General features: G+C 43.4%; 1 protein-coding gene across 1 annotated transcript; it reads left to right on the plus strand.

Moving 5' to 3' along the window:
- Positions 1-16,188: 16,188 nt before the first annotated feature.
- On the plus strand, positions 16,189-21,265 carry LOC133418971 (uncharacterized; the record flags this gene model as incomplete). The annotated part of the gene is made up of 2 exons (XM_061707946.1): positions 16,189-16,805; positions 21,217-21,265. Coding segments are annotated over 2 exons (666 nt in total), but the record flags the coding sequence as incomplete, so codon positions are not given.
- Between the last annotated feature and the right edge of the window lie 38,649 nt (positions 21,266-59,914).

Here is a 59,914-nt window from a genome sequence, read left to right on the forward strand (position 1 = left end):
GAACATTCTGAATTAATCGCGTAATTTTGGAGCAATATGAGCCATTCCTTCGAGAATTAATACGGCCCGAACCGTAACATGCACCCAGGTGTGTTATACATCAAAATGTGCGTCTCCATCCTGCGACTACGCGCATTACTTTTCTCTTTCAAAAGTGTTACCGTGGCGACACTAGACGCCAAAAAGCGTGCCCCCCTTCATCTGATTGGTCCATATTTGATAGTTCCCCAAAAGTCACCAAATTTTGCATGCAAGGCAGGCCTGGCGATAAATTTGATATTTCATGGTTTGTATTAATGGGCGTGGCAAAATGGCTCAACAGCGCCCCCTGGAAAACTTTGTGCGTCAAGCCCCACAATACGGTTTGACGTACATGCACGAAAATCGGTACACACCTGTATCATGTCGCAACTCAAAGAAAAGTCTCTTGGCGCCATGGCCAAAACCGAACAGGAAGTCGGCCATTTTGAATTAATTGTGTAATTTTGGTGCAATTTATGCCATTCTTTCGGCAATTAATACGGCCCGAACCGTAACGTCCACCCAGGTGTGTTATACATCAAAATGTGCGTCTTCATCTTGCGACTACGCGCATTACTTTTCTCTTTCAAAAGTGTTACCGTGGCGACGCTAGACGCCAAAAAGCGTGCCCCCCTTCATCTGATTGGTCCATATTTGATAGTTCCCCAAAAGTCACCAAATTTTGCATGCAAGGCAGGCCTGGCGATAAATTTGATATTTCATGGTTTGTATTAATGGGCGTGGCCTAACGGCTCAACAGCGCCCCCTAGAATACTTTTCTCTACCATAACTTTTGAAAGGTTTGACATAAAGAGTCGTGGGTGGTGTCATGGGACTCTGTATTGAGTCCTTGACCATAATTGGTGAAAATTAACCCCGCCCCTTCTTCTGATTGGTTGTCCCGATTTTCTGCTATAACTTTTGAATGGTTTGACATAGAGAGTCGTGGGTGGTGTCATTTCTGATATGCTTATGGGGGCGGTGGCCGTGAGTGCGAGGGCCCGTTCATCGCTGCTTGCAGCTTTAATTCGTTTTATTATTGCTCTTACATACAGCTCCTTTAAGTTCAGTCATAAGAAGAAAAAAGAGAAGAAGTCATATTCTCCAAAAAAGTTCTAAGTATTTTCTCAACTTTCTTCTTAAGGAAAAACTTTCAACTTCTGTGAAAAGACTCTAATATCACCTTTTTCAACACATTTAAGACAAGTTTAGACTAGTTTGAGGATATACTTTGTAATTACACAAAGAGCCTGTTAACTGTTTGTTAGCATGTTAGTTAGCCTGGTAGTTAATAATTATTAATTTCCCCAATAGTATTTTTTTTCGCACATTAATTTCATCCACCATAACCTTGAAAAGTTCCTGCATCTCTTTTTCTCCTTCTCCATGTTTAGTGAGTGACTGACGGTTAAGACCAAACTACCTGTATAAATGTTGTTTGTTGGCGCGTGCAATGCAATGACATATTTTAAGAAGTTCTTAAGTAGGAAAAATAAGAAATTCGTAAGAAATGACAGTTCTTAAGACGGTTTTCAAGAAAATATTGAGGAATTTCACTTAAGAACTTTCTTATGAACTTCTTAATTTTAGATCTTAAGACATTTCTTAAGATCGTTCTTAAGAACATATTGGTGAATCCGGCCCCAGGATCTTGGATTACTGTCCCCCGGGACTGGGGCAGTGGGCGTCTGCTCCAATCATTACTGGCCATTCAACAAGGCTCTGCACTGCTCTCTGCTGTTAGCCATTGTCAATTATGCCATCCCTAGTGTAAACTGGCAGAACACAAAGCTGAACTGCCAGTTGTGGCAGGAGTGTAACAGGATGACAGCCCACCAACCCCAGACTCCTATCCGCACCCACACTCTCCGCCCACCCTAGGGTTCCCCAGCCTTCCTTCCCTCAAGCTACATTTAAGAAAACTCCCATTTGGCATCTGATTTAGCTCTGAAAGTGCAAACTTGACTTTTCTTCTGTTCGTCTTGTAGGGAAAAGTGGACTTGATGGATTGGTAAAGCCCTTTTCAAGTCTCAGCCTGGTTTCACTTCAGCTACAACCAAATGCACTGTTCTTTCACTTCTTTTTCTTTCTTACATACTGGGATGACAATAATCTGCAATCCTTTAATTGCCGAGTCTCTGTGTGCAACGGTGCCCCTGTCCAAATAAGGACTGCATTTGCACCTTAATCCCATCTCTATGTACCCACTGCCTTGTTCAAGTTCAAGTTCAAAGTTTATTTAGACGGGACAATGCATATTATTTAACACTACATTAAGCAGTGTAAATACACCGGGTTTTAGCAGTAATGCTAGTTTCCACCCGCTGTCCCCACAAACAACCAGACACACTCACACTCACACCTACGGGCAATTTAGAATCACCAATTAACCTAGCATGCATGTTTTTGGACTATGGGAGGAAACCGGAGTACCCGGAGGAAACCCACGCAAACACGGGGAGAACATGCAAACTCCACACAGAAAGGTCCTGCTGGGCCTGGGAGTCGAACCGGGAACCTTCTTGCTGTGAGGCAACAGTGCTAACCACTAAGCCACCGTGCTGCCAGTTGTGAATTTTGAGCTACTGTCAAGGCCCTAATCTTTAGTCAATTGTGCAGACTGTGTATTTCTGCCTATTCACCAACTCATAAAGGCTGTTTTTTTTTTCTTTAACTTGTAAGTTATTTTTCCAGGTGTTTGTTTTGGAGGGATGGACCCTGTGCTGGACTCCTCTTCAGGAGCCTCTTTAAAGTAAGTGCTGCCAGCTCTGATAGACCCTGTGCTGTGCTGTGATGGGTGACGGTGTGGTGCGCTTGAATACACCAGGGGCCTCATTTATAAAGCTTGCTTGTGCACAAAACAGGGCTTGAAAGATGCGCAAGCCACCTTCTACGCAAAGGTTGGGATTTAAAAAGAAAAAACTAACCGAAAAATGTGTGTATCTTTAAGCCAACCCTGACCCGAGCGCACAAACATTTTGAAGATATGGGGAACTGGCAGTGGCGACGCGGGTGAGGTGGTGAAATGAAGCCAGATTCATGTCATACTGTTAATGTCATCACATATCAGACTTATAATATAATAGTGCTGATCGTGTCCCTCTGTGTTTGAAGCACAGCGTCAGTCACGACTCTGCTGCTGCTGCAGCCGCAGTGCCAGGACACGCCGGGAACCTCCTCGTCACCCACCGCAACAACTGGAGAGTGACTGAGGACAGAACAAATGAGTGCCGGGCCACTCTACGGAGCCCCTAAAGGGACTCAGATTTTTTTTAATATACTGTACACCATATTCACGTGATTGGCAGTGGAAAAAACTGATATGTGACACATTTGTGTTTAAAAAGCTGTTTTAGACCGTACATGGCACCAATCGCAGTATAAAATAAATAAACTGTGCTTGCACTGATACTGATGACGGATACGGATACGGATACGGAAGTGGAAGCGGAAGTGATCGCGGAACGCGGAACACCATTCAGATGGCAGCGGTGTGTGAGACCTGTTTACCCGCCCTGTCAAAACTGAGGGACAGCATTGTGAGCCTGAAAGCTGACCTAAAGGAGAAGGACAAAATCCTTATGGATTTCTCCACAGTTGCCACAACTCAGTCGAAATTTATTGCTCACCTGAGAGCATCCGGTACTGGCGATCGGAGCATGACGGCCATCGCCATGGACAATACCACCCTGCCATGGACCGGATCTCCCACCCCCGGATCTCCAGCACCAGCACTCGCTGGGCTCCGCTGGCTCCAGCAGGGAGCCAAGCCGAAATCCTCGGCACCCTCCACCTCCTGTCTCCGTCCTGCGGAGTGGCAGTGCTCCATCAGGGAGGAGGGAGCGGCGGCTCCGGCGCCGGTGAGCTCGACGCCGCTCAGGCCGGAGAAATCCTGGGCCGTGGTGACCAGAGGCACCAGGCGTCCATCTCCCCCTGCCCCGCCACCGGATCTCCCACTGGACAACAGGTTCAACGTCCTGAGCCTGCAGGATTTCCCGCCGATGGGAGCGCGTCCCGGCTCTCCGCCGGGACCGGCCCGATCAGCGGGTCGTGGCTCTTGCCAGCCCAGGAACCGGGATCTGCTCGCCCAGCCTGGCTCGGCCTCTCCGTCTCGGCCAGGAGCAACCGCGTGCCGGCGTCACCAACCCCGGGTCCCCTCCCGCCAGAGGCGCAGCTCCAGGCGGACCGCGGAGCAGCGAACCCCACCTGTACTGGTCCCCGGGACCGCGGAGCAGCAAACCCCACCTGTTCTGGTCGTTGGGACCTCGATGGTCCGGCATGTGAGGGTGAAGGGCGGCCGGACCTTCTGCCACCCCAGAGCCCGCGTCAAGGATGTGGAGTCCGCCGCCCTCCAGCTGTGTGATCAGCATAGCTCGGCCTCCACGCTGGTCCTGGAGGCCGGAATCAATTATCTAAAATACCGGCAGTCGGAGGTCCTGAAGCAGGAGTTCAGGGCCATGGTGGATCGCCTGCTGGACACGGGGAAGCGGCTGGTCATTTCCGGGCCGCTTCCCCCGCCGCGCTACGGGGACGTCACCACCAGTCGTCTCCGCCAGCTGCACCGGTGGCTGAAGGGATACTGCTTGGACCAAGGTATCCCATATGTGGACAATTTTATGGCTTTTTTAAACAGACCCCACCTTTTTAAACATGACGGCCTCCATCCAAACCAGGTGGGGTCACGGCTTTTATCAGTGAACATTGACCTGACAGTCCAGTCCTACACCACCTCATGACTCACCGCTAACACACAGACACATAGGAGCACCTCTCACTCACCCCCACCCACCACATACACCAACACCACACACACCTGTACAGCACCACCACCACCCCTGTCACCAGAATCTCTGGACATTCACACTATAAAAACCATCATTTCACACAGAAAAACCAAGCACAGGAATGTTTTTAGATCCAGCTATGTTTTTAATGTTCCATTAAATCGTCATGATGAGCGTGCGTTCGGCACAGACATCAAGATGGCTGTGCTGAACGTGCGCTCTCTTTTAAACAAATCTCACTCATCTCATCACTCATCTTCTCCCGCTTTATCCGTTACCGGGTCGCGGGGGCAGCAGCCTCAGCAGGGATGCCCAGACTTCCCTCACCCCAGACACCTCCTCCAGCTCTTCCGGGGGGAGTCCGAGGCGTTCCCAGGCCAGCCGAGAGACATAGTCTCTCCAGCGTGTCCTGGGTCTTCCCCGGGGTCTCCTCCCGGTGGGACATGCCTGGAACACCTCCCTAGGGAGGCGTCCAGGAGGCATCCGGTACAGATGCCCAAGCCACCTCAGCTGACTCCTCTCAATGTGGAGGAGTAGCGGCTCGACTCCGAGCTCCTCCCGGGTGACCGAACTCCTCACCCTATCTCTAAGGGAGCGTCCAGCCACCCTGCGGAGGAAACTCATCTCGGCCGCTTGTATCCGCGATCTTGTCCTTTCGGTCACTACCCAAAGTTCATGACCATAGGTGAGGGTAGGGGCGTAGATTGACCGGTAAATCGAGAGCTTCGCCTTTCGACTCAGCTCCCTCTTCACCACGACGGTCCAGTACATCGACCGCATTACTGCGGACGCTGCACCGATCCGCCTGTCAATCTCACGCTCCATTGTTCCCTCACTCGTGAACAAGATCCCGAGATACTTGAACTCCTCCACCTGAGGCAGGACTTCTCCACCCACCCGGAGAAGGCATGCCACCCTTTTCCGGTCGAGAACCATGGCCTCGGTCTTGGAGGTGCTGATTCTCATCCCTGCCGCGTCGCACTCGGCCGCAAACCGCCCCAGCACATGCTGGAGGTCCCGGTCTGATGAAGCCAACAGGACAACATCATCTGCAAAAAGCAGAGATGAAATCCTGAGGTTCCCAAACCGGATCCCCTCCGGCCCCTGGCTGCGCCTAGAAATCCTGTCCATAAAAATTATGAACAGGACCGGTGACAAAGGGCAGCCCTGCCGGAGTCCAACATGCACCGGGAACAAGTCTGACTTACTGCCGGCAATGCGAACCAGACTCCTGCTTCGATCATACAGAGACCGGACAGCCCTTAGTAGAGGGCCCCGGACTCCATACTCACTCAGCACCCCCCACAGAATGGCACGAGGGACACGGTCAAATGCCTTCTCCAGATCCACAAAACACATGTAGACTGGTTGGGCAAATTCCCATGAACCCTCGAGCACCCTGCGGAGGGTATAGAGCTGGTCCAGTGTTCCACGACCGGGACGAAAACCGCATTGTTCCTCCTGAATCCGAGGTTCGACTATCGGCCGTAATCTCCTCTCCAGTACCCTGGCGTAGACTTTCCCCGGGAGGCTGAGAAGTGTGATCCCCCTGTAGTTGGAACACACTCTCCGGTCCCCCTTTTTAAACAGAGGGACCACCACCCCGGTTTGCCACCCCAGCGGTACTGTCCCCTTCCTCCATGCAATGTCGCAGAAGCGTGTCAACCAAGACAGCCCTACGACATCCAGAGACTTGAGGTACTCAGGGCGAATCTCATCCACCCCCGGTGCCCGGCCACCGAGGAGCTTACGAACCACCTCGGTGACCTCGGCTTGGGTGATGGATGAGCACGCCTCCGAGCCCCAACCCTCTGCTTCCTCAGTGGAAGGCATGTCAGTCGGGGTAAGGAGATCCTCAAAGTATTCCTTCCACCGTCCGACAATGTCCCCAGTCGAGGTCAACAGCTCCCCACCAGCACCATAAATGGTGCCGGCAGAGTACTGCTTCCCCCTTCTGAGGCGCCGAACGGTCCTCCAGAATTTCCTCGAGGCCGACCGAAAGTCCTCCTCCATGGCCTCCCCGAACTCCTCCCAGACCCGAGTTTTTGCCTCCAAGACTGCCCGAGCCGCGGCCCGCTTGGCCTGCCGGTACCTATCTACTGCATCAGGAGTCCCACCGGCCAACATAGCCCGGTAGGACTCCTTCTTCAGTCTGACGGCATCCTGTACTTCCGGTGTCCACCACCGGGTTCTAGGATTGCCGCCACGACAGGCACCGGAGACCTTGCGTCCGCAGCTTCGAGCCACCGCGTTGACAATGGAGGCAGAGAACATGGTCCACTCGGACTCGATGTCCCCCGCCTCCCCCGGGATCCGAGAGAAGCTCTCCCGGAGGTGGGAGTTGAAGATGTCCCTGACAGAGGGCTCAGCCAGACGTTCCCAACAGACCCTCACAATCCGTTTGGGTCTACCCGGTCTGTCCAACCTCCTCCTCCGCCAGCGCATCCAACTCACCACCAGGTGGTGATCAGTTGACAGCTCAGCCCCTCTCTTCACCCGAGTGTCCAAGTCATGCGGCCGAAGGTCAGATGAAACGGCAACAAAGTCGATCATTGACCTCCGGCCTAGGGTGTCCTGGTGCCACGTGCACTGATGGACACCCTTATGCCTGAACATGGTGTTCGTGATGGACAAACTGTGGCTAGCACAGAAGTCCAACAACAAAACACCGCTCGGGTTCAGATCGGGGAGGCCGTTCCTCCCAATCACACCTCTCCAGGTATCACTGTCATTGCCCACGTGAGCGTTGAAGTCCCCCAGTAGAACAATGGAGTCCCCAGTTGGAGCACTATCAAGTACCCCTCCCAGGGACTCCAAGAAGGCCGGGTACTCCCCACTGCTGTTCGGCCCGTAGGCACAAACAACAGTGAGAGACCTATCCCCGACCCGAAGGCGCAGGGAAGCGACCCTCTCGTTCACCGGGGTGAACTCCAACACATGGCGGCTGAGCTGGGGGGCTATAACCAAGCCCACACCAGCCCGCCGCCTCTCACCCTGGGCAACTCCAGAGTAGTGGAGGGTCCAGCCCCCTTCAAGGAGCTGGGTTCCAGAGCCCAAGCTATGTGTGGAGGTGAGCCCGACTATCTCTAGCCGGTATCTCTCAACCTCACGCACAAGCTCCGGCTCCTTCCCCCCCAGCGAGGTGACATTCCATGTCCCCACTGTGAGGGTTGATGTCCAGGGATTGGGTCGTCGAGGCACCCCGCCACGACTGCTACCCAGCCCACAATGCACCGGCCTGCCATGGTCCTTCCTGCGGGTGGTGGGCCTACTGGAAGGCGGACCCGCGTCGCCGTTTCGGGCTGAGCCCGGCCGGGTCCCACGGGCAAAGACCCGGCCACCAGGCGCTCGCCTACGAGCCCCAACCCCAGGCCTGGCTCCAGGGCGGGGCCCCGGTGACGCCGATCCGGCGGATTTTAAACAAATCTTTTATTATAAATGACTTGATTTTAGACAGGAAACTGGACTGTATTCTCCTTACAGAGACATGGCTTGGCACAGATGCACCTGTTGTTCTCACTGAGGCCTCCCCACCAGATTTTAACTTTCTATTTTCCACCAGGGGGGACAAGAGAGGGGGCGGAACTGCATCAATAACAAAAATCACTATGTCATCCAATGCAGTTCCTTTTAACAGCTACACATCATTTGAATATCATGCTTTTGTTTTTAGCAACCCCCCAATTCTCTGCATAACGGTCTACAGACCCCCCCAGTATTCCACCTGTTTTATCAGCCAATTCTCTGAACTTTTATCAATTATTCACACCTCCTACAACAGGATCTTAATAACTGGTGATTTTAATCTGCACTTAGACAACATCTCAGACCCAGTATCTGGGTCAAAGACGAATAAGGATTTTAAAAATGGAAAAAAATGAAATTGGCTAAAAATACCCATTAAGTCACTTTCTATCTTTATCAGAGTGTTTTGTATATCACTCAACAACAGGAATTTGTTTTAAGAATGCAATAAACATTTTTCAGTGAATTATATGATTTCTCCCGTGGGAAATGTCCCCCCTGGGTAACGTAAATGTTTTTCAAAATTAATTAAAATTTCTATCATTGTTGGCATTTAAATGTTTTTAGATAATTATAGTTAGAGCTCAACAAATAATTACTTCTCAGAAAACAACATTTTTATCAGAATTAATGTAATATATTTGGACATTTATAGTGAAATGGCTTCATTCGTTCCTGTTTGTCACACAATATTTAGTGCCAAAAAGAGAAAAAAGATGGAAAATGTCTTAAAGATTTTTCACAGTGTAAGTAAAAGGGTTGTTATTGTATCCTCATCTAAAAAAACACAATACTGTAATATAATATGAAATTTGGGTTGAATTATTTGACTGTGTCATTGTTACCCAGAATGACATGCTGTTAGCCAGGAATGACCACTGCACGATTTCAGTGTCAAGTATTTCATTAAAGGCTGTTTCAGGAACATAATTTGTAACCAACATAATACAAAGAAACTGAGAACTGTTAAAAGATCTGAAAAAGTGATTTCTTCTTTTTTTTTTTAAAAATCTTTAATTTCATGCAACAATGTAACAGCGACGTAACTATAAGAAAACACGTTCAGTTGTTTGTAACAGCATAGCATCAAAACATTCAAACAAGCTTTTTGTTCAACAATGTCAGCGTTAAAGTCACCAAGTGACCAAGTCATTTGCAATGTTAAAATATTAAAATGTTAAAAAACTAGAGTTGATTTTTCTGAATGTAACAATAGATAATCACTTAAAATGCCATGGATTTGATTTCACAATAAACTCACCTAAAAACAACAAATCTTTCAAAGTTTCAGTTAAGTAACTGAGTTATTTCTAACAACTACATTTTTAGTCTAATACAGTAAACCAAACTTTTCTTTTCATAAACCTGTTAATGAATTAAACTTTAAAGCAAACAATTGAAACTGCATTTTTTTTCTTGGATATCTTTTCTTTTATCACAGCCTGAGGGAGCGGAGCAGGTGAGGTGAGCTACCAAAAACTTTGGAAGGTTTTCCAGTCTTGGGGACATAATTTCGATGAGCGATTCGTATCCGGCTCAGGTTCTGACACGATGGCTTGCATGTCAGATGCATAATAGAAAATCACATCAGGGGTTGTTGGCCAGGCAAATGAATTTTTCCCCATTAGCTGTCGCATGCAGCTCACATCAAGTTCATTGCCAGCTAATTTGACAACTTGACCAATGAATGGCATTGCATCGTATTTTACAACTACAAACCTGCCAACCAGGTCAGGTGACAGTTGTTGGGCTGTTTCACTGGTTGTGGGGGTCTTCTTTTTGTTCCCCATACTTGGAGCTGCAGTTTGTGTGTTTGTGGGGGTCTTTGTGATATTTAAGTCCAATACAATTGGACTGTGGCAGTCACACTCGCTGTTTGTGCCACGGCTGCAGAAGCATGACAGCTCTCTATGTTTGATCTTCTCTGGAGTCACAGACACGATCTGATGAATTTTCATTGTGCCTTTTATTACTGGAATCTTTTCTGGAACAGCTTCATCATGTTTAAGAATGTCCTCCTCTGATATCCAGAAGTATTTTATGCTTGAACTTGTGCTTATTAATGTGTTGTAAAGGTCTCTGGGTGTCTGGATGTCAGCACCCATTTTAACCTTTTCATCTGCAGCACGTTTAACAGCACCACCGACTCCGTCTGGTGCACCTTTTCTGTGGGCCTTTTCAGAGAAATTCCAGGTAACCTCTTTAAAGCCCATAATGTAGGGAAGTGTGCTCATGAGATAGAAGTTTTTTTTTGTTTCTATATTGAGTCACAGGCCCGTCACTCATAAAGTGGACAGTTGTGAAATTGTGGTTGCGCATCTTAATGTCCTTTAAAATAGGCTCAATGTGTCCCCACACAGCTCTCTCATCATGCCTGAGGCTGTCTGAAATAGTGGCAAAGCACTGTACCCCCTTGGACGTGTAGGCTACACTTGTGTGGATGGTGGCTTGTTGGCGGCTTCCACCAAAATGGAAAGCCTGGATCTCTGTGTGCATTTTACATCCATAGTTTTCCGAAAAGTCCATGTGGAATACTAATTCGGTGTCGCTGATGGTGTCCTTTAGATGCCTGCACTGCTCAGCCTGGTGTATCCATATATAATGGTGTTTTGCAAGCAAATCAAGCTTCTTGTTTAATAATAATAGGTCCTGCCATGTACCACTTTCATTATTTTTTACGAAGTTGGTGTATTCTTTGTCACCATTTGTGGTTTTGACCCGTTCCCACTGCTGCCATGTAGTGATGCTTTTCTCATTTTGAAAATCTAGCTCTAACTCCTTATAGCAGCAGTCCACACAGACACGATACATGCAGTCATTTTTTTTAACATCACACACTATACTGGCCAGTATCTCTGAAAGGCTTGCTGCCTTCACTAAGCCACTTTGGGCTAGTTTCTCTACAAGAATCTGGACATTTTCGTGGTCTATGTGTAGCGACTTTAAGATGGTTGCTCACAGAAGCAGGAAGACACCAGGCACCAGGAAGTCAGGATCTGCAAATTTATTTCTAAGAACAGCAGCACAGGGGACAGTCAACACAGGCAGACGGAGCAGCAGCTCTCTGTGTCTCCATTGTAACAGCTTCAGGAGTTCTGATTTAAATAACAAATTATTTATGTATGCTCAAATAAACAGAAAAATATTAATATAAACAAAAAGTGTGTATACTAAAATGTATACCTGTACAGTGGCTGCACATCTGAGCAGTTACAATTGAAATAATCAGTAAACCCGATATCCACTGCAATAAAATATGTCTAATTCTCAAATAAATATATAAATAAATAAAATAAAAATCCACTTCCAAATAAAATATTTTCTGTCAAGCTACTAACAAATGCAGTCCTTTAAAATACACAGAACAACATTAAATACATGGGGGAAAAAAACCCATAACGCACCTAAGAACAGCAGCACAGGGGACAGTCAACACAGGCAGACGGAGCAGCAGCTCTCTGTGTCTCCTGAAGTCAGTGAGAGGATATGTAAATGAGGGGGATTTCCCGACGTATTTTCACACATATAACGGCCGTTTTACCATTTAAAAGACTCAAGGTAAGTTAGCAGTTGTATTTTTTACGGTTTTAACCAAAACAAGTCACTTAAAAGCAAGATAGCTTGCATAAAACAAAGAAGACCGACACATACGTCTTACCATTGTAACAGCTTCAGGAGTTCTGGCGGGAGTCTGTGCTTACGTCACTCCTGAATATTTGGGTGCGCCTCTAATTAAGGTCCCCCTATGCTACAGGTGACAGGAAACTATACCGAATTACGGTAAAAAAATATATACACAACAATATTGCGCCCAGATTTTGAGAATGTTCATAAAAAAATTAAAAATAAAATAAACAACATATTGGCTCAGCTACATATGCACGCACAGGTATCACGATCACTTGCTTTTGGCTCTGTGATGTAGAACGGACAGAGACGTAAGAACTGTCTATATGAGAGTCTAATTTCTTTCTTCATTTCTGTGTTGTACTGCTCATGGAGCTCTTTTAAGGTTTTTTGTAGGACCCTTCTCTGTACTTTAATTTTTTTTTTGGTCACTGTGTCTTTTTTTCCCGGTAGCAGTCTGCTATTTTCATCCCTACACAAGAACTGGGCAACCTGTGCCCTCTTCATTTCTGCCAGCTTCTTTGCTCCCCGTGGCTTGTGCTTCTCACTGACAACATTTTTTTTGTTGGCCCTCTTGAGGCGTTTCCTTATTTTCTCCTTTTCCTTGTTTGCCTGTGCAAGTTGCCTTTGAAGTTGAACTATTTCATCTTTCAGTTTTGACTTTTCTTTCTTTAAGCTAGCAAGCCGTTTTGAAGCGTTATTATCCTTTCTTTCTGGGGTAGATGAAGCAAGTGGCTGAGCGTTCTCCTGTGGCTCACTGGATTGGGGTATTTGTGTTGTAGGTGCATTTTGCTCACTGGATTGGGGTGTGTGTGTTGTAGGAGCATTTGGCTCACTGAATGAGTGTGTTTCAGGTTCATTTGGCTCACTGGATTGAGGTTCAAGTTGAGGATCTTCAAGAGCAGATTCGTTGATAGATTCTGGTGTGTCTTCCATTAATTGATTAATCTGCCTCAGTCTTTCCCTCTGTCTCTTCTTTTTAATCCTCCACTGTTCTCTTTTCTTTTTTGCAGCAGAAGGAGTCATCAGCTGTATAGGTGTCTGGGGCTTTGATTTGGATTTATCTTTGTAGTACCTAGAAATAAAACAAATGACATGGTATACAGGTTTGATAAATTACCAAGATGCCGATGCTCCAGAAGAAATGTGCCCTACCATAAACATCACATCACATTGCTTAACTAACATATTTTGCGAACAAGTGTAAACCTATTTTCTAATTCCTTTTTTAACTGATCTGCATAATCACTTTACTAAATCACAATACCTTTCTCTCTTTTTCTCAAGATACTCAGCCCTAGCTTGTGGCTCAGCATTCTTCCTGGCCCTGAAAAGTCTCTGCCTTTCTTTATTAGACAGTGGCATCTGCAAGGACAAAACTGACCCTTAAACATCATAAGCTATACTAAAACTTTATTAAAAAACATAAAGATTAGTTCAGTATATATATATATATATATATGTAAAAGATATTTATTAGATAGCACAGTTGAGAGAGACAGGAAACGGGTAATGTCCTGTGGTGCTATCATTGAAAAAGATAACAAAAAATGTCATAAAAGTTCCAAAATACATAATATTGCCTCATTAATCGTTTAATTAATCATTAATAATAATAAAAATATAACATTACAACATCAGTCAATGCCTAAAAAGCTACAGATACTGATAAAAATCTGAATTGATTTACATGTCCATCCTGGATAACAGAGGACATGTCCTGGGTAACAGAATATCTTTGTTATCCAGGGAGGACATATCGTTATCCAGGGGGGACAAAAAAACAAAATTTCCTTTATAATCAGGCACTAACTGGGTCTACTATATAAAATATTAGCTTAATCTTCAACACATCAATGTCATATTTCACATGAAATAGGTCATTTAAAAAATAAAAAAAATAAAAAATATTTTATTAGCGTTATCCAGAAAGCAGATGATTTGAGGACGTCAGGTACGACCGACCGAAAAGGTAAAATATCAACATTTTAAGAGAGACTTACTGACCTTGTGCTCTGTCTTGGGGGTCCTTCGGGGTCTGTTGGCTGATGCAACACCCTGCAATATGACTATCCACATCCAAATATGGTCATATATTGCCGCTTTAAGTGTGTTAGCCAGGAGGGACATTTGGGAATCCAAAAGTAGGGACAAAAGTATTTCTTGAATAAAAATGTAAATAAGCTTAGTGTTGTTACTATATTTGTAGGTGTCATTACAAACATCAACACAATTATGCCCCAGTGCATAATTAATGTTTTTATTAAGATTTTTGACATTTTTATCATATTTTTGTACATAGATTTTAAGCCCGGACGTTATCCAGGAGGGACAGTTTTGTACTTTTGAGCTAAATAGCTCCTTGAATTTTCATTTCTTATAGTAAATACTCCTGTGAATAAGTAAAGTGGGTAGAGTTGAGTAACAAAATGTAGTGTTTTAAAATTTTTATATATTTTTAACATTATAAATATGCTTCGGACACCAGAATTGACATGCCGCGTCTTTGACCCATCTAGAGAATTTTTAAACCTTTTAAACTGTCTAGATTTTAAGCAACATGTCACACAGCCGACCCACAGCAGAGGGCGCACCCTGGACCTGGTCATAACCTACGGCCTGTCCCTGGGTGCGTGCTCTGTTGTGGACCTGGCTGTGTCTGACCATTTCTGCGTGTTTTTTAACATCACCAGTTTTAACCAGCGGGAGGCCCCGGTGAGAACGGTGAGGAAACGTAACCTAACTCCTGAAGTGGCTGCAAATTTTATCCAGATTTTACAGAACACTCCTGCAGAGATTTTACCAGCACCCTGTGATTTTATCGTTGACAATTTTAACAAAATACTCAAAACAACGCTGGACTCAGTGGCTCCGATTTTAACCAAAAGAATTAGCAGAAAACCTACACCCCCATGTAGAACTGAGGAAATAAAGAAACTAAAAAGAAACTGCAGGAGTGCCGAAAGAAGATGGAGGAAATCAAAATTAACAGTTCATCATGACATTTTTTGCCAACACCTTAAGTATTACAATAACAGTATTAAAAAAGCAAGAACCGCCCATTTCAAAAACCTAATTTTAAACAACAAAAACAATTCCAAATTCCTATTTTCTACAATAGATTTTTTAACAAATGGAAACCTGAACAGATCCCATAAAACAGCAACAGACCATTACTGTGAGGATTTTGCAGACCACTTCAGGGGTAAAATTGATGACATTAGATCCAGTCTTTTATCTCAACAGATTTTAACTCTTAACACACCTGGATCAGTGCTTTTATCTGAGGAAACACTGGAGAGTTTTGCCTTCGTTGATGCGGGGACACTTTGTAGAGTTTTCTCCAAGGTAAAGCCCACAACCTGCCTTTTAGACCCCATTCCCACACCGTTTTTTAAAACACTCTATGGATTCTTTGAGGAACAGCTCTTGTATTTGGTCAACTACTCTCTTCAGACGGGTGTCTTCCCAGCCGCCTTTAAAACGGCGGTGGTGAAGCCCCTTCTGAAGAAGAGTGGGTTGGACCCCAATGTTTTAAATAACTACCGGCCTGTATCCAACTTACCGTTTTTAAGTAAAATTTTAGAAAAACTTGTTTTTAATCAAGTGAATGAATTTTTAAACTCAACACACATTTTAGAGGCTCATCAGTCCGGTTTTAGGATGAACCACAGTACAGAGACAGCACTTTTAAAGATTTTAAATGACATCAGGTGCAATTTAGATAACCAAAAACTCAGTCTTGGTTCTCCTGGATCTAACCGCCGCCTTCGATACGGTAGACCATCACATTTTATTAAACAGACAGAAGCACCTGGTGGGCCTCTCTGGTACTGTTCTTAAATGGTTCACATCCTACCTTACTGGTCGAAGTTTCTTTGTAAGTATGGATACATGTTCCTCAGGAATCTATAATATAATGTGTGGGGTTCCCCAAGGGTCAATTTTAGGTCCAACTCTTTTTAATCTGTACATGCTGCCCCTTGGGGACGTCATCAGGAGACACGGCATCAGCTTCCATAGTTACGCTGACGATACGCAACTGTACATCGCCGTGTCTCCTGATGACACTGGGCCAATTGATGCCCTTTTCAACTGTATTTTAGACATCAAGTCATGGATGGCAGCAAACTTCCTACAGCTCAACCAGGGCAAAACAGAGGTTTTACTCATCGGTCCCGAAGGCCAGAGAGAGAAACTTTTACCAAAGTTACAGGATTTTAAATCCTCAAAATCAGTTAAAAATCTGGGCGTGATTTTTGACTCTGAGCTCACTTTTATTCCTCATATTACAAACATAACAAAGATCTGTTTTTACCATCTTAAGAACATAGCCAGAGTCCGCCCGTTTCTCTCTCAGGCTAGTACGGCGGTGCTGATGCATGCTTTTATCTCATGTCGTTTAGATTATTGTAATGCCCTGCTCTCTGGTCTTCCTAAAAAGAGTATTAAGAACCTACAATTATTACAGAATTCAGCCGCACGCGTGCTGACGAGGACCAGAGGGCGGGAGCACATTACACCTGTTTTAAAATCGCTGCATTGGCTCCCCGTGCGCTTCAGGATCGATTTTAAGGTTCTTTTACTGGTTTTTAAGTGTCTTAATGGTCTTGGGCCTTCTTATTTGTCTGCACTACTTTTACCCTATCGACCCTCACGGACCCTGAGGTCCTCCGGTGCTGGCCTTTTAACCATACCAAAAGTTAGAACTAGGACACACGGGGAGGCGGCATTCAGTTTTTATGGTCCCCGATTGTGGAACAGCCTCCCGGAGAACCTCAGGGCCGCAGAGACTGTTGATGTTTTTAAAAAGAGGCTCAAGTCCCATCTCTTTAATCAGGCTTTTAACTGACTCATTTAACTCTTTTAAATTTCTTATGCTCACCCTTATTTTTATTGGATCTTACTGCTCTGTTTTATACTTAGTTTATCCTTTTTTATCATATTTTATTTTTGTTTAATCTCATGTTTTATCTAAATATTTTAGTTGTTATTTATGGTCTATTTTATACATTCTACTGTCTTATTCTTTTAGTTTTTAATGTCTTGCTTTCTAGACATACTTTTAGGATTTTATCTTATGTTATACTCTTTTAAACCCTTTTAGTGTATTTTATCCTGCTTTCTTGCAGCTTTTATCTCCAGTGTTTCCTCATGGGGAGTCTCCATGCTGGGAGTGACTCCTGGACTCCTGGTCGTCCTGGGGCTGGTTCTGGCCTGGATGGTGGTGGAGCTCTGCACCACGGCTTCACCGCTGTGGTGTGGACTCCTCTATCCGTCCGGGCCGGGATGGTCTCTGTGGGCCCCCCCCCCCTTGTAGCTGCGGGCTATGAGACCTCCTGGCGTGGACGGCTCCCTGTTACCGTTTCCTCACCTGGATCCTCTGTGCCTAGCCATGTCTGCACCGTGTGTCTGTGTGTGTGTGTGTCTGTCTGTGTGTATAACCTAGGTGAATTGTAGTTTGCTTGTGTCTGCGGGGAGGGGGGGGGGGGGGGGGGCATTAATAAGTTTTATGTTTATTTGTTTTATGTTAAGCACTTTGTGTTGCATTATGTGTATGAGAAGTGCTATATAAATAAAGTTTGATTTGATCTATGCCAGACTGTACAGTTCAACAGCCACACTTTAAAGTTTGACATTTCCCACTTCCAAATACTTCCTGTACTGTTCAATGTAATGATCAATGACATCTTTACAAATTTAGAAGGATGCATCAAATCAGGGCTGTACGCAGATGATGGGGCCATATGGATGAGGGGAAAAAATGTGCCACATGTCTTTAAGAATATGAGGAAAGCAATAGAAAAAGTGGTCATATGAATGGGGGTTCAAAATGTAAACAAGCAAGTCACGTTACATGATTTTTACAAATAAGCGCAAGATTGACATTGAGAAGCTAACACTATATGGTCAGCCGATGGAGAGGGTGAATGAGTTTAAATACCTGGGTTATGGCTAGATCACAAATATACATGGAAATCACACATTGAACATTTGGAAACTAAGTGCAAAAAGGTTATAAATCTACTACGGGCTGTGGCAGGCTGTGACTGGGGGGCAGATAAAAAGTAATTCATTGACATATATATGGCAATTATGAGGTCAACAATAGACTATGGTTGTATAGTATACGGAGCAGCAGCAAAGACATCATTACAAAAAGTAGACAGACCGTAGTATAGAGCACTGAGAATATGCATAGGAGCTATTAGGTCAACCCCCACTAACACAATATTAGTAGAAGCAGGAGAGACACCACTGGACTGAAGAAGGGAAAAACTGACACTTACATACTGGGTAAGATTAAAAGGGAGTGGGGAAGAAAACCTTGCAACAATGACAATAAAGGACTGTTGGGAATACTCTAAATTCCAGAGACATGGGTTTGGGTGGTCAAGGGATGAAAGACTGAGAATATATGGAATGGAGACATTAGAGTTCACTAAGTACACACCGATGAGTAATATTCCTCCTTGGCTCTTCCCAGAAGCAAAGATAGACATGAACATACTGGAACAGAAAAAAGAATGGAGAATGAATGAAGTAGGAGGTAAAGCGAGTATTTACTTGAGAAATAGTTATTACAACTACCTGAAAATATACACAGATGGGTCAAAAAATCAAAAGGATTATGTGGGAATAGGTGTGTATATCCCTGAGTTCGATGTAAATATCTCCAAAAGATTATCTAATCAACTATCAGTACTATATACAGCAGAAATGGTGGCAGTCTTTATTGGGTTACAGTGGGTGGAAGAGGTCAGTCCTGATAAGGTGGTGGTGTGCACAGATTCAATAGCTGTATTGGAAAGTATACAATCAACAACAACTTGCAGAGAAGACTTACTCATAGATATTTATCATAGTTTACTAAGAATACACAGATGTGGCATAGACATACAGTTCTGTTGGGTACCAGCACATGAGGGAGTAACAGGGAATGAGGGTGCTGATAAATGAGCAAAAATGGCACTGCAAAAGGAAATAACAATACCAGTTCCACTAGGAAAAGGAGAAGGTAAAGCAGTAATAAAGAAGAAAGGAATGGAAATATGGCAGAAAAGGTGGGAGGAAGATCAGAAAGGACAGGGATATCACAAAATACAAAAGTCTATCATAACAAAGAATTATACAGAAAGGAACAGAAGAGAGGAAATAGTCATAACAAGACTCAGACTAGACCAGTGATTCTTAACCATAGGGCCGCGGCCCACACTTGGGCCGCGAGCGCCATCTAGTGGGCCGCCAAAAAAAATTCAGTTTTGTACTTGTGGGCCGCGGGCATGGATCTATAAGGCCGCGGGGGCCACGGGACTGCATAGCAACTCCCTACCAAATGAGGAGAAGAAGACACTCAGCTAGCTGTACGTGTAATAGTAAGAGAAATGGTGTGTATTTACCTATAGATCCATGGTATTTACAGAGAAAATCCTTCATTTTGCACAGAGTACGTTTAGATCCGCCAGGATTAGGGATCGATTAATTGGGTCTGCGCACAGAGCAAGCGAGCACGGCGTGCTCATTTATCCCGGCGCGTCCCCGCGGCCGGGGACGTCGGCTGAGGCTGCCGCTCGGGCGGTGGGCTGCGTCGTTACTGCTGAAGGATGGTAGATGTAGATGCGTGGGCTGTAGTGTCTGCTGGACTGGACTGTTCGGGCTTTCGAAAAAGCATCGGAAAGTAACTGCTGCAGCGCGACCAGAGAGCTGCGGTGCGGGCTGTGCCCGTCGCAGCTGATCAGGCTCGGATGAACCCGACACACTGAGTCCTGACAACTTATTAATGTAAATAAGTAAAATCAAACTAAGTTTTGTCCTCGCTGTATTTTTAAATATGCAACCCGGAATGGACAAATTCATCCTGTTCAGTCTTCCCACTGGGACAAAACCAGTGTCTCATACGTTCAGAGACCGTGGCGTTCAAAGTGCGAAAGTGAAACGCCACTGAAACAAAACACAAAGTTTTTCATCAAACATATCCACTCAAGTCTGAACTGAAGTCACAGAAAAATAAGCTGAGCATCTTAAAACATCCTGCCCATGTCTGGGTCCAGATACAGCTGTGAAGCAGCTTTCTCCACAGTGAACATAATTAAAACTAAATATCGTTTCAGGCTCATCAATGAGCACATTCACATGCATATGAGAACCTGAACCTGAACCTTAAATTGTTAAGATGTGTTTATATTAATTTAGTATAAAAATGTGTTGAGACAATTAACAAAGAAAAGGGGAAATTCAAACTGCTGGTAGAGAAATAAAATAAGATAGCATTTGAAAAATAAAAATAAAAAATTGGCAAATATGTACTTTTTTTAATATAACAGTCAGATGCGGATGTTGATACAACTATGAGGCTACTTGAATATATACACACACACACACACACACACACACACACACACACACATATATATATATATATATATATATATATATATATATATATATATATATTATGATGTTCTGGACCTTCGCTTGAGTAAATTTTCTCTAAATGGACCTCTTAAAGTTGAATACCCCTGCTATACAGTGTTAATATTTAACGGGCCCCGGGCCACTCTGTACTGAAAAAATTGGGCCCCAAGGTCAGAAAGGTTAAGAACCCCTGGACTAGACCACAGGATTAAATGGCACTTTGTATGTTATGGGAAAAAGGGACAGTGATAAGTGTGAGAACTGTGGAGTAAAAGAAAACAGTGAACATATTCTAATGCATTGCAACAGATATGAAATAGAAAGAGAAAGGCTACAGGAAAAGTCAGAGAGGCAGGACGTGAGGTGGAATTTGAGGGAGATACTGGGAACAGAGGGAGAGAGGGTTGAAATCACCAGAAAGGCACTAATTCATTTCTTAAAAGACACTAGGCTGATAAATAGAATAGAATAGAAATAGAAACAGGCTAAATGAAATGATTTTACACACTCTTGTACAGTAGGTGGCGGTATGCACCTTAAAGTTGTTTGTGATCCGCCAATAAAACTGAGAAGAAGAAGAAGAACTTCCACCAAAGATAATCTATACAGCTATACAGTTTATACAGTATACAGTTTATAAAACGTCTCTGCTTCCACATACTATAGGTATATAAAGGGAAAAGACATCTTTAGGTGGGGAAAGCTGGAGATGAAGCATAGGGCTAGCATTAACTAGCTTTATGCTATTAGCTAGTGGTTCTGAGTTTTACACTCCTTACAGTATACAGCTCAGGTATTTGTCTCTAATGTGTATTGTCTTTGTTATTTTATCTGTGTTTGCCAGAATGTCGACCATAACTCGACAGTGTCTGCAGCTGCACAGAGCCTTATAAATGTGCTCACACAGAACCTCTCTCAGGGACAGCAAGTGCAAGGAAGAAAGCAGGAACAGGAGATGGCCAGGTTATATATTTTATTGAGTTTTATTTTCATGTTCATTTAAACGTAATTTGACTGTTTATGTTTAATATGTATATTTAATATCATTTTTAAGCAAATATATGTTCTTTCTTTAATAATGTATTTTATACATTTAACAGTTATTGAATGTTGATTGTTTTATGTTGTAGTTTTAAGATGCCACGAGGGTCAACTAAAACAACCTGCGTGAGCTGTAAAGCAACTATTGGTGTGGCCACCAAGACCTGCAAATATTGCCAGTCAGTACAGCCAAGAAAGCAAAGACTGGCAAAAAAACTTCAGAAATTTGGGGCCAGAAAGGAGACATGGTTGAAATGCCAAAAAAAAAAAAACACCTCTCATGTCATTGATGAGGCATCTGTCTTGGTATGTGTTTAACTTATGTAGTAATTATTTACATAATCACAGCCCACAATGTTTCAGACATTATTTGTTCATATTTCTGTGTATATTATCTAAAATATATATATATATATATATATATCTTTATTTTCAGGTCAAAAAGTTAAACACACTGGGGTACAAGGTTGTAGTCCTACTCCTCTACTGCTCTCCCTTTTCCTGCCAAGAGCAACATCAGAGGAGAAAGACTTCAAAACAGCTGATGGAGAAGCCATCAAGATTCACTGGGGTTTGGGAAAGCCTAGCTGAACCCTCATCTGGTGTTAGCCAACTAAAAATGTTTACATTGTTAATTAAACTTTGTATTTCTGTTTCATCCTTTGGAATTAAATACAAAAATTAATGACAAACAGGGCAGCTTATAGATTTCCCTGATCAATAACAGCCTGATGGACTGAAGCTAAATCCACATTATGAACTGCCTCATTGGATTTAAGGGGAAGGTTGTGATAATAATTTGATGAAAGTGCAGAAATGCCGGCTGAAAAGTTGAGTCGAAGGTCGAGAGTCCAAGTTTCCGACTGGATGGTGTTTCTGAGTGAAGGTTATTGGAGGCTTTGTGTAACGTTGAGTTGTAGATGGGACCCAAATGCAGGAGAGCCGGGGGGCATGAGTTCCAAGAATGGTGTTTAATAAAGGAAACAAAACCAAAAGCGTTGCAACGTAGGGTTAAACAAACACAAGAGTAGAAGAAAAACCTGACAGGAAACACAGAGGAATGAAACAGTCCGGACCAGCAGGGAGCTGGGAAAGACCAGACCGGATATACAGAAGGGTTAACGAGACACAGGTGCAGACAATCAGGGCAGATGGAAAACAGGAAAGTCAAACCAGAACTGAAACACAAAGAAACGGGTTTCAGAATAAAACAGAAACTGAATAACCAAACGGTGACAGCTTTGTATGTGATGAGAGAACACAGGAAATCCCAACTGGTGTATTATATTAAGGTTCTCTTGCTTGCTTGGGTCTATGATCACAACTTGTTAAACAAGGACAGCCACTGCTGGATATTTGGCAAATACATTTACAATATGAATCATTTTGAAGAAAAAAATTAAAGTAGGTTTAAGTTCAACAATTTGAAGAGTTAATTTGACATCAATAAGGTCATAGACAGAAACATATACTGATTATATCATTGTTTTATTTGAAAATTCCATACTGCTATAAAAACATCAAATGAGGAGCTCAGTGTAAAGAGAAAACACATTCATGTGTGCGTTTATATATGTACATAAACTAAAATCCTGAAAAGTAAAGTTGTTTCCAACAGCTGGCTTCAGAGATTTATCTATATTTGGATGTATTCTTCTCACTAAAATGGAGTTTATCTCAGCTTGTTTAATTGAATCAATAACATCAAAAACACTGTGGTTGATGCTGACGTTTATCCAGCTTTTTCATTGCATAGATCTGATAAAATAGATAAGACAAGTTAGATTTCATTTGGAGAAGCATGAATGGGGGTTGACAGATTTTGATCCATCAAACTCAAATACCTACGGAGTTTCATAAACAATGAAGTCTCTGTGTTAGCAGGTGCGCTAGCGCTACTAACACGCAGTAGAATAATAGTTCAACTTCATAGTAGACAAAAAGAAATGTCTCTTCAGCCTTTTTATTGTGGTAAAAAAAGGTGCTGTTGATGAGCCATCAGGTTGAGAGAGGGCCAAGAGAAACTGAAAGAGGTGACATTCATTTTTATATGGACGTCGACAATCATATTTAACCCTCTACCAGATCAATAACGCCCCCTGGTGGAGTGGAACAGCTACACCGGACAGGATTCATACAGTCATACACACACATCAACACTCTGCTATCGTTTTCCTCATAAAAGCTTTTAAAGATTTTGGTGGGATGATGTTCTAGTTAGATGATGCAATAGACTACATGCACTAGGCTTTGTGACGTTCTTCCGATTCCAAATAAAACCGTTTGTCCGTTTCCGGTCTACTTCCTTGTGCTTCAAGCCGGCTAGAGAGCTAATACTTGTGCTGTTTCACCATGAGTGTACGCAGGTTTTCACTGGCCTAGGTATTGACAGTTTTTGGCAACTTTTGTACACCATCATTGCTTTTCTCCCACAGCCAAAAATTATGAAGTTGGCAGTCCATGAACAACTATTATTAGTTCTAATGAGGCTTCGTCTTGGTTTGATGTTTACAGACTTGGGTAAACGGTTTGGGATAAGCGGGAGCACAGCCTGTGAGATCTTCACAACGTGGAGACCAGTACTTGCAAAGTTCATGAGAGAAAAAGTTATTGCTTGGCTGCCTAGAGATACTCTGAAAAGAATAAGACCTCAGTGTTTTAGTGAAAACTATCCAAAAGCGACATTCATCATAGACTGCAAAGAAATATTTGTACAACGGCCGAAGAACCTCAGGAAACGATCACAAACCTACAGCAACTACAAACATCATAACACCTACAAAATTCTATATTGCATAGCCCCCAATGGTTATGTGATGTTTGTGTCAAAACTGTTTGGTGGCAGAGCCAGTGATACTTTTATCACAAAGAACTGTGGTTTTGTTGACCATTTGATTCCCGGTGATCAGATTTTGGCAGATCGTGGATTTACAATCACGGAAGAACTGCCTCTAGGAGTAACTTTGGCTCTTCCAGCATTTACACGTGGCTGTAAAGAACTCCCAGAGCATCAAGTTACAGAAACGCGCCGCCTGGCCAATGTCAGAATCCATGTTGAACGTGCAATTAGAAGGTTAAAATGTTTCAAAATTTTGAGTAATGTAATCCCTGGTAGGGTAAAACATGTTGATGATATTGTTAGTGTTTGTGCAGGCCTGTGTAACCTGCAACCTGAGTTGATTTGGGGGGACACTCAGGAAGACAAGGACTTGGAAATAGATGAAGGTAAAGATATTGATGAGCAAGAGGGAGACGGATATTTACGGGACATTGCAGAGGATATTGAGGAAAACTAAGACTGATGTACAGTATTCTCCACAGGTCATTGGGAGAAAAGATGAGCACACTACATGTAATGTATGTAATGTTTAATATCAGCTGTATTATCATTGTGTAAAAAGTTAAATGAAGCATCAACATGTAACATTGGTCATTGGACGCCAGGCGATCAATAAAATATTCTTGGATACCTAAAATAAAACAAAACATAAACAGGTGTTGTTGTTTTTTTTAATCACGTAGCCTTTTCATAATGATTAAATGTTGCGCTGCTAGCTTGCTAACGTCAGCACACGTAACGTATGCTATATTACAGTGTTTAACCATACACTCCCTTATCTCCCTATTCCTCTATTCTTTCCTGCTTATCGCTCAAACAAATCATTATTTATAAATTAACATCAGCATTAATTTAAGATACCTTCATTAGTTATGGGAGGCCACTATCTAACATCATCAATCCAGCCATTCATGATGCTGTGTAGAGCGTCAGGTTACAATAACAGCATCATTAATTGATTGACACCTGCCACAGCAGCAATGGCGCCGCCACAAGATGGTGGCACACACAAACTGGTCGCCGGATTCGTGTATAGGTTTGCAACGTTTCAACTCAGGCAAATGTTAAAGTGACAGACAAGATAGACCACCACCACCCCTTGAAAAAAAACCTAGGGGAAATACTGCGGAAGTGTCACAAATCTGTCTGTCCTTTTCTATCTGTTTGCTTAATTTGTCACCACTGTGATACAGTCTGAATTCTATGAAAATGTCCTAGAACTTCATTTATGTGGAAAGATAATTTGGGGTGGCTATTTATAATTTCTTTTTTTCTGTTTAACATACTCATACATGTTTGTGTTAGGTGGCTGGAATAACAATCCTAACGCCAGCCAGTTCAAGTACATCTTTGGAAGGCTGATGGCCCGGTGTGGGGTTGTTAAACCAAGCAGCAAAGGAAATGTCACGGCACAAGATGACACGGAGTCCCTATCAGCCTCTGCTGCCCAGTCCTACCAGATTGACACATCTGTCAATGACCTGTCAGCCGTAGACACGTCCTCTGGTGAAGAAGTCCAAGAGCTTCCATCTCTGTTCACCGAAATTCCTGCCCTTGTTCACGACCAGAGCTCCTTCCCACTCGCTTTGATGGTCTTGTCGACAATGCTCTTGTGTGCATTTCAGGTAGAGTAGTGGATTTTTCTTTTAACATTTAATTGCCAATAGCCAAAATTTAGGGGATATCAATGGTCGATTAATCAGATGATAGTCCAAAAAAAAAGTCATCATGCTCATTAATTATTATACGTTTTTTATATTATTAACCAATCTACCTCAAATTCCAGGATTTGTTGTGCGACGGATTTTAAAGAAGCTGTCCTGTGACGGATGCTGCATCTGCCAGCAAGGACAAGAGCTTCCATCTGCTGACCATGAAAAATGATGGTGGCCTTCTCATTCCATCTGAAGGTCAGTGAAGGTCGTCAGGGCCCATCAGGCTGATATAGGTCCTCTACATTGTCCAGAAGAGGAGTGGTTCAGAGGATGTGTTTTTGCTGGGGGAACACATCGGTGACACACAGCACGGCATTGATAATCATCACCACACTGGTGACATTAGTAGTGTCCCTGTTTTTCAAGTTAAGGCTGCACCACATAGCAAAATCGACAACACTGAGCTTACAGAGTGGCAATGTAAGACAGAAGCTCAACAAACCAGTCCTTTTCAAAGGGCAAAAGAGAGAGAGGTTAAAATATATACACATGTAATAATATGTTGTAATTATATATATATATATATATATATATATATATATATATATATATATATATATATATATATATATAAACGCGTTATAATGTAATATATATACACATGTAATAATGTCATGATATATATATACACATGTTATGTCATAATATAAATACATCATAATGTAATAATAATATATAAACATGTTATAATGTCATATAAATACAGGTTATAATGTAATAAGATATATATATACATGTTATAAGGTAATTATATATATGGGTCATTTCAGAATTGCGGGTACATTTCGCGTCTCCCAGAAAAACCTTTTTTTATCTCCCCCCAAAAAAATCTTTACTGGATCAGTTTTAAATAATATTGCTAATTATATTGAACTTTAATCAATAATAATGCTTGATGTGTATTTTAGGCACAATTTATACATAAAATATTAATTAAATGATTCCCACCCCACCCATTATTGACTGTCTTCAGCTCATGATTCACACATTCAACTTGAATTAACATGTAATAAGTCAGTATAATTTGCAGGTTTTTTGTGTTTACCCTATTAATAGTTGTAAAGTCAGTTGCACAGAGTATTTATTTTCTGTATTACATGGGATTTCAACATTAAAAATATATATTTTTTATCTGTCCCTATGATCTGGTCAACTCTGTTATCTCTGCCACCACATAAAAACCACATAAAAAACCCTATAGCATTAAAATAAAAACATGTGACCTGCACCCAGTGATGTCACTTCCTCTTGCAGAAAACATTTGGAGGGAGTTATGGTATGTTTTATTTCTTCTCTCATTAATTTGTACAAAATGATGAGAATACACCAAGAGTAGATTAATCATATGTCAAATCTGTTATTGTGATATTATAGTGAATCTCTCATTCAATTTTTAAAAACAATAATATGATGAAAAGTCATAAAATTATGTTTTTATACATGACATGTGTTATCTGGTTTTAAGCTAGCACATGGAGTTAAGGGACAAAATGGTGGAAAATGTCAACTCTGTTATTGTCAACTCTGTTAATCGTTCAAAGATTTGAACGATAACAGAGTTGACGATGACTAACAGAGTCAAAGGTTCCCAATCACTTCTAAGCATTTTGCTTTAGTTTATACATTTATTATGGATTCTGGGTATTTGTTTGTAGTGGGAAAGTAAAGATACAATTGGACAGTGGTGTGTCGTCAAATATGATGATGACTTTTATCCTGGGACCATTGTCGAGGTCAATGGGACACATGCAAAAGTCACATGCATGCACAATGTGGGGAAAAATCGGTTCTTCTGGCCAAACCGTCACGATACTTTGTGGTATCCCTTTGATGATGTCCTCAGAATCATCCCACCACCAACCTCAGTGACGGGACGCCATGTAGAAATAAACAAAGAAATATGGGCCGAAATCGCCTATGACTGATTTTTTTTCGAGGGAGTGAGAGAGTTGGTATGGTGAAGGATGGGGGCCAAACCTGAACCTGAAGGGGCAGCAATAACCACCATGGGCTCTTTGGCCTAACTTGAATGGATTGGACTCTTTGGCTGATTGGTTAGTGTGCTTGTCTGTGGTCTGGGGAAGCTAAGTTCAACTCCTGGCTGTCCCTGAATTTGCCACAATATGATGCACATCAGTCTAGAAATGTTTTGAAAGCTATTTTATCCAGCTCAGTGTTGTTATTGTTCAAGTTCATGAAATATATGCAATTCAGATTAATTAAAAATGGTGTTTTTACTTTTAAAAATTGATGAATTTATATGATGACCATTAGACGAAAACATTTTGAAAGCCATTATCAGTAATGCAGGAGATTAATGTTCAAGTTCAAGAGACATCAGAGGTCATGAGAGATCAGCAATTCAGATGTATTACTGTAGTTAGGATTAAATGTTTTTACATTTAAAATAGTTTTAAAAGTTGCAGAGTCAGGCAAGTATGTTACTGTTTTTGGTGTTTCAAGTATGGGTAGTCAACTCTGTTATTCATGTCAACTCTGTTACATCAGCGTCAACTCTGTTTGTTTGTTTAAGGTTTTGTTTCAAACAATGATCATTAAATAGTTTTTATTGTTAACAAATTGATCAGAAGCTGTGTCATAACTAACATTCTCACTACATGAAATTTCAAAGCATTTCATTCATTTTTAAAGCTATATTTAGAGAAAATGCAAACCATCTTGGCTACTTTTCAGTTAAATGTGTTAATGTTTTTACTCCAGAAAAAAGAGTTTCTATCTTACAAGATTTAAAGTTGAATTAATGGATGTAAAGACAAAAGTTCTCCTAGGGAAGACATGGTTTTAAATTGTATTACATTTGAGTACTATATATATTTGACCCAATTTGTCTGCAACAGAGTTGACTGATTTTTCTGTTAGTACACTGATTTTCAGATTAAATATTATAACTCTTACAGGTTTAAGATTAGCAAATACTGGAAATGTTCAATTTAAAGTATGCTCTATGAGAATAAAACAAGTTTAATGGAAAAATTAATTCTTATTTTTGTTTTCTGTCTAAACTTGAAATGTACCCGCAATTCTGAAATGGGCCATATATATGTATCTATGTTATAATGTAAATATAAATATGTGTTCATGTGTCCTTGTGAAACGTCATCAGTCGCAGCCCAAGTACTGTCCCAATACACAAGTTTGCATATCGGCGAGAACGGTTAAAATTCCCAGAAGTGTTCTTGACATGCCCCTTTTACAGAGGATGCATCGGTCGGTAAATTGTATCAACTTGTCAACACAAGTATCCCAGCATGCATTTCGACAGTCGGCGAGCAGCGATGGAAACCGGCGGACAAAAGCTGTAAGATTTTTAAAATTTTCGTATGCTATTTCATTACTAAATTTCCTTTTTTTCACATTTTTACGCGATAAATCAACTGTGTAGATTTTAAATATCGGCAGTTTTACGAAAATTGATGGTGACTCAAACATTTGCTCCTACTTTTTCGGAGTTGAGAAGCTCCATAAACTGGCTCGCCTGCAGGCAGCGCCTGCGGGGCGAGCTTGCTATTCAGTCGGCCAGTCCAATGCTCACAGAGCCGTCTTGTTTTCCCCACAGTCAGATGATGGCAGAAGACAGGCAGACCCACAACTGTAAGATATTTTTTTATTACTATTCGTAACATTGTTATTCTGTCGTTACATTGATTTCTGAGAAAATGTAACTTTAAGTAACGTTAGTTGTACTCAACCTAGCGTAATAGTTAACGATCTCTGTTATTCTGTCAATATATTCTGTGTGATGTTGTACCATTTTAACTTAAATCAAGGGACAGCAGAGGAAACCACTGCCCTAATTGAGTGGCGAGCCACGAATGAAGTCCTGTTTACGGGCAAGAGAAACTGGTGACTATGCTTTTTATGTGTTTGTCTGCCACGGGTGGTGGTCCATTGGTGTGTTTGTATGTCAGACATGACAATTTCTTAATAGAGTTTTATGCACCAAAAATAAAGAAAACAAAGTGAAAGTACAAAGCTAAAGCAAACATTATAAAACTAAGAATTAAATAAGTGAGTAAATTGTAATCTGGTGATATAAACAAACAAAATTACTAATTTGTACTAACAATAATAACTTATGTGTACAACTGTCGCTCAACTATTCCTTGCATGGATGTACTGCCAAAATGCAATATTGCACTTCATACTAAATTTCTACCTTATCATACCATAACTACATCATATTCAATAGTCTCTGTCAGCTTGTGTTAGTCACTGTAATATCTCCGTTAAATTGTGTGTTTGATATGTAATAATATTTAATATGATGTTTAAATTGTCCTCTTTGTGTGTGTGTGTGTGTGTGTGTGTGTGTGTGTGTGTGTGTGTGTGTGTGTGTGTGTGTGTGTGTGTGTGTGTGTGTGTTTGCATAGCTATCTTTGTGAGGACCAGGGGGAGTTTTTAACCTTTGGAATGAGGACCATTTTACAAAGTGAGGACATTTAGGCTGGTCCTCACCTTATTTTCACTGTAATGGCCACCACAGGCTGTTTATAGGCTTCTCTCAAAGTTTCAAAGTTTCAGACAGGTCCTCAGAAAGGTGGTACACAGAAAAATTGGGAAGAAAATGGGTGTGTGTACATTACCTGCATACACACACTTTTTGCTCTCTTGCTCCCTCTATGGTAATTCACAATTATTGCATACACACACATTTTGCTCTCTGGCGCCATCTATGGTCATCATATGTACTACACTCAAGCTGCTAGAAAAATACAGTCATTACTTCACAGCCTTCTTACTGCAGACAACAGGTTCTGTATCTTGTGGGCTGGGCATGCCATCCAGGTTTTCCCTGGAATCAATGAAATTGTCTTTTGAGTCACTGAAATCTCCCTAGATGGCTCTGAGATCTCCTCTGAAGTCCCATACTGTCTTAAGAGGATTCCAACTCAAAAAACCTGACCTATGAATAAGGTCAAGATGAAATTACTTTTATGCTAATTCTATGAGCATTCCTGATCATGGAGTAAAGCTTATGAAATCAACTTAATGTTCCAAATACACAGACTTCTGTTGTATAACATAGGCAGTTCACTTTGGTTTCACAATCACAATTCCATTCATGACCAACCAAACTAATTAGTTCATGGAGCTAATACTTTGAGTTAAAACTCAAACCTCGTTAAGTTGCATAATAGCAGACACAAATAACAATACACTGTAAAGTTAGTCACTGATTCACTTGTAAAATATTCTTAAATTCTTGTAAAGCATAAAAATACCAGCGCTAATAATGGAATTCACCACCAAACTACATCTTAGCCAGCAGCTGCAGTAATTTACATTAAAAGTACTGCATTAAGAGTGCATCAAAAATTTAAAAAAAGCTGTGTCTTTTATACACCAACATGGCAGAACATGTCTGCTTGTCAGCAGTATTTCTTAAACCCATTACAGATCCAGTTTTTAAGTCGTTAACACATTCAAATGTAAACCTTCAAATTTCAATGCAGCACTTTTACTTGTGACAGAGTATTTTTACTGTCATATTACTACTTTTACTATGCGCTATACAGTGATAATTTGGTTTATATGGTTAAACTTTACTTTTAATAGAAGAACTTTAATGATAACAATTCTTATTTTGCAGTTAACTGTAGTGATAAATGTGAATCTTGGTTTATTTTCAACATAAACAGGCCTGTGAGTAAGAGCTGAGAAGTACAGAATATTGTGGGGTACTCTGTGCCTGCAGCTCAGAGCCTTAATTATGGGCCATCAAGGGTAGGCCACGCGCCCCTGCACCTGGCCTGCTGCTGCCCTCAGAGCAGCAGTAACTCACCTCTCAGAACCTACAACGCTATGAAGGAGACATCATATGGACAGATTTACAAGAAGACTCCAGAGATTAAGAATGCATCACAAGCGATGTGAAACACGACTTCAGCAGGTAAGATTTTAAGAGCTCTGAGTTTTGCTTCCACATGTCAGTTGCTGTTTGTGCATTTTATTTGGCCAGGAAGAAACTTATCACACTTAAGAGTTAAGACGGAGTTGTCAAGTTGTTGTCAATTTTAACTACTAAGTTAATTGTCAAGTAGTATTTTTTGTATTCTTATGTTAACATAGATAATGAGTTTTTACGTGATAGTGAACTTGAACTGGAGAGGCAGACTGTTTCAAATCACAGGATTGCCTTTGTGTCTTTAATGTGCTTCTCTGAATATGAGCAAGTAGCTAAATTTACCTTCATTTTACTTGTTAAATGTTTGAAGTACTTTTACACCCAGACTGTTTGTGACGTTTTTCACAGAGTTTGGAACTAACAGGCTACTTGAAGTGCCTGTGATTTACAAGAAGAGAAATGTTTATTCTGGGCTAGGATAACCTGAAAAAGTGACATCTGTGCATACCTGCTGGTGTAAACTCTCATGTATCAATAATTATAGCCCTCTTTGCAGATACAGTTACATGCCCTGATCATGTCTTCCTTTCATACAGTGCATAGCATGAGATGTCACTTTTTTGTTTACTGCTGCTTTTCAGATGAAGGTTCTGACCTCTCGTCCCCCAAAAAGAGACTTGACGCCGCCGGTGAGGATGGGAATACAGATATAGATGGTGAGTTATGAAATGTACAAAAACTGTCTTTAGGCACAGGATCCTGCTGGTTGTTTTCATACTTTAGCCCATCAGTTAAAAGACAAGTAGAGAGAGAGAGAGAGAGACTAATGTCTGTCTGTGACTGGTTCAGATGCAAGTCCAGGAAGAAGCCTGGTTAACAGGCCCTCACAGAAGAAGAAAAGAGGAAAACAGACCAAGATTGTGGAAGCAATGGGTAAGTTCTTCAAAATAATTGGGCCCCAAAAAAAGCATATAGTCCAGACTGTAAGTATATAGAGACAGTTACACTTCTTGGGTTCTTCGGCACTTTCAATTTGAAACAAAATAATGGATACTACATTAAAGTGCCAAGTCTCAGCTTTAATTAGAGTAGGTTTGCATCAATATAGAAATAACTGTGTGAGAGATATAGCCCTTTTAACACACATTGTCCAAAGTTTAGGGATTCAAAACTAATTTGACACAGATACAGATGAAGTCAAACAAAATTATTATATTTAAAATTTGTGTAAAATTCTTTGCAGTCAATGCCTGAAGCCTTCAACCCATAGACATCAGCAAAATACTGGTTAAGGTCATGAAGTCTTCTCTTGATTGTTGACTTGACTGTTGTTGATTGTACGCCTACATCCTGGAGAACATTCTTGACTTGCTGTGCAGTCATGAAGGGGTTTTTCATATCCATACAAATGATTTTCCGGTCATCAACAAGACTTGTGCCTACCAGCTCATTTGCCATTTTCTTGCTTTCCTGTATGCATCTGCTTTTTAGAATGTACCCAACTGTTGATTTTGACAAACATGTGACCTTTGATATCTCTTTGATAGTTTGACTTTTTTGAGCCTCATTGTCTTATTCACTTGCATGGTCACCTCTCTACCCCTAATATTGAAAGACATTCCATATTAATCTAAATGGCAACTCAACTCTCAGTTAACTTTGAGTCATGTGTGAGAAATGACACACAGCTCAAGAAACATTTAGTAGACATGTGTCCAACATAGCTCTTTCTGTATTGATGTAAACCTACTTAAATTAAAGCTGAGACTTGACACTTTAATGTTGGATTCATTTTATTTTCTTAATTTATTGAATGCGCTGGTCTGGACTGTACCTCAACGCTATGATTAGGTGCTTCCTGTGATTGCTTTCAAGCCGTGCATGAGCAGAGTCAATGTATTTAAAGTTACACATTCTATTCTGTCTTCTCTGTCACAGTAAAGGTGAAGAGACCGTGGAGTGAAGCAGACAGGAGTGCAGTACAAAAACACTTGGCAAAGTTTATGGCAGAGCGCCAAGTTCCTGGAAAAGAACACTGTATGCAATGCATAAAAGAAGAGAATCAATTGGATCAAAGATCGTGGAAGGATGTGAAGTGTTTTGTGCACAACACAATTTTCACTTTAAACCGAAGGTCTGCTTCACGGCGACTTAACTTTTGAAAATCTTCATTGTACAGTACAGTATAATGCTGTGTTCTTGTTAATGTGTGGTTCAGTCAATAGTGATCATGTTTGATGTCATTTGCTTTGTGCAGCACTGTTTAAATATTGTTGTAAAATGCAGTAAGACATATTTAATGCTGCAGCAGTTATTTTTCATTTCCTGTTATTTGGAAAAATACTTTTACATTTATTTGTTATACAAAATGTCAGCAAATTTAGAAAAACAGGTTATGTCAGATCACCTCGAGGCTTATCTTGTCAAACTGACAGTCTAAGTTGTCACTAGAGCAGCAACTACTCAACTACTTGAGGTTTGAACAAACTAAAATAAATACATCTCTGATCACTGAAGTTGGCATTAGCAGCTTTATTGAACAATTTTTGATATTGATATGTATTAAGTGCAGAAATACATCTGTGCTTTTGTGCAGTAGTCTGATCTATGGTCACAACATTAATTTGTAGGTATTCTGCTTGTCTATGAGCCTCAAACTGCAACTCTTTTCAAATACTTTCAGAATGATAGATTCATTAAACTTTTTATCTGTGCTAAGATATAAAACGGCAGTAAAGAATGACTGCAAGCAAAGGAAAGTAGCACCCCCATGATACGGTCCTTCCCGCCCCCCTGAAACCCTTCTTCTCTGTTCCATTTGTTCCATTTGTTGTTCCAATTTCCACCAGCCAATCACAGGCCTGTGTTCCAGTTGTTCAGCCAATCACAGGCCCGGGTTGTTCCATTTCGAGAATCAAGCTTGAGTCGACCAATCAGAGCCCGAATTTGTTCCAAATGTTCTGGGTTCAATCTTAGTAGTTTTCCACGTCTCGACAGTCTAGTCTCGTCGTCGGTAAGTAAGGACATACAATATTTTCCCATATGTTACACTTTAAACTAGTTGGTGAAACAGGACCTCAGTAACCGTGGTGTTTTTATAACTTTATATTGTAAAATGACCCGAGTTTGGGACGGTTAAAAGGCTTCAATTTATTTAGAACGGTACACTGTTTTAACAATGTAACTCTTGAGTAATTGGGTATTTAAACTTTTAGCTCGTACTTTCCCGTTTTCATATCAACGGGCATGGTAAATATGGCACTAGCATTACATCTTTGTTATATATAAGTACGATATTAACGTTTCCACTGTAAAATTCACGTTGATGACTGATTTACGGTTCCGCCTTAAATCGACGCAGTGGCTACGGCGTAGCCTACAGGCTGATTTATGGTTCCGCGTTAAATCGACGTAGAGCTTTGAATCGACACAGAGCTTACAGCGTAGGGGACGCGGCGACGCACAACATTTATTAAGCAAAATAAAACACTTGAGGGCCGACAACTTAAGCTTGACTGTGGACACTGAAAACAACTAAAAACTTGTCTTTCTTATTATCGTCATGCACGCTGTTTTCACTAATCAATACCTGACTGTGACATCACTGTTATCTGCTCCTTTCCAGTGTCAACTGTACAATGGCAGCAAGAATGATCGTAAGTTGTGTTTTATTCAGGCATCATTCTCTCTCTCTCCTTCATTCTTATGTGATTTAAAGTTGTCCAACTCACACCCCTAACGGGACCCTCATCCTCAAGGCCTCCAATGAAGCTCAAGCCTTGGGCCCCACCAAGACGGGCACAAGGGCCAAGGCTCCGGAGAAGGTGGAGGCTGATGCCCGTGACGGCTCCAACGTCAGCCTGATACTGAGCCGATCCAAGCTCCAGTTGGGCCGGTACCAGGGCCAGACATTCCACTGGGTGCTGGAAAATGACGTTGGCTACGCCGTCAACCTGGTCTCTTCCCACCAGAAGGAGCGTGAGCGGACGGCATATCAGTCCCCACTGATGGCCAACAAGGTAGTGTCTCTCAGCCACTCTCATGTTGTCAGTGAGTAAACTGTAATACTGTGTTAATGAAACAATTAAAAAACATATAAGCAACAAATGCTCGTAACAGTTAAAAATATATATTTTTCTGCTCACTGAAATCTAAATGGATTAGTTACAGCAGAACCTTGTCTCTTTGCAGGACGCTCGTGCGTTAAGGGCTGAGTATGGTTCTGCGTCACACACACGCAGAGCACACGGCGCACCCGTGACACCGTCACGAACTGTTCAGACTTCTCCGTCTCTCCATTTGGTCACGGTGCAGTACCCCCCGCGGCCACTAGTTAGCGATCTTTTTCTGAATGGTTTATCCGACTTTTTCCGGTCACAGTAAATCAAAGAAATAAGGACAACTATTGTGCAAAAAACAAAAACAAAAAAAATCACACATAAACGAAGAAAAAAGCCCTGGAAGTTCACTACTGCTTCAAACCGGAAACCGGAAATGCTTCGCTTTCAAACGAACCAATCACAGCCCTCTCGGTCTGCGTGTGGACGGCGTCTCCTCGACGCGTAGTTACAATTTTCGGGAGGTGCACGTCACTGACGGCGCATGTGACGGCGTGTCCTCTGCGTGTACAAAAACCACACGCCGTAGACACGGCGTCGTTTTGACGCAGAAGCATAATTCAGCCTTTACTCCTCAACCTACCCTGACTTTGTGGAGGCAGTCAGGTTCCACCGTGCGGTTGAGGAGGCGCACGAGAGGTCTCTCCAGCCTGGTCAGGAGGGACAAGCCCTTGTTGGCTACGAGAGGTCTCTCCAGCCTGGTCAGGAGGGACAAGCCCTTGTTGGCTTCGGGGACTTCAAGTTTGACACCCTGCAGAGCCTGTACGAGTCGGAGGACCCGAAAAAGATCCGGTATCAGAGCTCTATTGGGCGTAATAATCTTCTGTTTAGCACAACTGTGTTGTTGTAACTGATTCCCCTGACATGTGGTCTCATCTACACAGATTTGTTAACTACCTGCGGAGGAAGACGCCTGCTCCACGCACGCAGATGGAGAACACCGTCTGCTACGTTCGGAGCAGAGACAGGAAGAAGGCAAGTGTTGCCACCTCCCGCTGCAGCAGCAGCAGCAAAGCATCTGTCTCTGCTTCGACTGCAAGGGCTGCAGCTCAGTACGTTTTTATTTACTAAACTTCTAACTATAGTAGACGGGGATGTCCTCCCTCATGAAAGCCTGTTGAAGTTTGTGTTGTTATGTTTCAGAATCGCAGCCTTTGTAACTGGGCGGCGTTCTTTGTCTGGGCGGGAAATGCAGTTAAAGTTGAAGAAGCTGGTGTCTTCAGCTAAAACTGCACTTCCCGGTGAGTTGGTAGGAAGAAAAATCACCTTTAGTTCACTACATTTCACAAGTTGAGTTAGTTCAGTGTTTGATTCCACTTGCAGCTCCCTCCGGACCAGCTCTGAGATCCCCTGCAGATCTCTCCGATGCAGAGATGGTCCAGGCAGTAGTTGACATTGAGGAGTGTAAGTAACTGGAATACAACTTTCATTCATAATAGATTTTTTATGAAAGAAACAGTTATTGATGTTAATTGTTCCCTCTTTTTTTATTCTATTTGTTTTGGTTTTTTTTAAACGTAGTATTTGGAAACAAATAGAAGACACAGTAAGTTTGTGATAAATAAAATCGTATTGTTTGAGACCTCCTGGCGTGGACGGCTCCCTGTTACCGTTTCCTCACCTGGATCCTCTGTGCCTAGCCATGTCTGCACCATGTGTCTGTGTGTGTGTCCGTGTGTATAACCTAGGTGAATTGTAGTGTGCTTGTGTCTGCGGGGAGGGGGGAGTGGGGCAGGGCATTAATAAGTTTTATGTTTATTTGTTTTTTGTTAAGCACTTTGTGTTGCATTATTTGTATGAGAAGTGCTATACACGAATTCGGCGACCGGATTGTGTGTGCCGCCATCTTGCGGCGGCGCCATTGCTGCGGTGGCAGGTGTCAATCTGCCACCGCAGCGCTGTTATTGTAACCTGATGCTCTACAGCATCATTATAGCTGGATTGATGATGTTAGACAGTGGCCTTCCATAAATAATGAAGGTATCTTAAATTAATGCTGATGTTAATTTATAAATAATGATTTGTTTGAGCGATAAGCAGGAAAGAATAGAGGAATAGGGAGATAAGGGAGTGTATTATTAAACACTGTAATATAGCATACGTTACGTGTGACGTTAGCAGCGCGAAATGTAATCATTATGGAAAGGCTACGTCATTAAAAAAAACAACAACACCTGTTTATGTTTTGTTTTATTTTAGGTATCCAAGAATATTTTATTGATCGCCTGCCGTCCGATGACCAAAAAAAACGCAATTACAGGTCTTTAATTGAAGGGCAGAACTATCTCCGCTCCGGATGATACAGAATACATACATACATAACCCCAATCTTCAGATAAAACTAGTTTGTTGAGGAAAAAATATCAACTCTATTTGTAGCTGCAGAAGAAAAAAATAATCTCACGAGGAAAAGAAAAATATTGCTCACGCCTCGGAGCCTCTTCAGCATAATATAGCGGTAAAAAAAAAAGAAAAGAGAAGTAAGAGTAATAAAAAAGATGTACTCTATGTTGTACTATTATACAAATTTATTGAAACACATGGCGAGTCAAACATTTACCAAAGCAGCTGTCAAACACTAAACAAGGTAGTAACGTGGGTTGTGCAGAACTGCGGCAGTAAATCCTCATCGCAGCTCCATTCTTTAGTAGTGATTTCATATGGATCCAGACCGTTAATAATCATTATTTTCTCCATATACCGCTCCCTGGCTTCCTTGTTTAAGGTATCCCGGTAAATTCCAGTTCCTTTCCAGTAGTTTAACATCTTTTTTTTGCGTTCCGTCTGTTCACTTGGTGAAACAGAAAAGTAGTTTTGAAAGTCCGTCCCGTCTTCATTCACTATCAAAACAAATGCACGTGACCGGGACAGGAGTTTTCCGATGATACAAATACATTAAGAGAGCCTGGCAGGGAGCGGAGTAATAGATCCATGGGAGTGGAGCATGGATCTATACGTATGTCTATGGGCTGGAGCCGTTTTATAATAGATCCATGGCTGGAGCGGAGGAGCGGAGCCGCCACTGCAGTAATGGCGGCCGCTCGACTTCCGGGTTTTGCTGGATTCGTGTATATAAATAAAGTTTGATTTGATTTGAGTTTGTGCTGACTCACTGATCACTAACTGGGGCGCTTCTACTCACCTGCCAAATCCTCATTTCTCACCTGTAGACAAATACCAGCCTTTTTCCCCCTAGTCAACTACCTGAAGGCTTCATAACCTGCACCTGCACATTGTGAATAATCATTTGTCATCAGATAACCTTCTGCTAACATCCTCTCCTGAGTAGCATCCCGCTTTTACTTCCAGCACCTGCAGACACCTGAGTTTAAAGCAGATTCAAACTTGGCATTTCTTTTGCAGCTTCAGGTCTGCAGGCGTCTCCTGCCACCGCTCCGTCTCCTGCCACCACACGGTCCAGGTTCCAACCTCAGCAGAGACTGGATGTCTCTGCCACCGTGCCCAGGGAGGAGGTGTCTGGCCCCCACCTCCTTCTTTCATCCAGAGATGCTGCTGGAGATGCTGAGGTGAGATGTAAGACAGGGACTGTATTGACAGTCAATTATGTAGACGAGATCAGATGTTGAAGCTGCTGCATGTCGTCTCTCCAGCTGTTGCCCCAGTCGTGGCACTCGGCTCTCTCGTCGGAGCAGCAGGAGTGGATTGGCCGGGTGCTGTTCTCCAGGGACGGCTCGGGGAGGCCTCGGCTCAACGAGCTCAGCTCAACCTCGAGCGAGCTCAACCTCTGGTGGCAGACTCCCCAAACCGGCCAATCTACAGCCAACCTCCCGCATCCCCCGACCCCTTCTTTGCATGTCGGCTGTTCCTGTGGATGCCTCACAGGATCTGGGGTCTGCCCCCAGCCTTTGTGCAGCGGGTCCCTGACCAAGGCTGGGCTGTACAGGACCATCCGGAGGGTCCTGGACCTCATGGCCACTGAGTACCTGGAGTGCCGTCGATGTAAGAAGAAGGTCGGCGGATGGTCACAGGACACCATCCGGCAGCTGCCCCCCACCTACAGTTTCCGGCTGTACTCACGTACAAGTAAGAAGCAGCTACGGCAGGTTCGTGTAAAACTGTGTCAACAGCGTTCTTGTGCTCATGACTCTCCGGTTTCTGCAGGCTGTTCTGTGATCACAGGGTGATTGCCCAGCTGAGGTATCGCACCCTGGGCAACAGTGCCACTCGGCTGCACAACACCCTGCGGGAGCAGCACTCAGACGTTTGGATGCAGAGAGCGATCCAGTACCTCGGCGTCTGCAAGCTGTTCCTGTCCTCCTCCGCCGTGACCGAGCCGTTCCCGTCACCGCCCCGGATGGCACCCGTGCGAACGCCCGTCTGGCTGTTGACGGTGTACGGCTACGATGTCCTGACACGGCTGGAGGAGTACAAGGGCAGGATCACGTCCACCTTGGGTCCATTTTGAAGATAGACTCGACTAAGAAGGTTTTATACTTTAATACATTACTTTTCCTCCCAGATGTCTGCAAACCTCAGCTCTGTTTGTGCACTGAAATGAACTTCTGTTCAGGTGACGAAGAAGCTTGCGGGTACCGCCACTGACACGGCCGGCTGGGTTACCAACGTGGGTAACGAGCACGGGCAGGTCCTCATCAGCATCCTCACCTGCTCCGAGGGCTCCGAGGGCCTGTCTAGGATGGCGGCCGGATTGATGAGGCGGTCCCGACTCGCCGAGGTTCCTCCCCCCCGGATCATTTACGTGGACCGCGACTGCTGCAACAGAGACGGCGTGTCAAAGACGGCTGCTTTATTTTCGGTATGAATTTACGTTACAGCTGACAATGAAACACGTTTGTCTGTGTTTTCAGATTCAGATTCAGATTCAGAAAACTTTATTCATCCCCGAGGGGCAATTGCAGGACAACTGAGCAGCAAGACGTTGAAAATCTCAAATAGAACAAGAAATAAAGTAGAATAAAAATGAACAGGGCATGTCTCCTTATGTACAAAAAAATATATAAATATACGAATGTCAGAAAAAATCTACAGAAAAAATCAGAAAAAATCTACAGCAGAGTGACTGTAGTGGTATAAGTAAAAATGTGTTGACAGGAGTGGACGCAGCTCATGGTCCGCCTGGACATCTGGCACCTGATGCGTTGCTTCGCGTCGCGTGTCACCACTGAGAGCCACAAGCTGTACCCCACCCTTATGAGGCAGCTGTCTTACTGCATCTTCAAGGTGGATCCCGAAGATGCCCGCCGTCTCATCAGGGCAAAGCTGTCAGATCTGGAGGGGAGAGGCGGGATGGTTGGACTGACGGACGCCGAGGTGATCCGGAGGCTCACCAAGGAGGAGTGGAGGCTCCACTGTCGGCGCAGGACGCGTGAGGCCGACGAGACGGCGCTCCTCATCCAGGACCTCCTGGACACCTTCGGCGGACCTGCAGGACGCAACACCTTGGACATCCCGCTCCTGGACGCTCTCCGCATCCAGAACATCTGGAGTACGCAGAGGTGCCACCTCAGCTGCATTCAGGACCCCCCCGGTATCCAGCTGTACACCCAGACCGGCAGGCTGACCAAAGGGGGGGTCAGTCTCCCAGTCTACCGCTGCGCCAGGGGCTCCACCTCCCTGGAGTCCTTCCACCTCCACCGGTTCATCCCTTGTGTCTGTCGTCAGGAAAAAAATGTCATTTCATACGAGCTTAAACCTGATTTTGATTAAAAAAAATGTCTCCCCTTAGGGACGTCTGCTAGCGCCAAGTACTTTCAGGTGTTCCTGGTCGACGGACTGGTGAGGTGGAACGAAGGCCGCGCAGCGGCGACTCTGGATGCAGCTAAGAAAGAACCTCTGCACTCCTACAGTGGCCACCTCAAACACGCCCTTAACCTGAAGAGCCAAAGGTGCTTGGTCGTCTGATGGTTAGGGATTTCACCAAGCCCGCTGCGTACACCGGTAGATGACGGGAAACAGACGCATTTTTTCTTGTTCGGTACACCGTCGTGACACAGATCTACAGCAGTTTCTGTTAACTTTGTTCACAGGGGAGCTCATCGGTCTGAGGTACCTGTACCAGCAGGCGGGCAGCGTGTTTGAGGACGTGAACTTGGACCCTGACGCTGCGGATGAGGATGCTGCCGTGACCGAGCTGGAAGAGGTGGATGAGGGCATAGAGGAGGACGTCCAGGACCCCTTTGTCTTTGCCCCAGAAACCCCTGCCAGCACTGCAGCATCCCAGTCAGGTGATCCAAGTCAGGCACCAGGTCTGAACCATCGGGTCCAGCCGCCCATGACTCTCCGAGAGCCTCTGGAAACAGGTCTCCTGCTCCGCAGCATCCTCAGATTCTGAGGTAACCACACTCACAGCTGACTTTAACAGACAAAAAACATTGTACGGTGTTGCAGAAGATCTACATGATTGAGGCTAGGCAAGTTTATTTGTATAGCACAATTCACATGATTGAGAAGCAAACAGCATTCTTAATATCATGCGGTTTTATTTGTTCACAAGTCTTTTGTTTGTTCATTTCCTCCTCAGGAGGAGGTCCAGGGTCCTGATGACCAGCCGGGATACCAGCACGTCCTGAAACTGGCCAGGGCCCTGGTGGAAGCCAGGAGTCTCCGGGGGCTCGGAGAGAGACGGGTAGACAGGCTCATCGCGCTCTGGCAACGCCTGCCAGAGCAGGACAAGCGGCGAGTCGTGTACCCGACACCAGGATAGACAGTCCAAGGTGTGTGTGTATGTGTGAGGGCAGAGGCGGGCGCATTTGCACGCAAATTATTCTATCTCTCCTGTAGTTTAACAGAAGTTTCTTTTTATTCCTGTTAGGTGTTTTATGGAGAACTACAAAACTCACACGGATTGTATCTTTTACTATCACCAGGCATCAGAATCTTCCGCGGATCCGGGGAATTCCGCGGATTTTGGTCTAAGCAAAAAATTTCCGCGGTTTCCGCGGAACGGGGGGGGGGCAATTCCCCAAACAACGGACTGGAAAACGTGATGTGCATTTTCCGCAGAGAATTACCTCCCTTGCATTTCCGCTTCCATTCTTGTCAGCCATTTTGAATACATGTGCGAATGCGATCTCTAGTCTGCTCACAAGAAGAAAATAAAGATGCGATTCCTAACGAAAGACGACACGTTAAGATGCAAGGAAGTAGATGCAAAGATGAAAAATCGATGGTGCTGGAAGTGGATGGAGGAAATCCTCACTTCGAAAGTAAATGATGTGATTCCTAATCTTTGATTAGGAATATGAAAACTGCATGAGTTGACATAGATGATTTAGTTTTATGCTCTAGGTGTTGTGAAAGGGGGATTCTGGCCATTGTAGAAGTTTAAGATATAATTATCTTGATTTCGAGGTTTATTCATGCATGAAGAATTACCCATGATGATGAATGCGTGTTATTATGTTATCAAAATGCATCATTCTTTGCAAAAATTCAGATTTTTTGTGTGTATTCTTGCATTGATAAAAGATGTGATTATGGAGCTTTGAGACCACCAGAATGCACCATTTTGAGTCTATTTTTCAAGAGGGTTCGGGCGCGTTGCGCCCTCACTCGTCCGTGTTGCGCCCTCACTCGTCCGCGTCGAGAATTTTCCTCTTTTTTTAGGAAAAGCTGTTCTGATGCCTGATCACACTGCAGGTATGTGTACAGCGGTTTGGTTTCATTTGCTGTGTTAAAAAATTATTCATATGTAAAATTATTTTATTTATTTTTATCATTTATTTTCATGACATTTTGAAATGTCGCTCGTCAGTCTGTTCAGATCTTGACAGCGGGAGGTGTTTTATGGAGAGCTACAAAACTCACACGGATTGTATTTTTTACTATCACACTGCAGGAATAAAGTGCAGCAAAAAACCACCTCTGTGTCCAGCCTATTGCTTTGCACCAGAACACAACGCAGAGTAAAAGGGGCCTGCAGACCGCTCCAGTTACACAAAGCATTCCAAGTTTTTAGAGGGCAGATTCAGGAGACATATTTAGTGTTTTTGGAAAGACAACATCTCAGGTTACAGCCAAATCTGTTAGCATTATTTAGTTATTGTTTAACTTAAAAGCCAATCCATCTTTGAAGGATATGCAGGCAGAAACCTCCACAGTACAGCATGACAGGCAGAAATCTTCCTCCTATTGTATTCACAAAGAAACCGGGTCCAGGAGCACACCATCCTGAGCGTGTAAGCAGCATTTCAGTTGATCAGAAACTCAATTTTTGTTCATGTACCAACATTTCTTTCCATTTTAGGTAAGCTTCACAAGCCCAACAGCTCCAAGCTTTACATTTGGACTGCAACATTCTCAGCACATCTTACCAATTTCCAAATAGATGTTGTGGGATGGTCCCCGGCCTGAGTTCGGCGATGGGGGTGTGTGGCAGGGTGGAGGAGCAGCCACTCCTGTGCTCAATCAGCCTTTCCACCATGCCTGGCTTCATAAAGAGCGGCTGCACACCAGCAAGGGGTCTCTGCTGAAGGTTCTGCTGGTGCACGTGTGTCTGGGTGGAAGAATAAAGGAGTTCCTGCACTAAACCCTGTGTCGGATGACCCGCGTAGCACTAGTCTTGCTACAGATGTTTTTAATAAATCAGCAAACCTCTTAAAACTACTGCCTTAATCATTATTTATTGCTCATTTTCTCTAAAGTCACAGCCTGGATCAGTTTTGACAATAAGTAAAAATCCCATTGTAATATGTTTCTTTTTGAAGCACAGATATTCTGGGAATTCTGGGAATCTTAAGATTAAAGTTATAGTATGCAATGTTTGAGAGCTAGCAAGCAAGATTTGAAAGTGGCACCTCCTCTAAGCCCCGCCCCCTCCTCCCATTCCCAGCTTAGATCATGTAAAAACTCTAACCAATCCGGATTGGTCCAGGACCAGAGGCTTGGCAGGGGGGGAAAGAACCAATGAGATCCCTTCATGCTTCATTTTTTTGGACGGAGCGCCGACGGGAGGGGGAGGAGGGGCGGGGCTTAGAGGAGGGGGCGGGGTTTAGAGGAGGGGCCACTTTCAAATCTTGCTAGCTCTCCAAAATCATGGATAATACCTTTAAGATTCCCAGAATATTCAAATTTTTTGAGATAGGATATTTGAGTTTTCTTAAGCTGTAAGCCATGATCAGCAATATTAAAATAATAAAAGGCTTGCTTTCAGTTGATTTGTAATGAATCCAGAATGTATGACGTTTTTGTAATTGCATTACAGAAAATCACAATATTCAAATTTTCTGAGACAGACCTGTATTATGACCAATAAATAAGAGCATAATATATGTCCCATACGATATCAATCTCAGGGGATGTTTCAGGTATGAAGAACTGTGCAACATATGCCTGGCTCCTCTGGGATGTTATATTACGTTTGTGGAGGTTCCTGCAGCATGCTGTCTGACACACCTCCGGGAGACCTCTGTTTCCTCTTTTAGAGGTGGGGTGTCTGGAGCCTCTAGACATCTTGACTTGACTCTTTTTTTTTTTTTTTTTTTTAAAGCCGCGCGTGGCGGTGCAGTGAGCAGCAGTGAGAGGTAAAGGCGACGCACACCATGCGTTGCCGCGTACCCTACGGCGTAAGCTCTGCGTCGATTTAACGCAGAACCATAATTAAGGCTTAACTAGGCAACAAAGCGCAAAGGGGCGGGCCGTCTGCAGGGCAGGCAGAGAGCGCACCAACACATGTTGCTGTCTTTAATATATCCTGTCCTTTATTTTGTTCATTATTGTTAGTTCGTTGTTCATGTGTGTGCGAGTGTGTGCGTGTGTGACAGACGTGCATGGGACAATTGTGAAATAGGTAATAAACTGCGTTCCGTATTGGTTCAATACGGAAGGCAACTTTTAATTCCCAATTACGTAACAATTCCGTATTTCAAGGGGCAGGTGGCAAGCCTATCTACAAGTATGATCTTTGCATGGGCTACGTATTTAGCTTAGCTCCGGTGTAACACCGGAGCTCTAATAGGAATTTTCTTCTGTTTATGGTTTCAGACCTTCGAAGCAATGCACCTGAAGCTGTTCAACGACACCTTCAGAAGACATGCACAGTCCTTCCTTGAGCCAGCAATAGTGCATAAATGTTATTTTATTTTTTTTAACAATAAAGTTGCCGTTTGTGAACATTCAGTGTTGTGATTTCTTTACAGTTAACATGATTCATTTGTCTTGTAACATAAGAAATGAAATGATGAGGAATCGGAGTAAAGAACTGTTAGACGAGGTGACCCGGTCAGGGAACTAAAGACTGATTTATGGTTCCGCGTTACACCAACGCAGAGCCTACGGCGTAGGGTACGCGTCGATTTAACGCAGAACCGTAATTCAGGCTTTAAAGGTATTGTGACATGAAAAACAAATTTTTCTTGATTTTTTGTGTTTTGTTGGGTGTCTTGACATCAATTACACCCAAAAAACAACAAACTTTTAACATTCAGTGTAATGTGTGCTTTCTGGGATTTTCCGCATAACTGTGCAAAAACGGCGCACCTGGTTTGGTGGCGGGCCGTGACGTCAGGGCCCGCTAAATCACCACCCCCTCCACCCAGCTCCCTGCCTCCTCTCCTCTCCAGTGCGCCATAAAGGCTGATTTATGGTTCCGCGTTACACCGACGCAGAGCTTACGGCGTAGGGTTACGCGGCGACGCGCTCGGGTGTTTTTTTTTTTTTTTTTTTTTTTTTTCTTTTTTTTACCTTGTCTGCACACATATTATTGATTGATACCATGACGGTAGAAACCAAAAGTGTATATATGTGCATTATTACTATATGTAATATATACATATATATACACACACATATGCGTACACATACATAAATATACACATACAAACCCAGTGTTTTTTTTTTTTTTTTTTTTTTTTGGGGGGGGGGGGGGGGGGGGGGGGTGATGACATCCACTGCCAATCCAGGAAGCAGGAACACACGGAGACACACGTCAAGCACTGGAAATCTGCAACAAAAAAACCACAAACAAAGCACGAAACCGGCACGGAGCCATCCAAAACACGAACAGCAATCGACCTAAATCTGAGCTAAGCTATCGCTACCGCTACCTAAACCCAAAAACTAGAGAGCCAGCATGCAGGTGAACAAGCCAGTGTGTATGTCTATGTGTGTGTGTGTGTATGTATATGATCATGCATGTGTGTGTGTGTGTGTGTGTGTGTGTGTGTGTGTGTATGCATGTGACTAAATGACTATATGTGTGTGTGTGTGTGTGTGTGTGTGTGTGTGTGTGTGTGTGTGTGTGTGTGTGTGTAATAAACCAAATAAAGCTCCACCTGAAGTGTATCTATAGTGGGGGAGGGGGGGGAGCAACCCCGCCACCCGCGAGACCAGAGGCCGACAAGGAAGAGCCCGGAACCCAGGCCACCGGCAACCCCACAGAGGGGAGAAGTAGGAGGGAGGCAACCCACCGCCTGCGAGGCCCCCCCCCACCCGGCGGCGGCCGAGGGGGCCCGCGGGCGGGGCCCCCATGGCGCGGAAAGAAGCAGCCAGGGATCCCGCGGCGGCGGACCGCGACCCAGGCAATCCCCGGCCACCCGGTCCGGGCCGGACACGCGGCCAGGAGGCCCTCACCCTTCAGGCCAACGACCCCCACCCGGCAGGGGGCCAGCCTGCCCGGAGAGACAGAGCCGCCCCGGCCGCCAACGCGGGCAGGCGCACCCGTCCCCCACGAAAGTGGCCCTCCAAGACCAGAGGGGCGCCCCCCCGTAGAGGCAGCGGGGGGGACCGGAGACGGGCCCGGAGAGAGGGAACCCCCCAACAAGGCGACACCCGCGCAGGCCCGACAACGGAGGGCCCCAGACCCAGGCATCCCATTCATTCATCCATTCACCTATCCGATACCTATACTAATAATAATATAATATACTATACATAATAATAATAATAATACTAATAATAATACTAATAATAATAATAATAATAACCATCTTTGTATAATATAATATTGATAAATTATTAAGTTTTTGATGTCCTGCCAATGGAGGCTCAAATCCTCCATGGCAGGACCCTTCCATACCGCATTCTCACCGACACAGACATACAATCACGCACCGTTTCCCCCTCCCCGGGGGGATCCAGCACCGCCAGAAGGCACCCCAGGCTGCACGGCGGGCCCCGCCAGGCCCGGGTAACCCGACCCACCCGTCCCAGGCCCAGGCCGGTGAGGGAACGCGGGTGATGTGGGACCCCCTCCCGCCCCTTGTGTTGAGTGCATGTGATTAATGCCATAACAAGTATCGATTGACACAGACCCCCCCCCCTCCCGAACTACGTGTCCTTGTCAAATGTATTTATTAAGTGTTGAATGTGCAGTGTCTATTTTGCTGTTAAAACCGTGAGGCGGGGAGTGCCAGGCCCCGCGGGACAGTGCCCCCCACGACCCGGACCCCCCGCCTTTCGCCTATGTGCGTATGAATCGTGTAGGGGGGGCAAGAGGGGGAGCGGAGGCCGAAGCCAGGAAGCAGGACCAGCAAAGCCGGCCCTGATAAGACACCCGCGTCCCCCCACCGGCCGTCCAGTAGACGGGGGCCGGCCCCCCGAGCCGGGCAAGGGCCCCACCGTACCTCCAAGGGCGCCCCCGGCGCCGCCGGAGCCCCCAGACGGAGGGGGAAACGGTCCAACATCCTCCCATTCATACTGACAACATAAGACATAGATACCTGGGAATGGTGCCACCCCGCCGTCGCGCCCGCCCGTGCACCCCCCAGTCAGGGGAGGCCCGCTCCCCGGACCCGGCCCCACCCCCCCCCGAGGCCACCCCGGCGGACACCCCAAGGGTCCCGGAGTCCCCACATCCGCAGGGGCACTTGGCCCCCGCCCAGCGACGGAGGACCAAGGCAGCAATGCCCCCCCAGCGCAGACAGCCACCCCCCACCCAGGCAGGGCCGGGCCCTCCGGGTGGGACCCCCACGTCCACGGCCCAGCCCCCCCCGGGAGGCCCGGAGACGCCCCAGCCACAGCCCCCCGCCCGAGCCCTCCCCAGCCACCCCCCCCCACCGCCATGAGGTAACCCCCCCCACAGGCCCCCAAGGCCCCCACCGGCTAGGGACAGGGCCCCGCGGCCCCCCCCACCGCCCCCCAGGGGCCACCAGAGGCCCGCACCCCAGACCCCCCAAGCCGACCCCCAACCCCAAGGGCTACGAGATCACCACCCCCCCGCCCCCACTAGGTAACGAAGCCAATAAACGGGGACCACAGAGAGTGCAATTCAGCCGAATGTTGTTCAGTGGAGGCAGACATTATCTCACTACTAATATGATCTGATAAAAGATTCCTAAAATGGTTGATACATAAACTGGATTTTTGTTTCCAATTTACTAGAATGGTTTTCTTTGCGATACATAAGGCAGTGAGAACCCGGTGTGTCCAATTAGGATCTATTTGAGTGTCTCCCAGGTGACCTAATATACATACCGTGGGGCACACTGGGATTCTGTGGTTGATCCATGTGGATAAATCCTCACAAATCTCCTTCCAGAACCTCTGTACCGGTGTACAGAACCATAAAGCATGCATATAATTATCTGGGGTGTTCTCTGTGCACTGTGAACAGATATTAGAGGTGACAAAGCCCATCTGGAACATCCTTTGTCCAGTATAATGTATTCTATGAAGAACTTTGTACTGTATAAGTTGTAGGTTTGGGTTTTTAGTCATAGTAAACGTATTTAAGCATATTTGTGACCAAGAAAACTGGTCGGTATTAAGAGAGAGATCCGCCTCCCACTTAGAGATCGGGAGAGAGACTGAATCGTCCAGTTTAGACACTAACCTGTAGAGTTTTGATAACAACTTTAAAGTGCTTAGATTCAATAAATCTATTATCTTAGCGGGAAGTTGTAAATCTAATTGGCTAATTTTGTATGTTTTATTTATTATTGCCTTAAGTTGTTGATACTCTAAAAATGTATTCCTGCTAACTCCGTATTGAACAATAAGTGTATTGAAAGGTACAAACTGTCCTCCTACAATTACGTGCTGTAAGTACCGTATTCCTTGATCTCTCCATTGAACGAAGTTAACCATCTTTTTATCATTTTTCACGATGTCTGGGTTGTTCCATATGGGTGTACGGTCACATGGAAAAAGTGAAATTTTAGCTATTTTAAGAAATTCCCACCAAGCTGATAAAGTTGTGCTAATATTAATGCTTTTGAAACATTGATGACGTTTGATACTTTGACTAATAAATGGTAACTCTGAGATTTCTAGTTCATTACAAAACACTTGCTCTGAGTCCAGCCATTGACTATCTAAAGGATGATCTTTTGACCATTTTACAATATACTGTAACTTACTGGCTATGAAGTAATACTGAAAATTAGGTAATTCTAAACCTCCATATTCTTTGGATTTTTGCAATGTCTTTAAACTAATACGTGGAGTTTTATTTTTCCACAGAAATTTTGATACATATGAGTCCAACGATTTAAACCAGGAAAGAGGGGGTTTGCATGGTATCATTGAGAAAAAATAATTTACTTTTGGTAAAACCATCATTTTAATGGTGGCTATTCTACCCATGAGCGAAATGGGGAGAGAGCTCCATCTGGAAAGATCATCTTCTATTTTCTTTATAAGCTGAACATGATTTAATTTTATTAACTCTGACAGCCTAGGGGAGATGTTTATGCCTAAATATCTAATGTTCCCTGATTGTAATTGAGTATTGGTTATATTCCTAAAATTGCAGTTAACACACAAAACAGTGGATTTAGACCAATTAATAGAATAATCAGACAGAGATGAAAATCCCTCTATAAGTGCAATTGTCTGTGATAGTGAAGATCGTGAGTTCTGGAGGAAGAGGAGTACGTCATCTGCATAAAGACTTATTTTGTGCTCTAATATTTTACATTGTATACCTTTAATATTTAGATTTTGTCTAATAGCTGCTGCTAAAGGTTCAATAAATATTGCAAATAATGAGGGAGAGAGAGGGCAACCCTGTCTAGTGCCTCTTTGCAAGGTAAAACTTGTAGAGATTTGATCATTTGTCCTTACACGTGCCTTGGGAGAGCTGTATAATATTTTTATCCAGTCAATGAAAGATTCCCCAAATCCAAATTTATGCAAAGTTGCCAATAGAAACTTCCAATTTACCTTATCAAATGCTTTTTCCGCGTCTAAGGATATAATAGTAGTCTCCTGTTTATTGATACTCGAATAGTCTATATTTAATAATCTGCGAATATTAGTAGATGAATGTCTACCTTTAATGAAGCCTGTTTGATCCGGATGTATAATAGAAGGGGTGACTCTTTTCAGACGTTCAGTAATGGCCTTGCTAATTATTTTAAGGTCTACATTTATCAATGAAATTGGGCGGTAGCTCGATGGGAGCAAGGGATCCTTGTCCGGTTTTAATAAAAGACTAATATTAGCAGAGTTCATATTTAAGGGTAAGCTTTTATTCTCCCTAGCATTTAGAATCATTTTATAAAATGTTGGTGCTAATATACTCCAGAATTCCTTGTAAAATTCAGCTGGGAAACCATCTGGGCCCGGAGCTTTATTATTGGGCATATGTTGAAGAGCTTCATGGAGTTCTCCTATTGAGAGCGGTGAGTCTAAATTCGTAACCTGTTCCTGATGTAACTTCGGCAGATTAATGTCTCCAAGAAACTCATTAATGGATTGATCAGATGGTTCAATTTGTGACGAGTATAATTTATAGTAAAAGTCTCTAAAGACTGAATTTATTAAACAGGGGTCATGTGTAACTCCCCCTGACTGGTCCTTAATGGATGTTATGGTTGTTTTTTCTTTGTTTATTTTTAATTGATTGGCTAAGTATTTTCCCGATCTGTTAGCATGTGCAAAGTTTTCCAGGCGAAGCCTTTGTACTAGAAACTGTGTTTTTGCGTCAATTATTTTATTTAATTCTATTTTAGTTTTCCTTATTCTGTTAAGGATACGTTCGTCTGCAGAGGTCTGGAAGGCCTCCTCTAGCGTCTTTATTTCACACTCTAATTCTTTTGTTTTTAAGTTGTCTTTTTTTTTCTTATTTGAAGAAAAGGAAATTATTTTGCCTCGCATTACTGCTTTTCCTGCTTCCCATAGAACGCTCGCTGATATTTCCGGCTGGTCGTTATTTTGTAAAAATATATCCCATTCTTTCTTAAAAAAATTAATAAAGTCGGGGTCTTTGAGCAATGATGTATTAAATCTCCAGACTTTGGAGGATGATACGCTCCCCCTCTTCCCCAGAGTGAAAGAAACAGGTGCGTGATCGCTAATAATGATTGGGTGAATTTGTGATTCTGAGATATCTCTCATCAGAGAGCTACTGACTAAAAAATAATCTAACCTAGAATATGAGTGATGAACGGCTGAGAAAAAAGTGTAGTTCCTAAGGGTTGGGTGTAGAGAGCGCCATGTATCGCAAAGACCCAGATCATTCATGTATTGCTTAACAATACTTGCTGACTGCCAACTCCTGTGTCCGCCTGCATTACTGAGCCTGTCCACTCCAGGGTCCAGAACCATGTTGAAGTCTCCTCCGATGATGACTGTGTTGTCTAGGTGAGCAGAAAGTGAGGTGAAAAAAGAGTGAAAAAACGAGGAGTCATCAACATTTGGACCATATACATTAGAAATACATAAATTCAAGCTTTGAATTTGCAAGACTAAAATTAAATATCTACCCTCTGAGTCAATGTGAGTGTCCTTTACGGTGAAATTTACTCTTTTATTAATGAGAATTGCTACCCCTCTTTGTCTGGAGTTGTAACAGGCGCAGAAAACATGCGGAAATTATGCCGTGGCCAATGCATCTACCGAAGCTTTAACTAAATGAGTTTCTTGCAGTAGGACAATGTCTGCCTGCAGAGTTTGTATCTGGTTAAGAAGTTTTAATCTCTTTGCCGTGTTCCCGGCTCCGTTTACGTTCCAGGTGACAAACTTTAATTTATCCATAATCCAATCATTGAAAGTAACATTATATGTAAGTGGTAATGTTGCATGAAAAGCTGTTGTATGTGTGTGTGCCATGTTATTCTAGATGTGTGAAATGTGTGTTTGTACCAATTTACCAAACCGAGAAAGAAAGTGCAGCAGAGTGGGACATAGAGGGAAAAAAGAAAAAAAAAGGGGAAAGGGAGTGAGGTGGGGGGGAGGGAGATAATTCTAAACATGATAGAAAAAGAAATAGAGAAAATAAAAAAAAGAGAGAGAAAGGCAATCACCAGTGTGAGCCTATAACTTACCGAGACTAGCAGAGCAAGAATTATTAATACATTAATATATACCGAGAATATTTTATGAAACTATATCTAATCTAATCACCAAGTGTTTATGTAACTATATCTAACCTAATCACCAGTTAGTAAGAAAGAAAGAGAGGAAAAGAAAGTAAATTTTGTACTCATCCTTTTTAGAAGAGCCAGGGCGTGATGTTGGAGTCGCGGTACAGTTGTCCGTTCACGTACAGCTTGTCCACGGTGATGACAGCACGAGATCCCTCCGTCATGAACCTCCTCCGGACCGGGAAGAGGACTCGGCGACGGTCCAGGATCTCCCGGGGGAACTGGTCGTTCACGGAGAACGGCAATCCGCGTAGCTGTGGCCCCCGTCTTCTCACAAGCTCTTTGTCTTTATAGTGTTCGAATTTAGCAACAATGGGCCTGGGTCTCTGGGCTTCGGGTCTTCTTCCTCCTAGGCGATGGACGCGGTGAAACGTGATGGAGTTCGCCAGGTCTTCTGGAAGCTTCAGGTGGTTCCGGATGAAATCCTGGACGGATTGTTCAGGATCTTCATCAGGTTTCTCCGGGATCCCCGAGAACACCAAGTTGTCCCTCATGGAACGAGCTTGAAGGTCTAAAACGGCCTCCTTTAAAGATTTATTTTCATTTTGGAGTCGGCTAAAACCCTCTGACATGGATTTCATCGACTTCTTCAGATTGGTGTTTTCAGCCATCAATTTTTCCACCTGCTGGTTACCGTATTCCACAGCTTCTCTTAATGACTGGAATTCCTTGTGCAGGACTTCCACCAGGGATAAACGGGAGTCATGGGAGGCCAAGCGGGTGTCAATGGACCTCAGAATGTCCTCGGTGGTATTTCCTGGAGGAGAGATTGCTCCAGGGGAATCCTCAGGACGGCAACGCTTCGGCGTGGAGGAAGCGCCGGAGGACGCGCCCCCAGACTTCTTCACCATGACAAATCTCTCAAAATACTCGTCTATAGATGCGTCTAAAGATTCGCTTTGCTCCAGGTTGGGTTCGGAATTATATAATCTAACTATAAACTACCCTTTCGTTATTTTAAACTGAGAATATAATCGTTTTTAAAGCATTTATTGAAAACGAAAGTATTACCTCGCCATGTTGGATTCTGCTGCCTCGTTCTCGCGATACTACCACATCTCGTGGTGCGTTCGCTGCTGCTGGGAATCCCTCGCTCGGGTGTTTAGAGCCTCTTTTGTTCTAATCACCGGAGGAAAACTGCTAAGAAGACCCGCGGCCACTGACTGGACTTAAGACAAGGGGACAGTGCTGCTTGCATGCCTTTATTTTTATGATTGTTTGCTGTGGTTCTCCCTCCTGCTTTTCCGTGCATGCTTCGCCTGTCGCTCCCGGCTTAACTCTCCGACGCCGCTGTGAGCGTATGGCTGGAGGAGGAGGAGGTTGGGAGGAGGAGCGGGGCAATGATTGACAGGAAAGGGGGGAAAGGAAGCGTTTTTCACGGGGCAAAAAAACACTGTAATGAAAAGCCAGGAATAGAGTACTAGAGTGAAGTTTTTCTTGTTACACTCTTTTAGACACATTTGAGGGATGTTGGCCAAGACTTTTAATAGTGTTAAAAGCATTTTAAAAATGATGTCACAATACCTTTAAGATCCCAGGGAGACAACGTGTCATAACTGCATTCGAGCATCCGACTATCGCGTCGAGCTGCGTGACATCGGACGCTCTCTGTCCACACTGAAACCGATAAACTTGCGGCCAGTTAAGACAGTCCAATAGAAAATAAAGCAATGGAATTGATTTTGTCACTGAAGCTTGCTCTCATGGGACACGCTTGTACGGAGCCGCTGCTCTTCAGCCCGGAGAGGCTTTGTGCCCTCCCCTGCTACACGTCATTCAGGCAGCCAATCAGCACAGAGCCTCATTATCATAGCCTCCCCGCCCCTCATAGAAAAGGAGTTTAGAAGCAGTAAAAATAGAGACATGGCCCAGAGGCTGAATTTCTGATTTATGTAGAAAAAACAAGCTTTTGATGGTTTTTAAGACATTTAAGGCCTGTTTAAAATATCCATTAAATGTCATAATAGATCTCCTTTAAAAGAAAAAAAAAATACTGAGTTTCAATGTAAATAAAATAAATTTTTTTAATTAAATGAAATAAACGACATTAGATTTTAAATAAAACTATTTAAGCTTTTTACAAAAAAATTAAAATAATTCAAATGTATTATCAACAAATTAAAATAACAAATGAATGTGTGCTGGGGCAACGTTTCAACCGTGTCCGGTCTTCCTCAGGCCAAGCACAAAAAAAACAATGAACAACAAAGCTACTGTATCAGGCTTGACGTCCTTCACCGTCTCTGACTTGATAGTGAGGGAAATTAAGTCAGGTTTTTAGGAGAATCGTTCACTTTGTGAGACAAGCACCAAATTTTGCATGAACATTGCCTAGTACCTACTTATGCAGAAAAGCCCGTTAGCCACCTGAAAATCCAAGATGGCGGCCGTTTTTCAAGATGGCTGTCTTATGAAAGCTAAAACAAGATTGTCAGTGTAGAACTTGAATTGCTGAACATATTTTTATGATCTCTTTATCCAAATGCATGTGTTTTGGCATAACAAATTCTATGATGTCAATACAAATGAAATATGGCTTCCAGTTTTCAAGATGGTGGGCCAATTTTGACTAATATTGTCTGTTTTCTGTTACAATTCGATCAGAAATGAAGTTTCTAAATTTTAACCGGATTAAAATCTAAAAAAAAAAAAAAAAATTTATAAAAAATGTTTATGCTTATAATACGATGTGACACGTTGTGAGCTTGTAGATCTGCTGTTTTCACTATTTTGGGTCCCGCGCAAAATTTATATTTTGGGTCAGGGTCAAAAAAGTTTGAGAACCACTGAAAGTACTTACAGTGTCACAGTCTGGTGTGGGTGTGTCTAATTCTGCTCCCTGCCTGTAAAGTGTGAACACCTGCATACTAGGGTTGTGAATCTCAGCTTTCAGGACGATCCGATACGCATCTCGATGCACTGCCAGCGATCCGATACTTTAGAGATAATCTGAATTTTCTGGCGATACGATGCGATACGATTCTCCCTCTTCCCGATGCGATTATATACGATAACCTTTTAGTTCAAATCAATGCGATACGATGCGATATGATGTGATTGATTGCGATACGATGCGATTCAACATGATACGAAAAAGCAAAGGTATTTACATTTTTTAAAAAAAGATTCGATGCAGTATGTTACTCCAAAAAGAATTTGGTTTATTCCTTCAAAAACAGACTACTCTCACTGAGTGTCATATGCAATGTTCATAAAACAAAATACAATGAAATAAAATGTAAACAATATAGCAGTCACAGACTCACTGCTGCCGTAGTGTAAAGAGACTACTCTCACTGAGTGTCATATGCAATGTTCATAAAACAAAATACAATGAAATAAAATGTAAACAATATAGCAGTCACAGACTCACTGCTGCCGTAGTGTAAAGAGACAAAATGTAAACAATATAGCAGTCACAGACTCACTGCTGCCGTAGTGTAAAGAGACTACTCTCCCTGAGTGTCTTGTATGCAATGTTCATAAAACAAAATAATACAATTAAATAAAATGTAAACAATATAGCAGTCACAGACTTACTGCTGCCGTAGTGTAAAGAGACTACTCTCCCTGAGTGTCATATGCAATGTTCATAAAACAAAATAATACAATTAAATAAAATGTAAACAATATGGCAGTCACAGACTCACTGCTGCCGTAGTGTAAAGAGACTACTCTCCCTGAGTGTCTTGTATGCAAAGTCCATAAGACAAAAAATAAAAAAATACAATTATCTTTCTGTAAATGCTACTCTCACTATCAACACCTCAATTTGTGATTTATTTCATATGGCTTTTCTTAAGGTTTTTTTTCAGGAAGATTAGTTGGTCCACATGTTCAGGGAGAAGCCGACTGCGCTCTGCTGTTATAATGTCCCCTGCTGTGCTGAACACTCGTTCAGAGGGGACACTTGTTGCAGGGATGGACAAATAGCTCCTGGCCAATTTTGAAAGCAGTGGAAGATCCACTTGGTCTTTCCACCACTGCAACACATCACCATTGACACCTAACCCATCCCTCCCCCTGTATTTTGATATTTCCTCCTTAGCTCTCTCTCTGATGGTCTTCTCTGGTGCTCTAGGAGTGAGGAACGTTCCAAGCAACAGGTCCAAGGCTGACTTCTTCTTTGGAGGCTCTGGCTCACCTAGGGTAGACAAGACAAGATAAAAGAGACATGAGTTACACAACATGTCTACAATAATATATACAGTATAACAAAAGAAAACTAAACAATATACTGGTTAAGTATGATACAATAATCGCAATTAAACAATAGCACAGGCTCACAACTCACTTTTTAATGCTCCAAATATATTTATTTATATGCAGCAGGCTGCGTGAGCCTGTTATTATTATTATTTTTTTACAATATCACACCCATTTTCAGCATAAGGTCTGCATTACAAGATCATCATCACACCTACTGTATGTTCAAATCAACACAACATTATAAGAAAAAAAACATAACTAGGAGTCCCAAAACAAACCTCTCTCCTCTTCTTCCATCTCCTGCACTTCATTTTCCTCCTCCTCGATCTCCTCCGCCTCCGCGTCCTCCTCCCCGTGGCGTCTCCCATCACCTTCTGCGTCTGCTGCCTGGCCATCATCCAGCATACCATCAGCCCTTGCCTGACAATAATCAGCAGAGCAGAGATAAGCTATTATTATTTTAGTACTGCAAAGCAGAAATAAATATCATTAGAATACTATAAACTGAAACAGAAACACCTTAAGTGAGACAGAGAAAATAAGAGTGAGACTAACTGCTAAATACTGAGAATAATATATTTCTTACCATATCCTCCACTTCTTCTGCTATCCTCAGGAATATCACGTCCTTTGCAGTGTTGTTCACAAAGTTCAGCTCTTTGAAGCGGGGATCAAGCGCTGAGGCGTTGTCGAGGAAGTCTTGGATGTAGTTGTAACGGGAGTCAAAGTCATTTCTGAACTGGTCTTTCATCTTGCCAATGACTGATAGATCACTGTGCTTTGCTCCAAAGTCTGACCGTAGCTTGGCCAACATTGGGGCAACGATGGAGAGAGTGGGGGTCTTCTCCTCACTGAGGAGCTTAGTTGCCAATTTCAGGGGGGACATCAGTTTGACAATTTATGGGACAACTTTCATTTCCTCATCTGTGAGGGAAGGCAGTGGTTCTCCCCTTGGCTTGATTTTCCTCAACACCAGTGTCACAGCAGTCTTCTGTTCCCAATAACGCTCCAACATCTCAAGGGAACTATTCCACCTTGTGGAAACATCGTGGATTAGCTTGTGTTTGTCGAGGGCCAAGCTGTGCTGCTGGTCACGGAGAGCATCAGATGCTTTGGAGCTTTTGTGAAAGAATGTTACCACCCTCCTTATTTTCACCAGGATAGGTATAACCTCTTGTACCTTGAATGCTTTTTGCGAGGACAAATTAAGTGTGTGTGCTATGCATCGCACATGGGGCTTCATTTTTGCACCTGACCCAGCCAGTATCATGTTGCTTGCATTGTCTGTGACCAACGCAGGCTTCTTGTCGCCAATCTTCCACTCTCGGGTAACTTCACGTAGCACCTCTGCAAGGTTTGATCCTGTGTGAGCCTCAGGAACACTCTAGTCTGGAGAACGACGTTTCTCATCTCCCACTCCATGTCAATGTGGTGTGCTGTCACAGTTATATAAGAGTCAGTAGCACAAGATGTCCATCCATCCACTGTAAGTGCAACTCTTTGGGCACTCGTCAGCGACACAACAATATCTCTTCTCACTTTGATGTATAGATCGGGGATGTGTGTGTCAGTGAACACAGACCTGTCAGGTATTTGGTACCTCGGTTCCAATACATGCATGAGCTGTCTGAAGCCCTCGTTTTCCACCACACTATAAGGCTGGATGTCTTTGCCTATGAAATATGCGACGGCCTTAGTTATAGCCATAGCGCGGGCAGAGCTTGGTGCAAGAGGACTCGCATAATACGACGTGACACTTTTCTGATCCTGACCTGTTTTGCTTGTACTCGAAGAGTCAGGGGAAGCGGCGGCAGACTTATTGGTGATGTGATGCATTCTTTGTAAGTGGGTCTGCATGTTTGTTGTGCTGCTCGTGTACGGCTTCACAACGCGGCATTCTTTGCAAACGACGTTCGTCTTGTCCAGCTTCCCGTCTTTCTTGTAAAATCCGTAGTGTTTCCAAACATATGATTTAAAGTGTGCAGGTGCGCTAAATATACTCTCTTCGCTGCTTTTTTCGCGGACTTCCATGCTTGTTTTGGGTTGTTTTGAGTTGTTTTGTATGCGCCTCACGGCTTCCGTCCGTGTTCAAAAAAAAAAAGCGAAATAATAATGGTGCATTCAATGAGCCTGGGAAACACGAAACAGGCTGAAAGTTAACATGTAAAAAACAACGCTTGTACCGGATTTAGCGCAATTTACTATCGGATATGACCGATGCAAGCAATCCACCGAGATGCATCTAGATTTCACCCGTCAAATGCACCGACACGCAGCGAATGAGCCGATGCACTCGCATCTTGCACGTAGCCGTCGATGCATCGATGAATATCGGATATCTCCAGCACCCTTACTGCATACAATCACTGGCAATCATGCCAGCAGTATTTAAGCCCCAGTCTCACACCAGTCTTTGCCAGATTGCCTTGTGTGCGTACTCCCATTCAGTTGCCACAGTAAAACATACCA

This window comes from Cololabis saira, chromosome 2, assembly GCF_033807715.1.
Source record: "Cololabis saira isolate AMF1-May2022 chromosome 2, fColSai1.1, whole genome shotgun sequence".
Classification (NCBI taxonomy): Eukaryota; Metazoa; Chordata; class Actinopteri; order Beloniformes; family Belonidae; genus Cololabis; species Cololabis saira.